At 39.3% G+C, this 72089-nt stretch overlaps 4 protein-coding genes, 2 long non-coding RNA genes and 1 other non-coding gene across 10 annotated transcripts in view; 4 read left to right on the plus strand and 3 right to left on the minus strand.

The window, feature by feature from the left end:
* mgat1b (alpha-1,3-mannosyl-glycoprotein 2-beta-N-acetylglucosaminyltransferase b) overlaps positions 1-6466 on the plus strand; it is an 8895-nt gene extending 2429 nt beyond the window's left edge. The window contains exon 2 of the mRNA XM_086062251.1: positions 1116-6466. Within this exon, the coding sequence (XP_085918377.1) occupies positions 1116-1817 (702 nt within the window). The 3' untranslated portion in view covers positions 1818-6466. The remainder of the gene's footprint in view (positions 1-1115) is intronic.
* Positions 6467-13292: 6826 nt separating this feature from the next.
* Positions 13293-19067, plus strand: LOC147158149 (tRNA selenocysteine 1-associated protein 1-like). Of its 3 annotated transcripts, none has more exons than XM_086063502.1 (9): positions 13293-13463; positions 14477-14574; positions 14639-14753; positions 14826-14875; positions 15004-15135; positions 16472-16588; positions 18216-18468; positions 18546-18576; positions 18662-19067. In XM_086063502.1, the coding sequence occupies exons 1-9, from the start codon at positions 13440-13442 to the stop codon at positions 18820-18822; spliced, it is 981 nt and encodes a 326-aa protein (XP_085919628.1). In that variant the 5' UTR covers positions 13293-13439; the 3' UTR covers positions 18823-19067. The 3 variants fall into 3 exon arrangements, with proteins under 3 accessions (XP_085919628.1, XP_085919629.1, XP_085919630.1); XM_086063503.1 differs by having other exon boundaries at positions 13295-13463; positions 14477-14528; XM_086063504.1 differs by lacking the exon at positions 14477-14574 and having other exon boundaries at positions 13296-13463.
* Positions 19068-19825: 758 nt separating this feature from the next.
* LOC147158150 (U11 spliceosomal RNA) lies at positions 19826-19961 on the minus strand. The gene has a single exon (XR_015091486.1). It is a non-coding gene; the product is annotated as a U11 spliceosomal RNA (small nuclear RNA).
* A 1796-nt stretch (positions 19962-21757) lies between these two features.
* On the plus strand, positions 21758-23059 carry LOC147158151 (uncharacterized). The gene is made up of 2 exons (XR_015091369.1): positions 21758-21943; positions 22750-23059. It is a non-coding gene; the product is annotated as an uncharacterized LOC147158151 (long non-coding RNA).
* A 246-nt stretch (positions 23060-23305) lies between these two features.
* Positions 23306-24907, minus strand: LOC147158152 (uncharacterized). The gene is made up of 2 exons (XR_015091370.1): positions 24756-24907; positions 23306-23950 (listed from the first exon to the last, which is right to left on the minus strand). It is a non-coding gene; the product is annotated as an uncharacterized LOC147158152 (long non-coding RNA).
* A 2360-nt stretch (positions 24908-27267) lies between these two features.
* LOC147158153 (homeobox protein MOX-2-like) lies at positions 27268-32152 on the plus strand. 2 transcript variants are annotated; one of them, XM_086063078.1, is made up of 3 exons: positions 27268-27893; positions 29606-29778; positions 31160-32152. In XM_086063078.1, exons 1-3 carry the CDS (start codon positions 27467-27469, stop codon positions 31391-31393), a joined length of 834 nt encoding a protein of 277 aa, XP_085919204.1. In that variant the 5' UTR covers positions 27268-27466; the 3' UTR covers positions 31394-32152. The 2 variants fall into 2 exon arrangements, with proteins under 2 accessions (XP_085919204.1, XP_085919205.1); XM_086063079.1 differs by having other exon boundaries at positions 31095-31292.
* A 38734-nt stretch (positions 32153-70886) lies between these two features.
* Positions 70887-72089, minus strand: part of LOC147158154 (ADP-ribosylation factor-like protein 4A) — a 2986-nt gene continuing 1783 nt past the window's right edge. The window contains exon 1 of the mRNA XM_086062074.1: positions 70887-72089. This exon is cut by the window's right edge and continues 1783 nt beyond it. The gene's annotated coding sequence lies outside the window, so the exon portion shown is untranslated.

Raw genomic sequence — 72089 nt, forward strand, 5'->3', positions numbered from 1 at the left:
GATTTAATCTGTTATTTTCTAGTTGTTTACAAGTACTTGGTCTTCTAATGAGATGGTATGGCTGCACAAATCCGTTAAACAGCACATTTTGATTGGCCGATAACTTTAATTTGTCCATACTTTTGCAAACACTAACAGAAAGACAATTTTACATACAACACTTGTTTCATATTTATGGTCCTGTTTGTTTGCTTGGTAAGATGTTTAAATCACCCTTTTTTAAATGAAAGCGTTTTGTTAATGTTAGGAAGTTTACTGGTTACTAGACTAAAAGCTATGGTCTTAAAATGTATCTTAAAATGTACAAAAATACATTTTTGTCATCACTATACTTTACAATCTAAAAATACAGTACATAAGTAAGTATTAGGGGTGTCAAAATGAGTGCGTTAATTTTGAGTTAATTTTAAGTTCCTTTAAGCCACTATTTATTTATTTTTTTAAACGCGCGATTAATAACCAGCCCTTACTTGGAAAGCCTGTACTGGTGGAATTCCAGTCGCGTCAGACACATCCATGTCAAAATTTAGCAGTAGTAAATGTAATAATAATGCATGTTTTTGTGGAGACTAGGGTCAAGTTGTATTTTACTATTTAAAAAATGTGCAGTATTTTACGAGTTACTTCATGTTAAAGATTAAATAGCTCTGAATATGAAAAGAAAAATGCACTGAGCTGTCACTGTCTTACAAATACAATTATGCCATCTTGTGGTAGAAAAATGACCTCAACACTAATCAATCACACTCGTTTTTTTTACAGTACAGCACATCTTTTTTTAAATTTTAAGTCAATTTTATGAATTATTATGAAATTACTGTATTAATGACCAAAAGATGCAGCCATATTTTTTTCCACTTTTATGTTAATAAGACTATGAAAACTTAGAAAAACATTTTATTTTACATTTTATTGTACATTTAAAACATTTGCTATTAATTGCAAGTCAACTATTGAAGTCATGCGATTAATTACAATTAAAACATTTCAATCGCCTGACACCCCTAGTAAATATATATATTTGTATGTTTCGTTGCTTCTCAAATATATTTAATTTGAGGCATTATACCAGCAGGTCAGCTGTTGTCACACTCAACCTTTTTGTTGTTCTTTAGGTGGCACCAGACTTCTTTGAGTATTTCCGTGCCATGTACCCAATCCTGCGATCTGATCCGACCTTGTGGTGCGTGTCTGCCTGGAACGATAACGGCAGAGACGCCTTGGTCGATCCGTCCAAAGCTGGTCTTCTTCACCGGACAGACTTCTTCCCTGGACTGGGCTGGATGCTGCTTAAGGAAATGTGGGAGGAGCTGGAACCCAAATGGCCTTCTGCGTTCTGGGACGATTGGATGCGTTTGCCAGAGCAGCGCAAGGACCGCTCGTGCATTCGCCCGGAAATCTCACGGACTATCACCTTTGGCCGAAAAGGCGTCAGTTTAGGTCAATTCTTTGACCAGTATCTACGCTATATTAGACTTAACACTGAATTTGTGCCTTTTACCAAACAAAGCTTCTCTCATTTGCTTAAAGACAAGTATGATGAGAAGTTTATCAAAGAAGTTTACGATGCCCCACTGGTGAAGATCGAGGAGTTGCAACAGGGTGGAAGTTTAAGAGGACCCGGACCATACAGAGTCAAGTACTCCAGCAGGGATAGTTTTAAAGTCCTTGCCAGGAATCTGGGAGTAATGGATGACTTGAAATCTGGAGTCCCACGGACAGGCTACAGGGGTGTTGTCAGTTTCCTGCACCGTGGTCGAAGGGTGTTTTTGGCTCCACCAGAAGGTTGGACGCAATATGATGTCAGCTGGAGTTGAGACACTCCAGTCTGTAATAAATAAAATAAAATATATAGTGTTGATGAGAAGAATCATACTCTGTCTGCATCCTTATGGTCGATGAAGGACTTCCAACAGCACACCAGTGGGACTGTGAGCTGGCCTGTTTGCCAGGAAGCTTCTCAAATGAGGCGCTCGCTCAGGATCAGCTAGCGGAGAGTTAAGTCTCATGAAAGAAAAATTCCACTCTTGAACACAGTTTAAACAGCTTTTGGCAAAGTGCCTTTTATTTTTTGACTCATTAGGTTGGGTGTAAGTTATAACTTGAGTATAACAAACCTGACAATTCCACATGTTCACAGCAGCAGTAAATAATCTTTGGCAAGAGATGACAATTTGGATTTGAGACAGCCAGGAAGTTTCATGTTTCAGTGTCAGTGAAAAGAAAGTGGAAACCAAAAATTTGAAGACTTGGAAATTTTTGTCAGCGTGCACATATGAAACTACCGGTAAGTGTTAAATCTGTGAAATAATCAAATACAGTACATATTTGCTGGAAAAACCCAGCAATGTCACCATAGATAGACAGATATGACGATATTTGGCCTTTATCGGATAATGATGAAAACCTCTTCCTTGCAGCCAAATATGATCGAGCTGAGCTGCTGTGTCCCGAAACCCGAGTGTTGAAATGCAAGACTCATCAAAAAGTAATAAACTGACACTGAAGTAAATAATAACTTTATGAGACGCTTGAGGTAAAAGGAGGTTCCTTGATCAGTGCGTCAACTTTTATTACCTTGTCCAGATCACATCATAAGGCCCGTATTCCACTGAGGGGAGAAAGTTTGCAAAGCTAGCAAATGTTGATTTTTCGCCAGGGGTTGTTAAAGGTCGCAACATTCGCAAAACATCTAATTAATGTTTTTAATGATAAAAACTTCTTTTTTTTTTTATTAAGCCCATATCCCACTCAGGGGGAAACGCTTGCAAAGCCAGCAAATGTTAATTTCTCGTCAGGGTTTGTTCAAGGACACAACGCTCGCTAAATGTTTGCCAGACGTTCGCCGAATGTTTTAATGTTTTTTTTTCTTGTCAAAAGGAATTTTAAAAACATGTTCAGAATTTACTTTTGACTAGAATTTTTTTTTTTACATTTAAAAAAAAATAATTATTAAGCCGTATCCCAGTGAGGGGCAAACATTTGCAAAGCTAGCGCATGTTGATTTCTCATCACGTTTTGTACAAGGTCGCAACATTGGCCAGATGTTTGCCTAATGTTTTAATGTTTTTTCTTGTTGTAATAAAATTTTCAACATGTTCACATTTTCTTTGTGACAAGAAAAAACGTTTTTGTTTTTTTAATTAAGCCTGTATCCCACTGAGGGGCAAACTTTTGTGATGTTAGTACATGTAGAGTTCTTGTCAGGTTTTGTTCAATTTTGCAACATTTGCTAATCTCTAAACTCTATGTGAACATTTGTGTACTTTGAACAATCCCTGACAGGAGTGCGCTTTCACTACATTCACCAACACTCTCAAACATTCACCCCTCAGTTGGATACGGGCTTTATCAGTGGAATAATTGCAATAACCAAAATATGGCCTGTTTCCACTAAAAAATAGTACAGTTCAGTTTAATTTGCCACTGCAGTTTAGTACAGTAAACGTTTTTACTATTTGGTATTGCTGAGCTGTCACATCAAACGCATTGTGGTGTTTATTGTGAATTAACTGTCAATTGTGTTGTGTTTTTCAAATATACATTGCTGTGAAAAGATTTTTCTCTTGGCCCAGTAAAGCGTTCCTTGACATCAGCTTTACAACGCATTGTATTTTTATGGAGTACAAAAGCACCGTTTATTTGTAGTCACTTTAATTTTTTTTTTTTATATACTTTATATATATTTGTATACAATAATAAGATTAATTTCTTCTCTTACATACTGTCATAACTAGGGATAGACCGATTATCGTCCGGGCTGATTATTGGTGCCGATATTTGGCATTTTGACAAATATCGGTATCTGTCTTTTTACGAATCTGAAGGCCAATCAAGTTGGTATCTCACTGAGCAGTGAATGCTTGCAAACTTAGGTAAACAAACAAACAAATTTAGGGTTTTCCTTAGGATTTGTAAGATGTTCACAGACAATTTTTACTTGTCGCAAAGACAAACATATTCAGGCAATTTTTCATTCTGAAGATCGTTTGAAAACTTTTACAAACCTTGACAAAACCACCAAATTAGCTACATTCCCATGCATTTGTCGCTCTGTGAGATACAGATAATTTCTTCATTTATTCACCGATTTTAAACCGTTCTAACTTTCAACTGTTCAGCTCGTTCCAGGTCATTCTGCAGCATTCCATGCCATTCAATATCATTCCAAATAATTCCACAGTTTTCATTCAGCCTCACAGCCTTCACACGCAAAATGCATTTTCTAGTTCTTTATAAAAATTGTTTTTTTGTTTTTTTAACACTAATATTTTCTCTTTTACTGCAAATTAAATCGGCTTGACATATCGGTTATCGGCTTCCTTGACTACTAATAATCGGCATCGGTATCGGCCTTGAAAAAAACATCAGTCTATCACTAAAATCAACTATCGTATAATGACTATCATTGGCAAATTTCTACTGCAAGGTGTCCATGTGGGATGCCAATAAGGGGAATTAATTACATAAATAGAAGTAAAATTAAGTTGAATTTGCAAGATAATTCAACCAAAATTTAATTTGATATGGGTCAGCAGCATTATAAACAAAAAAAGTACTGAACTGTACTACTTTGTGGAAACGGTGTTTCATAAAAGTAACCAGTACTTGATGATTCGAGCAGTTGTGTAAATGCAGAATCTATGGAGGTCAAGGATGCAGGCTCAAGGATGGAATTTTTTGTTGTAGTTTTTGCTGCTGTTGCTTGAAATGTCAGGGCTTTTGTCCCGAGGGCACTTCCTGAAGCAAAACCTAGAGCTTAATGTATCAGTTTTGGTTTTCTTCTGCTTCAAACTATGGAGAGAGATTTGTCTCAATTTTATTCACACAAATCTAGCCGCCTTTGACACGTTTTTCAGATCCATAAGTATCGCCGTGATTTACATGTGTGGGTTTATACAGTGGTTCCTCAGAGTTTGAACATAATTCGTTCCTGCAAAGTGTTCAAAGTCTGAATTGTTCAACCTCCGAAACACTTTTTCCTATACAAAAACAGAAAAATCCCATTTTAATTTCTATTTGTTTTTTTTACATTTACAGTTCAGTACAGTATTTAAACAATAAAAAAAACCTTACCCTACCTGTTGTGGTGTGGTGGCATCAGTGGATGATAAATGCTATGGTAATGCTAGCTTTAGTTCGGTGCTAAGGGGGGTCCTCGTGCCAGTATTTACAGAAGTAGTCACGGTAGTTACAACTGCGCGATAATCTTCCTAATTCCACTGTGGTTCGTAGCATTGTATGTTTTTCTTTGCTGCCACTGGCACTGTTGTCTTTCTTTTGGCCCATGGCGAAGAAAATTGTCGTGGAAAGATCAAAATGTACTCGCGAGTCTGGAGCACCTCTGGGAGTATTCACGATCTGACTGGAAATGAGCAGTGCATTGACTCAACTATCGCAACGTGAGCATTCGGCATTGCTCGGCTTTGCTCAGCTTCACTCTGCTACCCGTTTTCAAGGTATGTCCGACTTAGCTTGTTTTGCTTGGGTGTTCGAACTCTGAAAATGAGTTCAAACTCCGAGGCATTTTTTGCTCAGATTTTTGGGTTGAAGTCCGAATTGTACGAGTTCCAAGACGTTCAAACTCTGAAGTTCCACTGTATTTGTGGATCAGAAAACCGTGAAAATCATGAATGTGTTTTTGTGTGAATAATTTTGTGACTGATCTCTCCCTATATCAACTTGTGTGTATTGTTCATTTTGTCTCTAAAAACAAAACAAAAAACCCATGTGTCCTTAAAACTCTAAACACAATGACATACTAGTGCACATGCTATTTTCAGTGCCACATAATTTAATGTTATTTGAGAAGTAATGTTGTGGAAAAACATCCAAACTCTATGGCGCTGCTTTAAGTGGGTATTTTTGATTATTTCGTCTGGTCAAGTGTATTAAGATACTATTCGATTGACTGACAATCTTTTTGTTTGAAAAGGTGTCTACTATGTTGTCTTGATTCATTGTCTCTGTAGCATTTTTGATAAATTTCACTTTAGCTTGATTTGTCAGTGTTCAGAGTGTGAAATAATTTGCATTCAACCACTTGAGACAGTTGACAGGATTTCTGTGTCTAAAGATATTGCCACAATGCAGGATGAATTTGTAAGTTGTAACTTAACTGTCTTGAACTTGAAGTTTCAAACTTTTGCCAAGCAGAGTGATATTTCACCTTGACGCCCTGATACAGGGCAGGTTCTAGTTTTCATCCAAACCATTGTTTTGGTCAACTTAGGTTTGTTGAAAAACCGAAATGATTGTCTGCTATATTTTTTTCTTTTGTTTCTGCTAAAAAGAAGAAAAAAAGAAGGCTGGTGCGTGTCAAGAAATAATCACTGTACTGTATTAAGCTTTGGGAGGATGTTTCCAGGAGATTGATTGACATGTCTGGTGAGATGAAAGTATACTGCCTGTGTTTAGAACTTTAATACATCATGAATAAAATCAACTATTTTGATATTTGTGCAAATGTTTGAAACTGTCTTTTAATCCAGTTTTGTGTGTGCGTACTACTAAACTGTGCTAGTAAGCGTGCTAGAAAACATACCACAATATGGCTTGAAAATAGAACAACAACAAAACAAATGAGGTACAAATGCTTGGAATTAATAATTATTTTGTGGTACATTACTGATTTGCCTTTTTCATCCCCTTGGAGCTTTATTCCAGAATTTTTCCCTGGGGTTGTACTTGGGTTACTTTTTTTCAGTTGCAAGGTTGTTGTTTTTTCCAATGGGGAGAACAATGAACAGTAAACAGAACTTTGGCCAAAAATCTGCTTAGTTTCCAGTATTTGAGTAGCAGCAACTCTAGAATAACAATGAAAAGCTCGAGTAGCGAGCAATGGCATGACAAACATCCTCTGAACAGTCTAGAAGCTGTGATCAGCAGTTATCCCTGGTTCCTGTCATCCTGTTAGATGCATGCTCAACTTCCTCTTTCACACGCTGCTTTACTACTAGAAACGTTCATTGTCTTCAACACGGTTCGCTGTCTCAGAATTAATCGATAATATTGATTAAATCAATATTAAAAATAGCTTATGACACATTTAAGTGTTACTGCTCTGAATAAGGTTTATTTGACAGCTCAGCTTTTTTTTTTATTTATTATATGGTAGTCCATGACCTATTGTAAAGGTTTTTTGATATCAACATATATATGCGGCATTCGATGGTCAGAAGTCTGACTTTTCCGATTTTCAAAAGTGTGTACGGGAAATCCCACTTGCGAAGTCGGGGAAAAAAGTACCCCGACTTCAACGACGGACTACACTGATCTTAATATATGACTAGATAGCCGATAGGCCAAGACTTTTGAAGCCACAAGGCCGCCATATTGATCCTCCCAAGAAACATTTCTCGACATACGATCCTATACATTTACAGTGTCGAAATTTGAGAACATTTGAGACAGTACTTGGTATAAACAGCATGATTTATGATGTTTTCAATTTGTTACATAAACAAGAGAATGCTTATTGATGTTTACAGAAGGGAACTTGTATATTTTTTAGTTAAAGAATTATAACTAATTCAACAAAAGATGCCTCTGCCAAATCTAATATTGGGATCACATCACATACCATCCATTTGTTATTTTTATTTTTTATAATTTATTTATTTTTATTAAAATTTTTTACTTGTTAAAAAATGGTATACTAACTGCCGACGAGCTGTATATGTCTAAATCTCTACGTATACCATATAGTTACCAGGGTTCCCCCATTCCGGTCTGGTTCGAGGCCCGGAGTCCTGCAGGTTTTTACATGTTTCCGCCCACTAGCACACCTGATTCATTTAATCAGGTCATCAGCATGCCTGATAACGATCCTGATTTTTAGTATCAGGTGTGTTGGTAGGCGGAAACATCTAAAACCTGCAGGACTCCTGACCTTGAGGACCCGAATTGGTGAACCTTGTCTTATACAGTAGTCTGCTTGCGAGATGGGAGGAGCAACATGGCCGCCCTGTCGCTTCAACGGGCGTGTATGGACTATCGGCTATCCAGTCACATATTTAGATGAGTGGACTTTTCCAACTTCAAACCAGGAAGTGTGTACGGGAACACTCCTTTGAACTCGGAAATCCCACTTGCGATGTTGGGGGGATACCCCGACTTCACCGACGGAGTACAATAAGACGCCATGCTACAATGGCGACAGTTTTGGAAACACAGACCGTGAATGGTAAAACACAATTTACTCTAATATAAAACTAGATAGCTCTCTTCATAAATTCATTCATAAATATACAACAAAACTTCACGTATCACAACGTACGTGACAGTATGCCGCTATCTCCCTGCATTAAGTTATACGGTTAACTACTGAACTATGAAATAAGATACAAATAATAATAAATGAAGCAAAACTGCGAGAAGGCAAGTTTGCTGCAGGTCAAAATTAGTTTTGAGGACCAAAATAAAATACGATTTATCACTGTCCGCCATTTTGGTTGTTTACTTTCACCTCAAACGTTTTCAGGTGGGAACTGGGAAAAAACATCTCGAATAAATCCGACATCTGACCATCCTCGAATGCAGCAATTGTGTATAAGTTATAGACTCCATCTCCCCTGCTACAACCCTAATGAGGACAAGCAGTGTAGGTATAATAAATGGATGTGTAAAATCCAAGCTGTTAGTTTTGGTTGTCGCAAAGAGAAGGCAGTATTTATTTGTGACTAATTAAACTCAATTGCAGAGATTCATCATGCATACTGTAAAACAAAACAAAAAAAAACATGCCATATGAACTGTTTTTTTTGTTTTACAGGATATAAGGCAACTTGTATGTGACTGAGTCTTGGTCTCACAGCCAATTTGCCATGCATTTTCCAAATGCATGTGATAATGAAATCCTACACCAAAACAACATGGAGAATTAGAATTCTTTCCAAATTGGAATCCATTCTCAACACATTTAGAAGTGCTACAGAACAACAGTTTGTCTTTTCGTGATATGAACATGCACTGCCATGTATTGTGTACCTACATTAGACTCTCTGGAATGTGGGAAGAAGCTGGATTACCTGTAGACTGGAGAGAGAGAAAAAAGTCCATGCAAGTAAAAGTATGAACGTGCAAACTAAACAAAGATCTGTGATTTGAACAGTCAACATCAGAACTGTGAGTTATTGTCAATTGATGATAAGTGCTTGACTAAAGTGCCAACTTTTGTCATTAAGCACTGCATATTTCATTGCATTGCCAATTTATTTTATATATTATTATCTTAGTCCGCAACAATCATAAAAAATGCCCATGAAATTCTGGAGGGACTGGCTAGGACTGTCTACAAATTACCTATAGATAACATATGTGCCACAAATCACCATATATCCAGTATTTATTTTATATTTATTTTTTATTATGATTGCTGTAGTAATTGGCAGTGGTAGAACATACATCACCACTACAAATGTAATGAATAATAATGATAACTAGAAAAATTTCCGCGGAAATTTTGAATGGGCCTACTGACTCTTTTAAATGAGCTGAACAGTTTCAAATTTAAACCATTGAAATCGCTCAAGAAATGTGGAAGTTAACCATAATCAACTAAAAGTATTACTGCCCCTTTAAGAAACATGCACATTCACGCACACACATTTGATTTTAACTAACATTTCAATGAGCTGAAAAGTTTAAAATGTAAACCATTGAAATCGCTCAAGAAATGTGGAAGTTAACCATAATCAACAGTATCTTACTGCCCCTTTAAGAAACATGCACATTCACGCACACACATTTGATTTTAACCAACATTTAAATGAGCTGAAAAGTTTAAAATGTAAACCATTGAAATCGCTCAAGAAATGTGGAAGTTAACCATAATCAACTAAAAGTATTACTGCCCCTTTAAGAAACATGCACATTCACGCACCAACAGACGTCACGCACCAACATTCCATTGATTTTGTATAGGATACGCACACCGCAAACAAAAGCCTCTCACGACTTAACGGTTAAAGATACAGATTCCAGAAATAGCTCGTTAGAACGGCAAGGGTTTGGGGAACGCGAGCATGTTCTTATGAAAAATTACCAAATGAGAGAGTTTTTATTTTATTAGGATAGTAAGAGTACAGATGCTTGAATATAATGTTAGTCAAATACAAGTAGCTGAGTACGGTCCACTTTTGGTTATAGGTTTAGGTTATCTTGTAAAACATTCAATAGGGTTCTGGAGCTACAGAACCCTATTGAATGTTTTAATCATTTTATTATCTGTCCACTTTTGGTTATAGGTTTAGGCCATCTTGTAAAACATTCAATAGGGTTCTATAGCTCGATAGTAATTTTCACATCTAAGCACTAAGCAGCAGTTTATGAGGTATTTTTAGAATATTATTATTATTATTTTTACAGGTACAAGCTATTGAAGGGCGTCGAGTTTAATATATCTCAGTTCAAGTATACAGGTAGTTTTTGAAGACATGAAAGAAGTGCAGGGACAAGCTATTGATCGTATGTTTACACTGGTAGGCTTCAAATCTTGAAATAAAAATCGTGACTTCAATGTGTTCAGTTTTCGTGACAACAACATGAGATGAGCTAGCTAGCTAGCACCGGATTACGAGCTATGTTCGTACAATAAATCTTACCTTCATACTAAAACTTCTTTCTTTCTGCCCACTTGGAGTGCTCTGCATGTCAACCAACGTATAAGCTGTTCCACAAGGTGTTCGTATATTGAACCATGTTGAAATTTTCACGCCTGGGACGTCCTCTTCTTCCAAAATGACGCGTAAACTGGTGTGGCTACTCTGTTTGTTTGGAATTGCGGACTTGTGCATGGGCGTCATTTGAGTTCAACCCACTGTCGTTCGCTCAACCAATGAGGTTGAGCTTTAGCCCGCCCAAATCTTCCAGAGCCCGCCCTCTTCTTCTACGAGTACAAATCACGGCGCTTTACGAGTACGAATCAGTTTTGCACCATTTGTAGCGAGATATTTGGTGCAAAACTCACGTGACTGGAAAGCAGCAGAAAAACCACTTGTGACTCCTAGTGGCGACTTCTTTGACTACAAGTTGTCATTTCTCCAGGTACAAATCATGACTTTTACAGATACAAATTTACACTTTTTTATACAGGTACAACAAAAATTTGTACAGGTACAAATCACGACTTTTACAGATACAAATTTATACAGGTACAATTTTTTTTTTAAAATACAACTAAAACATTTTTTTTTACAGGTACAAGTTACGTTTGCACCATATTTACCTCCATACAAGGTAGTATATATTGTGTCTGACTGGTGATTAGTTAATTGAAAACAAGTGCTGTGTGTCATGGTGTTCAGGTACTCGCGGGAATGTGGGAAAAAAAATATCGATGCAAAAGTGTTTTTAGCCCTGGTTGCACCGAGCTTGTATGAAAAAACAACAACTTTAAAATGAGTTATTCAAATGTATTGCTCATAAAGTGTAAATACATAATATAACCAAAAGTAAATGTTTAAAAGATTTGTTGAAGATTCAATGCGTATTGACGTGTACGTTTTGTGGTGGAATAGCCTAGCCAACATGTCGCTGACGCACGCTGTCCTGTTGGATGTGTACCTTAAAAGTTTACAAGGAAACGCTATTGCGTCAAATAAAATGAGATACTTTTAGAGGTAACAATAACAGCAGTTACACACAGTATCGGATAGCAATTTAGAAAGTACTATGATTGATATTTGATATGAAATCACAATCTTGATTTTTTTGAAGACATGGCTGAGCACAGACACCATTACTGGAAGCATCCTGTCCCAGTTACAACTTCTTTGTAAACAGGGCAATAATTAAACAGGGGGTGTAGCAACTACTTTCAAATCACCCATTTTTAAAGCGGCTATGTTTGGTGCGTTCCCAACTTTCGAGCATCACTAATCTTTTTTTTTTTAATCCTGCAATTGTCTGCATGTCTGTTTACAGGCCGCCTCAGCACAGTTCACACGGCTTTTTCCGCCGTTTTTTATAAAAATATTATTTACTGCATAATTTTAAACATTATACTCAACCCACAGGTCAAGGGTCATAGCGCTGGACCTTACACCTCATTGCTTTCTTGACTTTGCAATCTTAGGTCGTTTTGTATTTTCTATAGTAAGAAGCTACACTTAAAATTTTGTGTTTGGTTTTAATGAGATGAAGGATTAATAATTCACTCAAGCGCATGCATGCGCGCGCACACACACACACACACACACACACACACACACACACACCCCCACACACACACACACACACACACACACACACACACACACACACACAAAATCATCAAAGAATATCGACTGTTGTACGAATGGAAGTTGTATTTTTCCTCCACCTAAATTCCTCCAACCTAACCCCTCCAAAACGCCCAAAAAACATTATCAGACATGATAAGCAAAAATTTAATATAGAGGATAATGGCTATAACCCGTAGGACAAGGGGAGTAAACAGAATGTTAAGATCGCGCAAGGGTTAAAAATTAGTTGTACAAACACATAATTTGGTTGGGACTTCTTTCTTCCTGGCCACTGGATTATTTGTTTCATTTTATTTATCTATTTTTTTAAATTAATTTTATTGTGTGCTCTATGCAAAATGACTTTATGAGCAAATTGAAAAAATATAATTGCCATTAATTTCATGCATTTTAAGGAAATGTGCTCTAGTTGGGATATACACATATATATATATATATATATATATATATATATATATATATATATTACACATTTCAAGGTTTCAAGGTTTTCCAAAACCGCAGACAGGAAGTGGGAACTTGCTTTTAAAAAGGGAGGATTTATTATTAATTATTAACAAGTATGCAGTATAATAACTAGGCTTAGAAAGTAAACTGCTTGATAATCAGTTAATTTTTGTTTAACCGCTATTTTGAGTTATTTAAAAGAACATAATCCAAAAGAGCAAACAGGTCAATTAAAGAAAGTAGTCTGTGTATTTTTGTTTGTCATGAAATACAAGAAGTTTTATGTAGCTTAAAATTATTCTTCCACCTGTTGATGTGGGGCTTCACCTTGAGGTACAGTACTGTATTTGCATCTATGAATGCGGACGAGACTAGTCTTTATATGATATCTATGTGTCAGCTATCCAGTCATGTATACTGATCAGGGATCTTTATGCTAGTACTGTATTTGCATCTATGAATGCGGACGAGACTAGTCTTTATATGATATCTATGTCAGCTATCCAGTCATGTATACAGATCAGTGATCTTTATGTTCCACAGTAGGTGGCGGTATACACCGTGAGATATGATCAGCCAGTAATTTAGAAGAAGAAGAAGAAGAAAAAGAAGAAGAAAAAGAAGAAGAAGAAACACCCGACACCGCTCGAACGCCTTCTTCGAGCTAGCATGCGGATGCTAATAAGTTTATTTCGAACTTAATGTCGTGTAAACTCCAGTTCTAAATTCCACATCGTTGACCGCACCATGAGTACATTATGGATGGGAAACGTAAGATCGTTTTTTAAATTGAGAAATGTTGAACTGCGGCGTGGTGATCATTTTAGCTAGTCTCCATACGTTGATTGACGATGCACGATAGTTGTAACAGCTAAAACAAAACAAAATAAAGCGCGATTTAAGCGGTTTGCTTTTTAACTTTACCCCACTATGTTGTGAATACATGATAATAGGAAGTCCTAATATCCTTGTAATGTAAATATTTATTTCACGTTATCGCCATTAACAACGTGATGCTCCAATTAAAACCGCTTCAACCTCATGGCTTCACTCCAGTGCTATGTAATGGAACTGGGAATGGTGCCCCTTGATTACTGAAGGTTAAAAGGGTTACAGACATTTTAGGAACGTATCCACCACTAATGGATCATTCCAATCTTATGTCACAAGTCAAAATGGTGTTACTAGATGAAAGAAACCTCTCATTGAAAAGTATTAGACTTTGGATTGTTGTAATTGAATATGTAAGGATTACTTCTATTTCAAAATGTGATGAAATGTAATTTGGCTACTATAACAATCTGCCTGGTTTGCATGATAGTCTCATGCAAAAGCAATCTATTATGCATTTTGTTTTCACTGTGTAAAATGATTTGCATTGCGGAAATATCAGAAATGCCCGGAATTGTCCATAATATTTCAAACTGCAATCATAATCAGGGTTTGGAGCCCCTTGAAAAAGCTCTCACCTACTTAATTGCAGCAACTTAAATATGTACTGTTTTTTTAAGGGTTACTTTCAGTCACCAGGCTTAATATAATTTTATTTTTTAGTTATAGTGCCTCTTAAACATTGTTAGGTTAAAAAAAATCCACACTTTAAAGGCATAAAACATTTGGACAGCACTTATTTATTGAATCTCATTAGCCAATCTCTAGACATCACCTCACATAAATGCAGAGTTTGGCATTATACAGTCTCTTACTATCATCCTCATTTTGATAATGTGACCTCAGCATTAAAATGCTCGCAATCTGAATACTGTTTCCATGCTGCTCTGTAGCTGGATTCTTATATGGACGAGAAGTTCATCACCAGAGCTTTTTCTACCATGGGTGAGCAGGCAGTCAGTGTTCGGATCATACGCAGCAAGGTTCCAGGGTGAGAGTTAAATTTTGCAAAGTTTTTGTTGCTGTACCTGTGATTCTGATTTATCTTTTCACAGTGCGCCGTCGTCCAGCAGTGCCTTGGGTTATTGTTTTGTGGAAATGGCCGATGAGGCCACAGCTGAGAGGTGTCTTCGTAAAATCAATGGGAAATCCCTACCAGGAGCCAGCCCGGTATGAAGAATTAATGGGAAGTTTGTCATTATTGTTTCTGGTCGGGTGACTCATTAAATTTTTTTCCTACAGCCTACAAGATTCAAGTTAAATCGAGCCACCTTTGGGAAACAAGAAACAGGGTGAGACATAATGAAGAAGCAGGGTGTCGACTGTACCTTGAAAGTGAAAGATGACCACATGATGGCCACATATTTTAATGTCGGCACATAGTGTGTTCTCATAATCGATCCGGTTTAATCTTTTATAGTCAGATGTACTCTTTGTTCGTGGGAGATCTCACTCCAGAGGTAGACGATGGGATGCTGTACGAGTTCTTCTACAATCGATTCCCCTCCTGTCGGGGAGGAAAAGTAGTGCTGGACAGCATGGGAAACTCCAAGTACGTTTTCATTATGTCGCTGCTCAATATGGAGATAACCAGTAAAACTGGAGGTCACACTAAAACAGGGGTGGCCAAGTTTGGTCCTCGAGAGCCACTATCCAGCCTGTTTTCCATGTTTCTCTCCATTAACACACCTGATTTACGATCAGGATCGTTATCAGGTTTCTGCAAAGCATGCTGATGAGCTGATCATTAGAGTCAGCTGCGCTGAAGGAGGGGGAGACATGGAAAACAGGCTGGATAGGGGCTCTCGAGGACTGAATTGGGCCACCCCTGCACTAAACTATGTTGTTATTGAGTATTAGGCCCACACTAAAAAGAATACATTACAGAGGAGAAAAAAATAGTTTTAAGATTAAAGTGGTATTAATAAAAGAGGGAACATTAAACAATGAGTGGGACAAATGTTGTTTTTGAATAGAAAAAGTAACATTCGAGCAAGTAGTTCATAACCTTGTTGGAAGTACTGAACTGCGCAATCAAAATATTAGTTTTCCTTTATTTTTATTTATTTTTATTCAAGACATAGGTGTAGGGTTTTCATCGAATCTGGCTCTCTTCTCCTTGAATTCAGAAAGCGTTGTCCATGCAGCTTAAGGAAGTGTTCTGTAGTTTTGCTAGATAGCTAGCTAGTTGTGCTGGACTAGAATTGCTCAACTTGGCATTGCAAATCATGCAGTTAGTACGCTGACTCCCATCACTCAACTCTATATTTATAGGGCACTCTAAAACAACCACCGCTGTTTTCTTAAGATGGAACCCAGAGGCAGAAGATACAATGAAAACAGCAGAGGCACCATATTTGAACCTTGTGGAACACGATACGTTCCATTACACGTAAAGTCATGTTGCAAATAATCGTCCCACTACTTTATTTTTTTGCCCGACATAGTTTGTATGGAGGTATTACAATAATAAAGAAAATACGATTTACCATCACAGCAGTAAAAGTCGACTACTGAGCACACCAAATTTCCTGCAACACAGATAAAATCCCTGTAGTTCGCTCGAACCACTGGTTCAGACACTATTGATCAAATGCAACCAGAGTTACAAAATAATAAAATAATTCACACTTTTTTAACTTCATTTGTTGGTAAATTGTTTGGTACGGTGCAGCTTACTATAAAGAGAAGTCAAGGGTTGCTGTACTAAAACCATGTATTATTTCATTTTCGGCAGTGAGGTATGGTACTGGTATATGGAGATCATTCCCGAAATATGACAATTAAGAAATGTGTTCTTGTTGCCTTCCGCTGAGTAGGGATTTTATAAATTTCGGAATCTAAATGTAAACTCATTTACCGTACATTGAGATTATGTTTTGCTCTAGGGGTTGTGGCTTTGTTCAGTTTCCGGATGAGCGCCTGCAGAAGCGTGCACTGGATGAGTGTCAAGGAGCTGTGGGACTGGGTAGCAAACCCCTGCGACTGAGCTTAGCAGCTAGCAAGTAAGTTTGTTTTAGGGGATTTTTTACATGACATTCTGGAACTAAAAACTCATATCCAACAAGTCTACAACAGAAGTTTGGCAACAACTGAAACATAAGTGCAATGTGCAAATTGTCTTATTATTTGTCATTTGGTAAATTACTTGTTGAACTACACAAAGTGCAATTTCTGCAGAAATTGCTTGGGAATGCTAATAGCTGAATGCTAAGATTTGAATGCATGTGCTTAGGAAGTAAATTGAAAGATATGAAAATTACAAATGATTAATTATAGTGTGAATGCAAAATAAATAAATAAAAAGTTGAACTGCATTCACTCTAAGGAGCTTCAAGCGGGAATTGAACCCAAAATCTTCCACATGCCAGTCATGTGCTTTAACCACCGCAATATTGTGAATATGGAAGTATCTTTCATATTGTATGTAATTGTATTGAGTAATCGAGTGTAATACAAAGCTGAAACGATGGATTAATATAATTTAAAAGTTCAGGTCAAATGACATTTAATAAAATGGATGTGAAATTATTGTTCAATGACTATTTCAGAAATGTATATACACATTGTTATACACTTAGCATTAATGGCCATGGATATATTTGCAATGTACAGTCGGAGGTGGAATTTTAACCCAGGACCTCCTGGTTACTGGACAGTGCACTTTACCAACTGCGCCATCGGTATCAGACACCTGGCAATGATGATCTGTTGTATGTATGGGTACGTGGAAAGTGTCCCATTGAAAATGAATGGTGAAAAATTTATATTTAACGTTAAATTGTGCGAAAACTGTAAGAAATATAGAATCAGATGATATATTCCCAGGTCGGCGTGGATTTTTTTGAAGCAACGAATGTATTATGCGGGAGTTATTGCATAGCAAAAAAGTGTGGAGACTAAAAAGTGCCTGAAATAATAAAGGTTAGAAACAACATAAGGGAGAATGCTGTTCCCACAATGATAAAATGTGCATTAAAACCATAACCTTTCCTTACAGAATGTTATTCTTAGTCATGCAAACCTTTAATATTAACAAATGACTATGACTACATACATAATTCGCTTCCTGACTCTGATAGAGGTAGGATGCATTTTATCGCTCCGCGAGTTCACTCAAGGACTTGGGAGCTGTTACATCTTTGAAAATAATAATAATTAATTGCATCAATTAACAACTTGATAATCCACACAACTATATGTGACGAATTACCACTTTGATTATCTGCGTCCTATTGCATTCTGGGAACGAAAATTAATAAACTTCGGCTTCATCCCGTCAGCCCTTTTTCTTTTTGGGTATAATTGTATGTGAAAAGTGAATGTTGTAAATTGTTATGATTGTCCGAAAGGAAAAATGAACAAATAAAAACAAAACAAACAGTAATAGAAGCCTTGGTCAGGCCAATGAAAAGCTGTTATAGATTTACCTCTAAGGTTAGATTGCATTGGTGCACTACTTTGTGTAGATTTTAATTTGCAGAGTTTTGTATATTTAATCTTTATTTGTCCTTTTTATGTGTATGTTTCTATTTTTATTTTGTATGGACCTGTGTCTGCAAAACCTTGACTGAGACCTCCCGATGCCAAAATGTCCTATACAGTTCCCTATATCGTTCTCTCCGTGTGCAGTTTAAGGAACAGGCCAGCACAGGCTGAAACCAAAGCCTGGCCAACAAGCACCACCTACACGCCAACCTATGATCAGTACAGCCAGTATCACCAGCAGCAGCAGCAGCAGCAGCAGCAGCAGCAGCAGCAGCAGCAGCAGCAACAGCAGGCGGCATATCCCAACTATTACTCCACCTGGGGCTACGATCAGACCGCAGCAGCGTACGGCTACACGTATCCACAGTATGATTACTCACAGTATGCCCAGTCACAGGTGAGCTCTCATTTCCGTTTTGGAAAGCAATATCCATATTTTGTCAATAGAAATTATGACATGTTTTCTTTATATAGGAAATCGATATTCAAGATGATGGACTTGAAGGTTGGTTTGATGCTTGCACATTGAGCAGTCAAAACAATTTAATGACAAGGGTGTGTTTCAGTAAGCAACTGTGTCTGTGTTGCAGATCCATCAGCAGAGCTGGATGTGGTGGAAACAAACAAGCGGTTCATACAGAACAGCGAAGAACTGTATGACGCTCTGATAGACTGTCAGTGGAAATCAGCAGAATTCTCATCAGAACAGGACCAAGTGATATTAAGCATACCAGACCCGCTTTGCTATTAAACCTGGATGCATCTGCTTCATGAGCTTTTATTTACTGCCGTGTTCTGGGGACTTTGATATTTAAACTTTTCTTTGAACAAGGAAAATATTTTGTCGTACTTTTAAAGATGCAAGTGAAACTAGCGGAGCAGACCATTTTGTTAGGACAAATTAAAAAGCTTATTTTTTTTTCAAACTCTTTATCCAAGGTTTTTGCGACCAAATCTAGCCTTGTCATGTTAAAATAAAAATGAACTTCTGCTGCATGTGTGTTTTTATGCAAATGTATTTTGTACTATTTTGTTGTATTTGTACTCATTACATTTTAAATTGAGATTCTGTTCAAGACTGCAGTGCTCAACATTGATGCACCCCAACACTTTTCTTTCAGAATATATTTTTTATGGCACACTACAGCCATACTAATTTTTTTTATTGAAAATTAAACTATGCTGGAACAAAACAATGCAAAAAAAGCAAACATACAATAAGCAAAAATTTAAGGATAAATCATCAAAAACAAATACCGTTAACTAAAACATGCCAAGTGTCTGAGTAAAAAAAAAAAGGGGGGGGGGGTGAAATAGGAGCACAATTTGAAGGTTTTGATGGCATTCTTATTTTAGCAGCATCTATAGTCTATCTATAGTACACAAATTTAGTACTTTCATAAAGATACGTTTTGTACATTTGTAATTTAGGAGAAAATCTGATGCAAAACCAAATATGTCAAGTGTCAACTTTCAACATGGCAATGCTTGAGGTCGCATGGAAACTTGGAAACGATCCAGGTTAAAATTTGGTGCCCTGGCAGAAAGTCAACATGGCTTCCTTTGAATTACTGCTTTTAAAAAACTATTTTTATTGTAGAATAAAGTTGAAACTAAAAACGTCATATCGGTAACAGAGTTTGTTGTACAGTGGCACGTTTCCATTAACGGGCGGCTGTTCACATTCGTATTATATAAACGAGAACACTAATGGCGCTGTCATAGTCTCATTTAATATTACTTTAACAAGTTGACGGGATACTGGATCGACCGGATACCAGTTTTCCCTATTTTAAAAATTGTGCTTCCGAAATCTCTTGATTTAGATTCCGCGAATAGCGCCCAATTAAGGTTACTATCCGAAACACTGACGTTGTTGAAGCCCTTTTGCTGGTTTGCCGGTAACGTTTCTGATACATGCAGTGGTCAAACGTTTCTCTGTCAAGGTGCTACAATGGTATCAAAACTTAGTAAACTGCATTTAAGGTTGTGTATAAGTGGTGGAAGTATCATAAATTATGTATAAACAATTTCCACAGTAGTAGCAGTATCTTTAATATGTGATTGTATTTGAACGATGTAAAAGTTACCGTAATGCATTGTGGGTAACAATTCAAGCGCGTCCCATAGCCCAGGGTTTTGATTGGTTGGTTTTACTGCTTGATTCTAAATGGAGCCTGGTGATTGGCTGGTTCTGCGTGTATCCTGGACCGAAATGGATGGTCATTTAAAAAATATATATTACAAAAAATATATATATATATATCCAAAACAATGAAAACAATTAGAGTTTTTTTTTTAACAATGCCCCAATTTGGAGTGATAAAAGCGTGACCTTTGCAACGTTTTTGTAAAATGTGTTTTGGAAAAGAAAAGGGAAAAAAATCACATATGTTACATATACTTTTGCTCTCTCTGTTGTGTCAGTAACACGTCCACAAAGTTCTTTAACTCACGAGTTACTCGAATTTATACAATTGTAACGACGTTGTCTGGTGTTTTGTTCGGTCGCCACTACGACCCAAACAACGACAGTTCTGACGTCATGCTGATGTCCCTTCAAACTGCCAAAAGAGGGGGCCATAGTCGTTTTAAAAATTGCCTGAAGAATCCTTCATTGTAATTGTCTTTATTGGAAACCATGCGATTAGTTATGTGGTCATAAATATATATGATAGCGGGTCAGCCAAATACAGTACTAGTAATGTCTAAACGAAACTTTCTGAACACTTGAAGCTACTAGCCAACAGGTTTATCTTGTAAGGCTTAATTTGCACACAACCAGCCCCGGTGGCGATAGCTTTGATTGTCAAGTCAAGTCATTTGAACTGTGTGATCGCTTTTTATTCAGTCTTTCAGTGTCCGCATGAAAAAAATAACGAATCAAAACAACAAAATCAGAATCAAAAGTAGATTTTCACTTTTTTCAGACCCACAAATGTAGCTGCAATTTACACATTTAGGTTGTTATTTTTTTATATGTTGTGTGTGCATTTATCATGTCTTATCGTTTGAAAATATACACTTCTGCTTGTGAATTGGTGAATGTTCGTCTATGCATCAGCGGGCATGCGCACTTATTTTGTAGAATACGTCATGCACTTTGTCAGTTTCAAGATATTGACACACAGTAGTTCCATTCACATGCGTTGAAAGGCCATCCCTATGGAGGTAAATATGGTGCAAAATTAACTTGTAAAATAAATTTGTACCTGTAGAAAAAAGTCTACATTTGTATCTGTAAAAGTCGTGTTATGTACCTGTAAAAAAAAAGTGTACCTGTAAAAAAGAAATTTGTATGTGTAAAAAAAATGTGTATCTGTAAAAACAAATTTGTACCTGTAAAAGTCATGATTTGTACCTGTACAAAAAAAAAATTGTACCTGTACAAAAAGTGTACATTTGTATCTGTAAAAGTTGTGATTTGTACCTGTAGAAATGACAACTTGTAGTCAAAGAAGTCGCCACTAGGAGTCACAAGTGTTTTTTCTGCTGCTTTCCAGTCACGTGAGTTTTGCACCATATATCTCGCTACAAAAGGTGCAAAACTGATTCGTACTTGTAGAGCGCCGTGATTTGTACTCGTAGAATAAGAGGGCGGGCTCTGGAAGATTTGGGCGGGCTAAAGCTCAACCTCATTGGTTGAACGAACGACAGTGGGTTGAACTCAAATGACGCCCATGCACAAGTCCGCAATTCCAAACAAACAGAGTAGCCACACCAGTTTACGCGTCATTTTGGAAGAAGAGGACGTCCCAGGCGTGAAAATTTCAACATGGTTCAATATACGAACACTGTGTGGAACAGCTTAAACGTTGGTTGACATGCAGAGCACATCAAGTGGGCAGAAAGAAAGAAGTTTTAGTATGAAGGTAGGATTTATTGTACGAACATAGCTCGTAATCCGGTGCTAGCTAGCTAGCTCATCTCATGTTGTTGTCACGAAAACTGAACACATTGTACGATTTTTATTTCAAGATTTGAAGCCTACCAGTGTAAACATACGATCAATAGCTTGTACCTGTAACAAAAAAATAATAATCTAAAAAAAATACCTCATAAACTGCTGCTAAGTGCTTAGATGTGAAAATTACTATAGATCTACAGAACCCTATTGAATGTTTTACAAGATAACCTAAACCTATAACCAAAAGTGGACAGTACTCACCTACTTGAATTTGACTAACATTATATTCAAGCATCTGTACTCTTACTATCATAATAAAATGAAAACAAAATGTTTTTACTGCGAGTGGATCTTTAAGCCGCTACAGGTATTTTAACCTCAACCCTTTATCCTCTGTATTTAATCATTTTATTTTGAATATTACAATTTTTTGATAAATGTCAGTATTTTACAATGTATGATTTGCAAACAGTTAAAATAAAAGGCTCTTACACTTTTAAACATACACATTTGCTTTCAACACTGAAGCCAAATAAAAATAATGCAAATGGAAACGTTTATGAACAATGTTTGTGTCTAGCAGTATTACCACTATTTCTGATATTAAGATGTGACAAAATCTTCGTTTTTTTTCTGGCTAACAATATAAAGCTAAACGTTTAACTGATTACTTATAATGTCAGTGGCTGTCTTTTGATAATGACTCAGCTAGGAAGCTATGATTATTTTTTATTGTATGAATATGCTGACCCAACCATTCTGTTTGCACAGATGCCAGCATGCAGTCAATCAAAGCTACTTCTTGATCCATTTCTAGACGGTGGCCCATGGTGTGACATCAAACCTGCTTCAAAGTGGCTGTGAAGTCCAACAAATGAGAATCCTTGATACACTGGTTACTGTTCTGAGAGAATTTCACTGCAATCACCTTTGGGAAAGTGAAGAAATTATGCTTTCTAAATGTCTTCCAATTTTGAGTTTAAAATGTTAAAGGAGTACAATTTAATCCATATTGAGAGTTATTTGAAATAGTCAGATCAAATAACAATATGTATCATTCAATAAACAAGATTGTGCATCATTTGAAATGTTTTATTTGATGTCCAGAAGAGCCGTTTCTATGGAGGTAAATATGGTGCAAAACTAACTTGTAAAAAAAATTTGTACCTGTAGAAAAAAGTCAAAATTTGTATCTGTAAAAGTCGTGATTTGTACTTGTAAAAAAAATGTGTGCCTGTAAAAAAAAAAAGTGTGCCTGTAAAAAAAAAATGTGTATGTGTAAAACAAATTTGTATCTGTAAAAACAAATTTGTACCTGGAAAAGTCATGATTTGTACCTATGTATGTTTTATTTGATGTCCAGAAGAGCCGTTTCTGCATCCATCCAAGACGAGAACAGTATTCTTCTTGATGGAGCTGTATGAGGAATTCAAAACTCACCAAAAAAGGCAAAACTGCTGCTATCAATAAGACGGGGGAAATATCATTGGCAAAAAAAAAGAAGAAAAGCCGACAGACTAAATATATAAGTTATAATTGTTTCATGTTAGATGTGTATTTCACATTAATCGTGTTATTAATTATTGATTTAATGTAAAGCACTTCGAATTGACCTACATATTCATTCTTCACTGTTACATCTCAACAGTAGCCAAAAGCGATCATGGCAACAAGTCGGCAAGTAGCCTATAACATTATATATAAAAAATAAGGCTAAATAGGTGTTGAGCTGTAAATATATGTTGTCCATTATTGTAGCAACCAGAAAAAAAGACTAAGACCACTGCCACAGGTGAGGGAGGGGACCACGCCTGCTACATTCACATCAACAGAAGATCTGCAAAATAATTTTCCATAATCCGGCTTGATGGAATACCCCCAGGTGTCATCTCCTGTCTCTTGACTGCTTGCTGATGGAGTGGGTAATCCTTTTCACTGATGCTTCAGCAGTGTCTGCAGCAGTTGTCTCCACCTTTTGAGCAAGATTTTGAAACTTATGAGATTCTAATTTAATTTAAAATAAATAAACTAACATTTGACCTAGTTACTTTTGTTAAAGTAGCTAGGTGACAGTGACACTGCTCACATCTTAGTGATACAGATAGACTAGCATTTCAAAAGCAGAATAGACGATATTTAAATAAGAGTAATGTTACATTGGAAAATTTAACTCAAGTAGAAATTAAAAGTGCAGGAAAATTACTTGCACAAATATTTGAGTACTGTGAGTGATGAGTAAACTAAGAGTGTAAGAGCCTCTTTTTTTAAAACTGTTTGCAAAGCATACATTGCAAAAATACTGACATTTATCAAGAAATTGTAATATTCAAAATAAAATGATTAAATACAGAGGATAAAGGGTTGAGGTTAAAATACCTGTAGCGGCTTAAAGATCCACTCGCAGTAAAAACATTTTGTTTTCATTTTATTATGATAGTAAGAGTTGCTTGAATATAATGTTAGTCAAATTCAAGTGGGTGAGTACTGTCCACTTTTGGTTATAGGTTTAGGTTATCTTGTAAAACATTCAATAGGGTTCTGTAGATCTATAGTAATTTTTACATCTAAGCACTTAGCAGCAGTTTATGAGGTATTTTTTTTAGATTAGTATTTTTTTGTTACAGGTACAAGCTATTGATCGTATGTTTACACTGGTAGGCTTCAAATCTTGAAATAAAAATCGTGACTTCAATGTGTTCCGTTTTCGTGACAACAACATGAGATGAGCTAGCTAGCTAGCACCGAATTACGAGCTATGTTCGTACAATAAATCTTACCTTCATACTAAAACTTCTTTCTTTCTGCCCACTTGGAGTGCTCTGCATGTCAACCAACATATAAGCTGTTCCACACGGTGTTCGTATATTGAACCATGTTGAAATTTTCACGCCTGGGACGTCCTCTTCTTCCAAAATGACGCGTAAACTGGTGTGGCTACTCTGTTTGTTTGGAATTGCGGACTTGTGCATGGGCGTCATTTGAGTTCAACCCACTGTCGTTCGTTCAACCAATGAGGTTGAGCTTTAGCCCGCCCAAATCTTCCAGAGCCCGCCCTCTTATTCTACGAGTACAAATCACGGCGCTCTACAAGTACGAATCAGTTTTGCACCTTTTGTAGCGAGATATATGGTGCAAAACTCACGTGACTGGAAAGCAGCAGAAAAAACACTTGTGACTCCTAGTGGCGACTTCTTTGACTACAAGTTGTCATTTCTACAGGTACAAATCACAACTTTTACAGATACAAATGTACACTTTTTGTACAGGTACAATTTTTTTTTTGTACAGGTACAAATCATGACTTTTACAGGTACAAATTTGTTTTTACAGATACAAATTTTTTTACACATACAAATGTCTTTTTTACAGGTACAACATTTTTTTACAGATACTTTTTTTTTTTTACAGGTACACATTTTTTTACAGGTATACATTTTTTTTTACAGGTACAAATCACGACTTTTACAGATACAAATTTAGACTTTTTTTCTACAGGTACAAAATTTTTTTACAAGTTAGTTTTGCACCATATTTACCTCCATACATCCCTCTTATATTCGCTAGGAGGCAGTGTTACGATTTCCATTGAACAGAAAAAAGCCATCTCTTGTTTTTTAATTTTTTTCTTTTTTTTATTGGACGTTGAAAACCGGGAAACGAGCCTTTATATGATCTTCTATTATGTATTTGTTTAACACAAGTCGGGCGACAACATATGACAGTAATTTGTTTCCCTTGAGCTTGCTTTACCTTGACACGGAAGACGAAAGTCATTGGATGGAATGGTACATCTATTCATGAACACAGTTCACAGCCTATACTCCATGGAAAGAGCTACACTGTAAATCAAAAACAACAGCAACAACATGTTTTGTTTGTCCTAAAACAGCAATTTAAGTTGGACAAACTTGACAATTAATGATATTTATGGCAACAATGTGAGTTAGTACAAAAAAGCAAGCAAGTTGTTTATGCTAAATAAATTTGCTGAGTTGTTTTTAATTATATCTTTAAAGAGTAACTCAACACCAAATCTTCCGTGAAACTGACATAGTCGCTCTGCAGCCCCCTGGCTCAGTCTCGTACAAGCCTTCTTAGCGAGTTGGAGTTGGAATAGTAGCATTTGCGAAGATCTTTATATTGATTTTTAGGTTAGTAATTTATAAGCATAGCATTTGGTTAGTTTATATTTAGTGTATATTTATCGTCTGATTCCACATTACTTACAGTATTGGCACAATTTAATGTTAAATATCAACTTTCCCCCATTCATTTTCAATGGGACTGACATTGAACTTATTCTAAGTCCTACTTTCCACGCCCACTTCCATACATACAACTGATCATCATTGCCACCTGTCTGACACTGCTCAGTGGAGCACTTGGTAAAATGCATTTCCAGTAACCAGGAGGTTACAGGTTCAAAACCCACCTCTGACTCTACATTGCAAATGTATCCATGCCAATTAGGCTAAGTGATTACATGCTAACCAACTGACAATCACAGTTCCCCTTTTCCATCTAAATGAATGGAGGGTACTGCATGCCTAGGTGGCGCTATGGAGTGACTATTTCTTTTTTCATTTTTCCATTGGATATCATTAGTTCCAGTTTCTTGGATTGGCTGGCAAACAGTTCAGGATGTACCCCGCCTACTACCCGAAGCCAGCTGGGATAGGCTCCAGCGCCACCCGCGACCCTTGTGAGGACTAAGCAGTTAAGAAAATGGATGGATGGATGGGGAGTTCCAGTTTTCCATCTAAATGAATGGAGAGTACTGCATGTCGAGGTGGCTTGCTTCGAAAATTCACGCCTCCCGGGCTTAAGTGTTATTTTTATAAATTTATCTTTCAACTACAATTAATACTTTGTAATTTTCCCATGATTTATCTTTCAATTAAGGGTTGGAATTGGGGGGTTAGATCACCAAATGATTCACGAGCGCGGCTCCTGCTGCTGCTCACCGCTCCCTCAGAGGATGGGTCAAATGTGGAGAAAGAATTTCGCCCCACTTAGATGGGTGTGACAATCAGTGGTACTTTAATTTACTTCAAAAGCATTCATCTTAGTATTCAGCTCTTAGCATTCAGCTATTGCATTCAGCTTTCAGCATTCCCACACAATTGCACTTAGTCTAGTTAAATAAATATGGTCAGTCTTAGTGAGGTAATGAACCCGTCGGCCTTCATCTCAGGTTACAACTTGTATGCAATATTCTCCTCTGCTTCCTCCTCCCTTCATCCCCCTCTCCTTCTCCTTCCCAGCACAACTTCTGCTAAAGTGGTCTTGACCTTCCTTGTTGCCATCAGTGTGCCTCTTCAGCCTCTATTTACTTATTTCGTTTTCCAGGCTTGGCCTTGGTTTTTCAAAGATAATCTGCAGTCCTTCAACTGGATTTTGTTGGGAATTTGGCGTATCTGGAGATCCTTAAAAGTGGCTTGTTTCCTCCAATCTTCCTGGAGTGAGGGTTTAGTGGCGTGGCCCCGCCATGGATCACTCCCTATTTGGTTGTCTACGCAGCCCTCACACACCAGCTCAAGACATACTTCCTGCCATTACCCAGTTGCCTCTACACAGCCACAGTAACCTCTCACCTCCCTGTGGCTACCAAGAAGGAGAAGACAATGACCTGCTTCATGACTCAGCTCACCAGGTCCACCTTCCCCAGCGGCAACAACAGTCCTTCTACCCTCAGCAAGAAAATGACCCGTGGCTCATCTCTCAGCAGATCTCTTCTGCTAGTGCTCGGAATGGCAACAGTTTGCCGTCACTTGAGAATACCGCTTCGGAATTATGCTCTGAGGATGTCAATCCGTGTGGTGCCAAACCCAGTGGGGAACCTACGGGAACATCCTGTGAGGAGTATAGCCAGAAGAGTCTGTCATCGGATGAAGCTGACAGGATGACTCCCAAAGGTGAGAACGAAGGTTTGGGTAATATGTATGTATCGTCTTAAACTAGAAATATGTTTCCACTTTTGTTATCAGTCAATTTTATTTGAATGAGAGGATTATTGATTTTAAAGTATTTTTTAGGGGTGTGTCAAAAAATCTATTCTAAAGTAAAAAGAGAAGTTAAAAGTCACGATCAAGTTATATAAATGAAAGTTGTTTTTTGCAGCGTAGGAAGAGCATTTGCCGATGAATAATGTTAACATGCTTCTCTGATTACATTCCTGAAGCATTTTGTATGAATAGCCAATTAGCGTTGGCGAGTCAGACTGGAGTAGATCATGACGATTCTTTGCACATCTATAAATTGAAGCAGAAATCAATGTCAATCAAATCATTTTGAATCAAAAATATTTCAGAATCGAAAGTCGATTCTGAATCAAATCGAATCGTGAGACAGTCAAAGATTCCCACCCCTAGTATTTTCCCTTATAAAAGTTTGTTACCATCCTCCAGAGCCAACGGGATGTTCTATTAACATGCAGGCGTGCAGGAAATGTTTCAGTTGAAACGCGGTTTAAGCATGTATTTAATTCATAATAAGTGTTGTTGTGTGCTATGGATTTGCAAGTAGGATATAAAGAAAAGCAACATTTTGACAAACAAAGGTGAAAACTATTTTGGCCTAGCATTGAATGCAATAGTTTGATCAAAAGAGTTAAATTTATCATTTGAGATTATTTGGTCTAAAAATCGCAAATTCTGTTTACTCATTGCAACCACATAATCATACAGCTTTGCAAACACTCAATTTCCATTTAAGGATGTGACACAAAAGCGATTAAAATGCCACAGATTGTTTTGTTTAAACCTAGAACTTGGGTCTTTAACGAAGACAAAATAGAAAGGTCATGACCTCTGCCTCCTTAGTTCCATACTGTATTGGTTGAATTCCAGTAAAAAAATAAAAAAATAAAAATAAATTAACTATATAATAAGTGCTGGAAAATTATCAGTGGCATAAAATCTAATAAAAATGAAAATGAGCTTTTTTTTTTAAAGGCAATTACAGTATAAATCATTGAATAGAGACTAAAAATGACATATCTGGGAAGATTTAAAAACTTGGTGTTTAAATCATTTAGCAACACTGACATGCGGTTTTGGAGATCATTCATTGTAGAGAATTTACAGATTCCCCGAGAGAGACATTGTGTTAACCGAGAGACTGAAGCTCTTTGAAAAAAATATGAGGAAGCTGCCAGCCGTCGAAAACCACATTCAATTTTTTTTTTAGCTCTAACTTCTTTGGCACTGAAGCTAAAGTATTGTGGCAAGTTTTTTTTCTGACTTGATATCTGTATAAATGATTTTTAAATATGCACAAATCAGCATCCAATTCTTAACTATAGGATTTTTTTTTAAAGTAACTTGAAAAAGAAAAGCATGTTATGTTGACAAATAATTGATTTAGTTTGCAAAAGAGCATTGAAGTTGAATAATTTTGAGTACAACAGTATAACCTAGATCTATAAACATCTGTAATAACATACATGGCAACTCTAGAAATGTATAATTGCAACTATCTGAAACTGTATAATCTTTATAGTTAACAACCACAACAGTGAGGATTAATTCCAAATCCTATGTTTTCTTTTTATAACTGCACCCCCTTTTGACTCTCCTCCCCCATTCTTTGGTCAACTGACTGGAAAATGTTCTGTTTTTCATTTCAGAGTCCCAAGACGGGGGCTATAAGTCAGACATGACAGACAAGCCCAGAAAGGAACGCACAGCCTTTACAAAAGAACAGATTTGGGAACTGGAGTCTGAGTTTGCGCACCGCAACTATTTGACCAGACTGAGACGTTATGAAATAGCAGTCAACCTCGACCTGACGGAAAGACAAGTATGATACTTGTTTATTTGTATTAGGGAGATTAGAAGCATAGAAATACTTTCACATCTATTAAAATAACGTCTGTAATTTTGCTGCAAGTCAAAATACTTTACTTTTTATTGACACTGTTTGGCAACACAAGGCCATTTATATTTTAGTGGTTCACATTTCATCAATATGGGACCCACTCAAAGTCTCATTTACCAACCATCACCCTGGAATTGAGTGCCATTCTATATCAGTTGTAATCTGCCTTTTCTATTTGTTCATTTGTGCAACTCAGCAGCATAATTGAGGAGTGGACTAAAACCATAAATGTGCACACTCATTTTTTACTGGCTTTTAAAATCTGCAACCGAGAAGTTATTGTTTATCATATCGTCCACAGTCAGGTTTTTGTGGGATAAAATGCACAGAACCTACAGAACCTTGACCAACACACCCATAATACTATGGAGGACCAAAACTGTCAAAATAAATAAATAAATAAATAATTGAATAAAAGTGAAAATAAAAAACGATCTAAAAAATATAATACAAAAATTAAATAAAAATATATAAATGGAAATAAAAACAACTATATATATATATATGTTTTTATTTACATTCATATTTTTTGGGGGAATATTTTTTAAGTATCAGTTTTTATTTTTGCTTTTATTTATTTGTGTTTATTTAATGATTTAGTCATTTGTTTATTTTTTATTTTGGCAGTTTTGGTCCTCCATATTTTTTTGTCCAGGCAAAAAGGCAGGTGCTTGAGCACCACCTAGTGGCTATGTGTGCACATGCCTTCCGATTGTCTTCATTAGGGATGCTGCTGACATGTTGGAGCCCATCCCAGCTGACTTCAGGAGAGAGGCGGACTACAGCCTGGTGGTGTCGCCGGCCAATGGCAGGATACAATATTATTACAAAATCTTAAACTTGAAACAACTTACAATATGTTGCTCTGCATAAGAATAGCTGTCAAATTCAAAATACAGTATATGAAAATGCTGCAAAATGGCTTTCAACCAGTCCAGGATGTACTTGACTCTCATCCAAAGTCAGTTCGCATAGCTAACCTGAGACCCGAGTGAGGACAATTGGTATAGAAAATGGATTAATGGATGAAGGAAAAATGTGATTTTCACAAAAAGGTAAAATAATAACTTAAAATAATAGCTTGTTTACCTGCCGATTGAGTAGAAGTACCTGCAGCTAAAGCCAAACTGTGGCAGGCTTTTGACTCTCTGGACCTGGATTGGACACCTCTTGTTGCAACATTAGAACCAAGAGTGCAAAGAAATTAACGAATGCTATTTGATATGCTTATTTGATAGGATGAGAAGTTATGGATGAGCAGCGACTACCCATAACAACTGATTGGATTTGTGAATCCCATCAGGTGAAGGTGTGGTTCCAGAACAGGAGGATGAAGTGGAAGAGGGTGAAGTGTGGCCAGCAGGGGGCAGAAGCACTCGAGAGAGAACTGAAGAATGTCAAAAAGGGGATATTGTTGCCGTCTGAGATTTCGGGTATTGAAGGACTACAACGCTCAGCAAGCTCACCCAGAACACTGACTGATGATGGTGATGAGAGCCCAGACAGCGACCTGAGTTTAGAACATCCTTACTCATGACCTGTGGTCTCAGCCTAAAAATGTGTTGCTATATCAACTCTGCATTGACGATAAGCCAGTCTAACACTTATGGTGGGTTGGTTGGGTTTTGTAAGAATGTAATTATTCACTGTATTAGTTACTACTGTTTATTTGTTATTTTTAAACATTTGCTGGATTCATTATTCTATTCTATTAGAAACGTTATATATTTGTGACTGTTCTGTGCCCCAACCACAAGGCTAGTAGCTCGGTCTGCTAATACCAGTTAAATTGGAAATACTTGGTTCCCTGGCGTTTGTGGTGTGCTTTATGATAGCAAAAGATCCTGTAAGATGCAGTCGACAAGGTCAGATAATGCTCATGTAAATCACATCATTGTGCATCTTATTTGAAGTGTCAACACAACATAAGCTCCACCGACATCTCTGTAAAGCTACCCCTTAGCACAGTTAGCAGTAGCAGTCTACAGTAGTTAGCAGTTGGCTACTTGGGTCGTCAAAATGGAAGCAGAGACAATTCATGAAACCGTTCACCGTTCTGGCATTCACCTCTTTTAGTTTTTAATTCCTTTATTTAACAAATTGAATTTAAAAGCGGGCGGCACGGTAGTTGGCTGGTTAGCACGTGCGCCTCTCAGTGCAGAGGACGTGAGATAGAGTCCGGGCTTTCTCCCCGTACTTGCGTGGGTTTTCTCTGGGTACTCCGGTTTCCTCCCACATTCCAAGGACATGCATGTCAGGTTAATTGAACACTCCAAGTTGTCCATAGGTATGATTGTGAGTGTGAATGGTTGTTCGTCTCTTTGTGCCCTACTGCTCGTAGTCAGCTGGGATAGGCACCAGCGCCCTCTGCGACCCTTGTGAGGACAAGCGGTTAAGAAGATGGATGGATGGATGAATTTAAAAGCCAAAACATGGTAAACATAAGCAGCACAGTAAACTTACAAGTCATTATACACAACAATGTAGAATTACAAAATAAATATGAAATTAGCCAAACGAAATTGTCAGCGTTATACGGAAACCAGTATTTTAGGGATTCCCTGCTTGGATATCAACAACAATGATGAGATAATAAGCGATTGCTATAGCTTGAGATCATTACTGACTTCTTGGTTGAGTATCTTCTACAAAATGTTATTTTTGAACACTTCACAATGTCTATTTCATAAAAAAAAACATTTGATCCATGAAAGAGGTACAAGTTTCAAAAAATTTATCTGTGAGGAATTAACTTTGTGTTGCTAACAGTGGGGCTAACATGAACAACCAATGCACAAAGTTCTTCAGCCAATGACTGGCCGAAATTCAAGGGTGAAAGAACTCTTTCAAAGTGTTCAAAATATCAATTCAAATGGTAAGCAGAATTCCAGTGTTTCTACAGAATAGCGTTCATTAACAGTGTCACCAACTTTATCTTCAAAAATGTTATAAGTTTGGCTAAGTTGCTTACAGAGGTGTGGTAGAATGTGATGTGCCATGCCACTACATTAATCAAGAAGCTTATTCTACTGGTGGCAGAAGACAGCCAAGTGGTTAGTTCATTGCCTTCGCGGTTCCTAGGGCTTTTTGTATGGCAAAGCATTTTATTTGCATTTCAGTTTTTTTTCTCTTACCTGTAGTTGTGATTACACTTGTTTGATTAGATTTTAGATTCGATTTTTAAAACTCATTTTCTCCCAAAAGCGTATAAATATGTTCTATTTTAAATATTACCAGTGGCCCAAAGACATATTTATACATACAGAAGGCTTTGCAGCCTCTAAACTGAAGAGAACGGTTGAAGTAATGGTAGTTATTACAAAAACGGCCAGCAGGTGGCCGCAGAGTTTAAGAGATCAACAAGGGCCATGTTGCAAAAAGCTGTTTCCCCCACAGTTTTAAATAGATTTGTGAATAATGATGAAACTTAGCTATATTCTAATCTTAATTGCTGCAAAACGGAAACAGCAAATGACACTGGTGACGGGGAGTGGACGTGTTTTTAACCCTAACCTTCCATTTTCGATTTTTTTTTTTGTGCTTGACACATTTTGTTGCCTTCATCATACACAGCGTGGCTTTTCCCCGCTATGGTCGATATTCTCCCAGGCTATGGGGGGCAGTGAAGAGCGTCTACGGCATATGAACAACACTTCACTCCATTAGAAGTAAAAAACTTTTTTTACAACTTCGGCAATTTGGGGTGAATGGTCTACATACATTTAACAAATGTACGTAGACACCAACTGACTTGGTTTAATGTAGGCAGAGAACTGCTTACAAAATAACATACCTTGAAGCTATGATCCTTACATTATACTGTGCTAAATGACTGACACAATATAAAATTTCTTTGCAGTATGTTAGCGTTTTCCATTTTAAGAGTTAATGGAATTAAAATGTGTTTTTAATGCAATTATATTGAAGGTAAATGTTGTCAGGCCTGGCCTGGCCTAACGGAAGGTGAGGGAACTTCCCCGGTGGGCCGTCAGGGGGAGGTCGCTGCAGGTTTGTTTCACAATCAGCAATTAAAGTGCTTTTGGTAGATCTAGCCAGGCCCAGAGTGACTAACTTGGAGTGGCTTGAATTTTCCCGCTTGGCCGACCTGAATTATGGACCGTTCTGGCTGCTATTTCCTGCAGAATGGATCATTCACAAACAAGTGTCTCTTAACACATCTTGTATCGAGCTCGCTGATTTTCACCGATACGAACCACCGGTGGTTTTGACCGATCACAAAGCAACATTGTGTTTGGGTGCTGGATATGCTCAGAGGCTGTGGGAAACAAACAAACCCAACATGGTGACACCGGCGGACGAATGCATGGACGCGGCAATTAATTTTCTGATCTCGCAGAATTACTAACAGTTTCCTTTTTGAAGAAGAACGAGAGGCACTTCGTGCATTTTTAGCTGGCAAAGATAGTTGTGTTTTTTTTTCTTTCTATGGCGACGACATTTACATCCGTTGCCATGATTGGTCAAAATAAAAGTTTGGTAGGCGTGCACAAGTTGCTTCATTGTCCAATCAGCTCGACGTATTGTACATAATGTCCCGCCTTTTACGAGCAAAAAACGTCAGGTCAAAATGGCGGTCAATTTGTTGAAAGAAAGATCTCCGCTTATTGAAAAGTATTGGACTTTGGATCGTTGTCATTTGATTTGTGAGGAATATTTAGATTTTAAAATATGATTAAATGTCATTTCACTACTGTAACACTCAGCCTGGTTTGTAGGACCCGACCGATATGCATTTTTTGATGCAATATAGATTTTTGGCAGAAAAAAAGATACAGAATAGATAACCGATCAATCTGCCGATTATTTATAAATCTATATTTAATGCATAAAATAACCTCACCCACCCAATTCCTTTTCAATGAGTGTCACTTACGCACAAACTTTCGCTACTAAGATTCTCTGCTTTGAATGACAAGTCAAGTATGACCATATCAACAAATTTTAATGACATATACAAGTTCAATAATAAAACCATTCTTACTTGTTTAAAATTTCTGTGTAGAATATTATTGTAAGTATGCTGGGTCTACACTCGTCTGGCCTAAGTCTTCGGTTAGAAAGACTGCAGCGAATCCGGAGATTGGTTTGAATGTCTTTAATCACCACAATGATGACAGAACATGTCGTTATTGAATGTTGATGGAATTATAGTTATGAGGGTGTGATGATGATGTGATGATGTTGTGGTTTTCTATAAGAAACAAATAAATAAAAATAATTACAATGATGTCCATTGAGGCATCACTAAAACAATATCAATTGTTTTAAATAAATAAAGAAATATATCAGTGTCACAAAATGAATTTTACAGTCATATTTGTACACTAGATAAGGCAGATTACAATTATTTACAATGCAGTCTCTTTACACGAAATGTCCACAAGGGCGCACCAAAGACCGCATTATAGGCTTATTATAGGCCAAACTATAAACAACTTAGTTATTATACTTACAGCATCAATTAGGCACAAAGAGCGAGTTAACAAGGAAGTCTAATGCGGGCTGTCTCACTCTGGCCACTCCTTCCGCGTACTGATTGAACACTAGGACCAAAAGGGGCATGTCTCCGGGTGCTGTAATGACGTAATCAAGAGTCTCTTAAAGGCACAACACGTTGGAGCAGAGAAATTTGCACAGCCGCCCCCAAATTCAGTCCGTGAATTTGTAATAGCTCACAAATGTCCCTGCTGTGTCGCTTTCAGTTCTTCGGCATTTCTGGTAGTGCAATGAACTTGGCTACTGGTCGGGTATATGTAGTCCCTTTAATGTCCACTTCAGTGGCGCAGATCCTGCCGTCGTCGCTGGGGATCACCTTGGTGACTCGTCCGATCGGCCAACGTGCTCGGGGCAGTTGAGGGTCAATCACCATGACTACTTGGTCTGTAGTGAGGTCTGGGTTGGAGGTACTCCATTTCCGTCTTGGATGAAGATTAGGGAGGTAGTTTCGGGTGAAGTGAAGCCAGAAGTGATCTGCTAGTATCTGGCCAACGGCAATGTCCAATCAGGTCGCTGCTTCCATAAACAGCTTGTAGCAAGGATGCATCTCGCTGCCACATCAACAGGAGGTTAGGTGTAATGGGATCAGTGTCTGCAATGTCAGAAGTGGCGTAGCCAAGGGGCTTCGAGTTCAGAATGCCCTCCACCTTTATTAGTAAAGTGAGCAGTACTTCTTCTGGAAGAACTCTTTCTTCTTTCTTTCTCTTTCTGAACGACTTGCAGGGCAGCTTTAACTGACTCCCTCTCCCAAATCCCACCAAAATGATGGGCAAGAGGCGGATTGAACTTGAATGTGATGCTCTGCTCAGCTAACTGATCTTTCAACGCTGGCTCCAGTGCCTCGAAGGTTCTCTGCAGTTCTCTGTCCGCACCTCGAAAGTTTGTAGCCCTGTCACAGAGGATCTCATATGGCTTTCCTCTTCTCGCTACAAAGCGTCACAGGGCAAGGAGAAAGGGGTCTGTGTCCATACTGCACAGGATGTCTAGATGCACACACCTCGTAGTAAGGCATTTAAAGAGGATTCCCCATCTCTTCTCCTGTCTGCGGCCAATCTTGATAACATATAGTCCAAAGCAGTCTACACCAGTTGACCAGTAGGGAGGCTTCTGAAGACGGAGGCGTGCTGCGGGGAGGTCTGCCATACGTGGTACTGTGGGTTTGTTGCGCCATCTCTGGCACTCTGTGCAGCTGTGTTGATGTTTCTTAACGGTTTGCCGTCCGCGAAGGTTCCAATATGTTCGTCTCAATTCAGCGAACACACGATCAGGACCTGGGTGCAGCAGCTTGTGGTCAACATATTGAATTATGAGTTGAGTGACAGGGTGGTCTGGTGCCAAGACAATAGGGTGAATGGTATCTTGTAGACCTTCTGCCTTCCTTAGCCGACCGCCAACACGGATCAGGCCCACGAGGCTGTCGTACTCTGGACATAGAGCAAGCAGCCGAGTGTGAGAACTAAGTGGTTTACCTGCCTGCAGAGCAGCTAACTCTGCAGGGAAGCTCTCCTCCTGCGCCTGTTTGAGTATGGTGACTTCTGTCTTCATACGATCGGTGGCAATCATCGGAGGATCAGCCGCCCCGTGAAGGGACAGGAATGTGGCTTGGATCAGCACTCAGGATCAGGACTTGTACTGAGCTGGGTCAGGGTGTGCAGGTGCGGCAGTCCCTACAGTGCCACAGAAGGTCACACGGGTTTCTTCTGGTTGAGTTGAGGTTGTAGCAGGCATGGCTGGCCATTCACTTTGTGGCAGACTGAGGAAGTTTGGTCCGCAGGTCCAGTGGCTAGGTGGGGCTAAGTCTCTGAGGTGCTTGCCACTGGTGATATTGTCAGCTGGGTTTTCCTCAGATGGTACATGCCTCCAGACGTCTGCTCCTACCAGTTCCTGAATCTCTGCAATGCGTGTTCCCACGAATACCTTGTACTGCTGGGACTCTGACTGGATCCAATGGAGGACAGTGGTCGAATCAGTCCACAGCGTTGTTCCGTTAATGGGTAGAGTGAGCTCGGCTTGTAAGACCTTGGCGATCTGTGCACCAGACAGAGCGGCGCAGAGCTCCAGGCAAGGAATAGACAGCTGCTTCTTTGGCGCTACTTGTGACCGGGCTAACACATATGATACCTGCACTGCACTTGTGACGTTATGCACTGCTCTAATGTAGGCAACAGCGCCGTAGGCTCTCTCTGAAGCTTAGGTGAAGATATGTAGCTCTACGGGATTGTTGGCTGGCAGATCTGTGAGGTAGCATCTGGGCATGGTTATCAGCTGTAACTGTGGGAGTTTATTCTCCCAGCTTTGCCAAACTGATAGAAGTTCATCTGTTAAGGGGTCATCCCACCCTTGACTTTTCTTCCAGATGGCTTGAACTAACACTTTAGCACGTGTTGTATAGGGAATGAGAAAGCCTAGTGGGTCATATTGACTTGAGAGCATGCGGTACACATACCTCAGAGTGGGTTCAGCAGGTGGAATCTCTTTGCACCTGTAACTCAGGGTGTCTGTACTGCAGTTCCATTGTAGACCCACGGTAGACTCAATGGGGCCTTCCTTGTGTGCAGATAGCCACAGCTCACAGCTGGTAGACTTGGCTTCCGGAGGCAGGTGGGATGTAACCTCAAGTATATTGCAGGCCCACTGTCGTATGTCAAAACCTCCATCAGCTAGGAGGGTTCTGAGTTTGTCAATCAAATGTTTAGCTTGTTCTGGCGATGGTAGGGACTGAAGACAGTTGTCGACGTAGAATGAGTATAGTACAGAGTTGACTACCTCTTCATTACCGTCACCGTCGTCTTGGACATGGCGCTGTAGTGCATAAATGGCACAACATGGACTGCAAGTTGTGCGAAACGTCAGCACACGCCATTCGTAAATGTCAGGGGTGCGCTCTTTCTCGCCATCTCTCCACAGGAAACGGAGAAGCGGCTGGTCTTGAGGAAGTAAACGCACGTGATGGAACATGCCGCGTATGTCTCCACTGATGGCTACAGCATATTCCCGAAATCGCAGGAGTACAGCAAGTAGCGATGAGCTCAAAGTAGGACCAGGCAGGAGGTTATTATTGAGGCAGACTCCCTGATGTACAAAGGAACAGTTTAATACAATTCTGGGTTTGCCATTATGAAAAACAAGATGATGTGGAAAAAAAACATGACTTCTCTGAGCTGTTGACTTGCTCTGGGCAGATTGTTACTGTATAGCCAGCCTTCACCAGTTTATGTATTTCCATATTGTAAACTGACAGCTGTTCTGGGTTGTGTGAGAGGCGGCGCTCGGTGGCTCTAAGTAGAGGCATAACCGCGGTGGGTGTGGCATGTAAGAGTGGTGAATTCTTTCGACGCAGGAGTGGAACAGCATAACGATTCACACCATCTACTGAAACTCGAACATTCATCTGCTCCAACTGTTCTAGGGCTGCTTTATCTTCCCCCGATGCGTGTTGCCTCTTTAGGTGAGCGAAATGGCAGTGTGTCGATTTGCCACAGTCTCTCCACATGTTGCTGCAGCTCTTCAGAGGGAGACAGGACTGATACATGAAAGCAGCTGTTATCTGTGGAAGGATGTTGTAGAAAGCTTGCTGGTCCCTGCACTGCCCATCCCAAGGCGGTACACACAGCTACAGGACAACCGGTGGGTCCACACCTGATGGGCCGCTTAGGTGTGATCAGGTGAGGGTGGGCTGACCCGATGAGGACCATAGGCTTAACTTTGTTAAAGGACGGCAGGGGTAGGTCCTTTAAGTAGTTGTAAGCTTTCTGCAGGAGCTTCGCTGAGCAGGACTGTTCCGCAAGGTTCAACTCGGCAGCTGTGAAGGCATTATCAATGTTGTATTTCATCCTCTTCTTTCTGCTTGTAGAAACTTGGAACGACACAGTGGCTCCCTTCACCTGTACTACCTCCTGTCTAATGGTTCTCAGAGATAGGACTTCTTGATGTCCGGTAAAGCCTAAATGGCGAACGGCTGTGGGCAGGATGATAGTGCGTTCGGAGCCGTCATCCAACACTGCACGTGTATCCACAAATTTCCTTCCATTATGCAGGTAGCGGGTACAACTTTTGACATCACTCTGCCTGAGTGAGTTGCTTGATCAATGTAAGCAACACTGGTGGGAGTACATTCAGTTAGTATATTTTCGGTGAGAGCTACTTCATGTAGTACTGGAAGATGTTGCTCCCCATATATGGAGCAGGTTTTTTTTAGTGTACAATTATCAGGTGGATGTCCTCTGCCACATCACCAGCATTTCCTCCTGTCTTTGATCCAGCTTACTTTTGCTTTGCTAGTAAGCTTGGTGAACTCGACACATGCGTTTAAATAGTGTTCTTGGTTATTGCATTACGGACAATAGGGTTTGAATCTATCCCGCATCTTGGTTTGGAGTGGAGGAGGTGATGCTGGGTGTGTCGCAGGGTGCTCTGCACTTGGGTTACTTCCTAGTAACACTGCAGTGGACTTTGGCTTCTACTGTCGACTGTTCTTTCGTTCCCGGTTGTCTGCATTACTGGACTCAGTGGTGTTTGATCCTATGCGATGGGACACTTGGAGTGTTAGTACTTTGCGTTCAAGCCGCTCAGCTAAGTCAGGTAGCGTATATGTCTTGTCACTGCCGCTCTGAATTATACCCCTATTAAAACAATGCTCAGCAAATGAGTCTTGGAAGTTGGGAGGTAACTTGGTGAGCAAAGTGTCAACGTGTGAACCACAACACAGCTCTGATGATGAGGGACCTTCCATACTGCTTAACATGCCCACAAAAGTGCCGACTGCAGCAGCAAAGTCCTCAATGCCCTGGTAGTCTCCTGATTTTACTGGAGCAGCATTCAGGATGGTTTTCAGTTCTCCTTGAACCAGCTGTCGGGGTTGTCCATACCTCAACTGGAGGGCGGTCATGGCACTGGTGTATGGAGTGGCACTGTTAATATATCGCTTAGCAATCTGGACTGCTGCAGGGAATGTCAGATGGGCGAGAAGGACTTGATATTTGTAGTCTTCAGTTAAATGGATGTGAGGTCCAAGCACGCTGTCTAAACCTTTCTTGAGCATGAGAATGTCACTCTCATTCCCTGAGCTGAAGATGCACAGCTTTGGCTTGGGGATACCAAATGACGAAGCTATAGCCATTTCTAAGATATTGGGTGTGTGGACGCTGACAGGAAGCTGAGAGGGCTGACAGACTGGTATGACTGGTGGCGGTGCTGCATAGGAACTGTATGTAGAGGGTAATACAGTCTGTGGCGCAAGCTGGGAAGGGACTGATGCGGTATATGTGGGTGAATATGTAGGTGCACTATAGGTAATTGCTGGAGGATTCATTACATGCTGTGTAAATACACCTGAAGATGTGGTATAATACAGAGATGGAAGCAGAGCAGTAGTAGCATCATCTACAGGAGGAGGAGGCAGAGGCCAATAGTCCTCAGGCTTTACAGGCAGTGCTGGATCTGCTGCAGGGAGTGGTGCTGTAGGCACTGCTGGGGGTACAGGAGCTGTCCCCGGTGCTGAAACTGGAACCACTGCTGGCGGGAGCTGCTGAAGCTGTAAGGGCTCAAGCGCGGCGAGCAGTGGAGGGGATGCAGGAAGTATAGGAGGTACATGAGAGGTAGGCAACAGTTGATGAGACTGGAGCGGAATAACTTGCTCCTGAAGACGTGATGTAGATCGTGCTTCTGGAATGATGCTCGGACTTGGTGGTAGGCAGCTTCTCTCAAGGTGAGGCAGGTTGCTGCAGCATAACTGTAGGGTTAATAGGGCCGAGCAAAGGCACTATGTGAATGTGTGATCTCTTTTTCTAGCTCTCTCCTTTGTTTGCTCATGGCCTGCCAACGTATTTTTAGATTATTATTTTTTTTACAGGTACAAGCTATTGATCGTATGTTTACACTGGTAGGCTTCAAATCTTGAAATAAAAATTGTGACTTCAATGTGTTCTGTTTTCGTGACAATTAACAACATGAGATGAGCTAGCTAGCACCGGATTACGAGCTATGATCGTACAATAAATCTTACCTTCATACTAAAACGTCTCTCTTTCTGCCCACTTTGAGTTCTCTGCATGTCAACCAACGTTTAAGCTGTTCCACACGGTGTTTGTATATTGAACCATGTTGAAATTTTCACACCTGGGACGTCCTCTTCTTCCAAAATGACGTGTAAACTGGTGTGGCTACTCTGTTTGTTTGGAATTTCGGAATTGTGCATATTAATGATAAAAACGTGGCGTCATTTGAGTTCAACCCACTGTCGTTCGCTCAACCAATGAGGTTGAGCTTTAGCCCGCCCAAATCCTCCAGAGCCCGCCCTCTTCTTCTACGAGTACAAATCACGGTGCTCTACAAGTACAAATCAGTTTTGCACCATTTGAAGCAAACGATTTAGTGCAAAAGTCACGTGACTGGACAGCAGCAGAAAAAAACACTTATGACTCCTAGTGGCGACTTCTTTGACTACAAGGTGTCATTTCTACAGGTACAAATCACAACTTTTACAGATACTAATTTACATCTTTCGAGTTTATCAACTTATTCCAACAAAGTCTAATCGATAATTTATTCCAGCCTATGATCAAACGAGTGTTCAAGTGAAAAGAACTTTGCTCTCATGCTCATTTAATGTTGTCACTTTGTGTATTTGCACACCAGCAACAAAGAATACGAACAAATTCATTCTCGGCATTAAAAATTATTTTGCTATTTTACTTGAGCTGGGAATCAAGGCAAAGTTGCGATCTTGCGATAACCCGTCCAACGAGCGGACGCCAAATGACAGCAAACGGGAAGATGCGATTTAAATGCTTCTCACCTAGCCAATGGAAGTTCAGCCAGGCGACGACGTCACTCGGCTCTTCTCCTGGGACGTACGCGTGTTCGATTTTGACGGCTATGATTAATTTCAGACCCGACACAAAATAAGTTCACTTCATTGTGATACGTATGTTGCTAAAACAACAGCAAGTGTATGTGAGAGGACGTAAGATGAGATGAAAAGCACCACAAGTGTTTTTGAAGTTTGTGCTAAAAGAGCGACGTGTGGTGGTAGTGAGCGGTAACTAATACAAGGAAGCGCTCGTTTGCCTTGCTTATAATTCATATGACGCCAGTGGGCGGTTTCTATTGGCAGCCAATCCACCCCTCTGACTGCTAAATGTACGTCACGTCGTTGCCATATTGGATGTGGAAACGTGAAGCAATGGCTGAAGCATTAAAGGCCAGCTATCGTATGATTAAGACTGAACTATGTCTTTCCAAATTACTTTACTATTAACTAGTTCATCATGATCAATAAACGGAACTACAGTCGTTCATTAAAAAAAATTTGAGCTGAACTTTGAACCATTTCATGTAGAAAATGAACTTTCTCAACACTGATCATTGCAATGATGCCCTGTGATACCTTACCTGGCCATGATGCATTTTTAGACAATGAGATTGTGTTGGTGCCTAACACAGCCTGGCAAAACTTTGGTTCATCTCGTTTTTGAGTTATAGTTGCTGGTGAGCAGGGAGAAAAGCTCTAGGATTTTTGTTCTCTCCCAGTGGATAAAGGGGGCTTGACTGATACATGCGGGGGCAGAGAAAAAAATTTCTGATTATATTTTAGTATATCAAGTAAAATGCTAGTGCTTAAAGGCCTCAAGGATCTTTTGTCGCTGTGGCTTAGTGGGCATCCATATTTTGTTAGATGAGAGTAATCAGATTTACAAATTTCTAATTAATTAAATTACAGAAGTATGAATTATAAATAGAAACATGCACAGCGTGTCTCCTGTGCGTTTGTTGGCAGATGTGAATAAACATCCTCAATTAGTTAAATCCATGAAGTAGAGCAGTGGTTCTCAACCTCAGTGATGTACCTCCTTGTGAAATATTTCTCACCCCCTAACTACATTGAAAAAAATATCTGCTGGATTTACATACAAAAAAAGTATGGACATAGTTTGTACTCTAAAATCATGTTATTCCAATATAAATATTGCACATAAAAAATCATGTTACACCTGAGTATTTGCTTTTCACTACACCGTTAGACAAACATGATTTTATCATGTAATTGTCCACAATTTGTTCACATTTAACAAACAATAAAACATTGGTTCTTAACCTTTCTTATGTGCATTCACCGAACCCATCTTTATTGAAAAATAAAATAATCCCTAATTTGATAGGGTTTACTGGTGAACAAAATGAACGGAGAGAGAAGCCTTTTCATTGAATCTGGCTCTCTTCACTTTGTATTCAGAAAGTGTTGTGTTCTTGTGTTCCTCATCTGCATGTATCTTAAGGAAATTTGACTTTAGTTTTGCTAGACAGCTTGTTGTGATGGAATATAATTACTCAACTTGGCATTGAAAACCATGACGTTATTTGTCAGGACGCTGACTCAGATCACTTAACTCTACTCTATATTTATAGAGCACTTTAAAACAGCCACTGCTTACAATGAAAAGTGCGTAGGCCAAATAATTTAACCCTGTGTAACATCATACATTCCGTCACACATGTGAATTCATATTGCACATATTCGTCTGGTTACTTTCTTTTTTTGCTTGGCAGAGTTAGTATGAAGGGATTACAATAAAATAAATCACACAATGTACCATCACAACAATGTAACATGTTTACCAGTGGCGAACCCCTGAGACTGACTCGCCGAACCCCCCAGGTCGGTCGGTCGGTCGGTCGGTCGGTCGGTCGGTCTGTCTGGCTGTGATCTGTCTGTCTATGATCTGTATGGGCTCCCTCTGGTAGTTTGCAAAACAATAATTTAATTAAATACAATATAAATATATATATAGTTAACTTTTAAGAACATTACAATTTGCATTTATTCTTTAACTCATTTAGATTCAATTCTTTAACTATTCAAATTGATACCTTTTCACACTGTGACTTGGATTTTATACAAACTAAACCAACAAAAAGATCAAAAGTGAAAGAAGCAACAGGATGAACTCCTCAAATCTCCAACAAAACAACAAACACAGCAACAAAAACAAAACCTTGAAGCTTGACTTAACAGAAACTTAATTCCACTAATCTGCTTGAAGACAAAAAACATCTGTATTTTCAAATGTGATGTGATGAGAAAGCACTCGTAAGACAAGTACTACTGCATGCTAATTCCATTTTATACCACTAGATGTCAGTAAAGTCCATTAAATAAAATGTAACGTTGCAATAAATAAGGTAAGGATGATATAAATCCCTGCGACCATCGTACTGACATAAAACGTCATGATTTATATCAAAAGGTAGCAATTCCTTACACACACACTCACACACACACACACACACACACACACACGCGCGCGCGCACATGCACACACACTTGATCTCTATTCTTAGAGTGGATTTAAAGTATTTATCTCATGATATACAGTCTTACTACTCTTACTGTATTATCAATGTCTGTTTATTGTAGAGGAGAATGCTTAAAACAGTGTTTCCTAATCTTTTTTTTAGCCTAGGCACACATCATACATTCAAACAAATCTCACAGCACATCACTGAACACATTTTTTTTTAAACAAAAAGTATAAGTTCTGTAGCAATGATGATCTGGTCTCAATTTAATCACAGACTGACATTCCCAGTTTGAAATATGAGCCTGATAAGTTGGACAAAGATATGATTCTGTTGTATGAGAAGATAACAGGTGGATACACGGGTTTATTCAGGGTTTCCGCGGGTCGTTAAAAAGCTTTAAAAGGTATTAAATGGGTTTTACGGGAATTAAGGACTTAAATGACATTTAAAACGCATGAAACACGATGAGTAGAGGCATTAAATATTTTAATACGATTGATGTAAAAACATTGCAGGAGTTCTCCTGCGTTCAAAATTCGGAGGCGGCTGCCTCCAGCAATTTAATGCGTACTACTAGATGAATTTGTAATGATTGTAGTAAAAAAATAAAATAAATTGTGATTGTACCTTCAGCCATCTGATATTAGGACCTTGCCTCTCACCCAGCAGGCATGCAGGTGCGGGCGTGGTTGAAGACTATTTTGGGGCAATATTGTGGTTGTTCAGATTTACTTGTTAGCAGTCTGAGAATAAAGACGTCTACAATCAGCAGAATGTGCGCCTTCATTGTGCCACAATATAGTTGTAGCTAATTTCAAACAAATTAGGTGTAATTGGATAATTCCCACGACACCCCTATTGATCTCAGCACCCTGGTTGGCAATCACTGGTTAAAAATGTTAAATCCATCTATCCATTTCCTTATTCCTCACAAGGGTTGCAGGGGTGCTGGAGCCTATCTAGCTGGCTTCGGGCATTCAGTTCCTAAGAAATTGTTCTAAAATGTAGTATGAAGCTTTGATTTGTATGCCTCATGCAAAACCCCTCATACGCTCCAGTTTTCCCATTCACTTTGTAATAAAAGCAAATTCTGTTTGTCCAACCATTTTGTAGTGTCATTCATGTCTTTACCACTGAATCAAAAGCCAAGCCTTCACTCTTTTCATCCATACAAATAGGCGTTCTACGATGCACCCCCAGGCCCAGCTGGTACCAGAATATCATGCAGGATAACTTTTTCATCATCTTTTACGCAGCTTTCATTAGAAGGTGATCTTGAAAATGGAGAGGTTCTGCTCAACCTGTATGTCGTCATCCCTGCAGCCTGTACTTTGAGCTTAGGTGAATCACTGGAAATCTAGCAGAGGATAGGAAATATTTGCAGAAGTATATTAGTAAAAACAAATGTCTGTTTCAATACACAAGCTAGACAGAAAAGCCATTTTTAATGCATTGCAGATCATGACTAGACAAAGTGCAATTTCTGCAGAAATTGCGTGGGAATGCTGAAAAGCTGAATGCTATTAGCTGAATGCTAAGATTTGAATGCATGTGCTTATAAAGTAAATTGAAAGATAAATGACTAAAGTACTAAAATGGGGTCCAAGTGGGGTTTGAACCCATGTACTCCGTGGTGGAAGCTAATTGCTCTAACCACTAATCTAATGTGACTTGTGTATATCACTTAGCATATTGGCCATGGATATATTTGCAATGTACAGTCGAAGGGATTCAAACCCACGACCTCCTGGTTACTGGACAATGCACTTTACCAAATGCTATTTTTTTAGGCAGCAAATGTCATATTTTGTGTATGCCACAAGCCGCTTAAAAATGGACGGCGGGTCCGAAATGGCCCCCGGGCCATAGTTTGGACACTTGTGTTTTACAGTGTATAATATAGGTTATTATGTAAATGCTGGCTAAGCTGCATAGTATATCTCAATCAATATAAAAAAAATCCCCAAGAGAAGTTTAGAAGCGTATAGCCCTTACTCACCAGAATCTCAAAGGGCTTCATAAGAATATTAGCAACATCATACCCCCAACCGAGCAAGGATAAACTAAAAACAACAACCCCAAAAGGCAGGGGAAAAAAGCAGAGGGGGCAAGAGGGAGGAGAAGTGGTAGCAAAACAGGCCAACGTGTGGTTTAAATGTAAGGTCCGACATTTTTCCGTTGCTGTTTGTAAACACAACATTCAAAACTGACACTCGAGGAAGCTGAGGACAGCAGCCAACCAGGAACGAGTGTGAAACTAGCTCCACCAATCAAGAGCAGGGGTTTGCACAGCTGAATTTGCCTATGCTGACAAGACACAGGACTCAAACTCCTAGCACGTCCGTGGAAACAGTATACCAATCAGGAGCAGGCGTTCGCACAGCAAAATTTGCATATGCCACTGATAGTAGCTTGCCTGCATAGCTTGGCTGGAAGGAAAACATTGAGTATCTGTCCAGAAACGTCCCGGACAGGCCAAAACAAATCCCTCGGACTATACTTTTAACTAAATGCAAAAGTATATAAATAAGTTTCTACTGCGGTAACGGCTCTAATTTCTGCAGGTACAGCCCCAATAGGGAATGTTCTAGAACCTGCATATCTCTTTGTGACTCTCAGAATCACCAAAAGATCAGCATGTTGTGAACAAAGGTTTCAAAATGGAACGTACGGGACCACTAGGCTGGTAAGATAAAAAAGGGTGGACTAAGATGAAACGTTCTTGTCTCCAGCATGAGTCTTGCAGTAACATTTTGTACTCACGGTACACTTTTAATGCTAGACATGGGAAGACTAGAAAGCAACATGTTACATTAGTCGAGGAGAGTCGTAACAAATTCATTAATTATGATCTCTGTGTCATTATGGGACGGATGGTAGTAACAAGCGGTGATGAACGAAACTGTCAAGAAGGGGGAGCTTGAGGACCCAAATGCGGGAAGACAGGGCAAGGAGGCAGAGGTTCAATCAAAAAAGGGATTTTAATTTCTACAAAACAAAAGGCGAGATCTAAATTGCAAGGAAAAACATAACATGGAGAAAACAACAAGGCAAAACGGGCAGCATGACATGGGGGGAAAATCCAAGGCAAAAACGGGCAGCATCACAGGGGGAAAAACAACAATGAACCGACACAGACAGAGGGGAGACAGCAGACTAACGACACAACAAGACACACTTGGGGCAAGACACAAGTGGCTGAGGGCACTGATTGGATCACACGAGGAAGGGCAGGATCACACCTAAACAAGACCAAGGGAGACACACAAGGAAAACAGAACCCAAAACATGACAGAACCCCTCCCTCAAGGGACGGCTCCCAGACGTCCCTAACACAAAAAAGTCCAAAAACAGGGCGGGCGGAGGGGGCCCGGAGGCGGGAACCTGGAACACCCATCAAGGCCAGTCCGGGGGGCGTCCCGGACGCCGGACGAGGGGAGCCCGGCGGAGCCGGTCCGGAGGGCGCCCCGGACGCCACACTGGAGTAAAGGGCGACCACAACGTGCGCCGCCAGACAGGGAGAAGACGGCAGTGGGACGTGCACCTCCTGTCCACACTCAAGGACTTGAAGCCGCCATGGAAGAGGTGAAGAGACTTTGCACGAGAGCGACCGAGGCAAGGAGGCCAGGGGCTGCAGCGGCACAGGCGGGGATGTCCGGGGTCTTGAGGCTGCCGTGGCACGGGGTCTTGAGGCTGCCGTGGCACGGGGTCTTGGGGCTGCCGTGGAGGCGGCAGACCTGGCACGGGGTCTTGGGGCTGCCGTGGAGGCGGCAGACCTGGCACGGGGTCTTGGGGCTGCCGTGGAGGCGGCAGACCTGGCACGGGGTCTTGGGGCTGCCGTGGAGGCGGCAGACCTGGCACGGGGTCTTGGGGCTGCCGTGGAGGCGGCAGACGTGGCTCGGGGACTTGGGGCTGCCATGGAGGCGGCAGACGTGGCTCAGGGACTTGGAACTGCGGCGGCAGACGTGGCTCGGGGACTTGGAACTGCGGCGGCAGACGTGGCTCGGGGACTTGGAACTGCGGCGGCAGACGTGGCTCGGGGACTTGGAACTGCGGCGGCAGACGTGGCTCGGGGACTTGGAACTGCGGCGGCAGACGTGGCTCGGGGACTTGGAACTGCGGCGGCAGACGTGGTTCGGGGACTTGGAACTGCGGCGGCAGACGTGGCTCGGGGACTTGGAACTGCGGCGGCAGACGTGGTTCGGGGACTTGGAACTGCGGCGGCAGACGCGGAGCCGGCTCGGGGACTTGGAACTGCGGCGGCAGACGCGGAGCCGGCTCGGGGACTTGGAACTGCGGCGGCAGACGCGGAGCCGGCACGGGAACCTGGGGCTGCCGCGGAGATGTTTGGCTCTATCCCATGTGTAATCACGACGTTGCTCGCTCTCAATTCATTTCCTATGGAGAAAGAAGGCAAAAATCGCCTCCCCCCACTACCTCCGGGCATGTGAAATTTCACGCTCGTACACATAGACGTGAAATTTTTTCAACTTTTGTCGCTGTCGCCGGAGGCTACAACCAATCAGCAAAGGTTTCATTGATGAGGCCAATGAACGCAGGGCATGCTTCACAGTGGGCTATCCAGCAAAACGGAGGAGCTAATTTTAGCAGTGTCCTACTATTCATTTTGTAATATGTATATATATATATATATATATATATATATATATATATATATATATATATCATCATTCATTCATTCAATAATTTTGCACAATACTTCGCACAATGATTTCCGTGACGTCAACAAAAGGGGACCTTGTTGGTACAGGGTTAATTTGTCCGGTAAGTTTTCTTTACCGTTTTTGTAATAGTTAATAATAATAATGATGATGATAATAATAATAGAAATTATATAGGAAATGGATTGATCGTCACACTGGAATTACGTAGGTTACTGTAGTGAAACTTCTGTGTTTACAATGAAAACGTTTAGATTCCCGCCAATCAAATCTGCTGTAAACAAGAGAGCAACCTCCGTCGCTACAATTGTTGCGGCTGCTTATCCCATCTTGAGTTTGACCTGGGAGGCGACAATGTATTTCACTGTCGTTTGTCGCCTCCCGTGTGTCCCCTTGAAAGGTCAATGCATGATGAAAAGCATCATTTAACAACATTTCAAGCAGTTAAGTTAATTTGTTGATTTACTTTTACATTTATGTTTCCAGAATTATTAATTACATATTCATACATTTTGGTAGCTAAGTTGATGTGTCGTGCATTTGCCTAAAGTATGCTAGCTTCTGATTGGTTAGCGTTAGTCAGCTGACAGGGGATCAGGAAGTGTTGTCGCTCTAGCTGCTGTGTATAACGAGTAAAGTTTAAGTTAAGAATGAATCCGTCTCCATCCTGTCTTTTCATTTTATAAACAGTGTCCCATTAACCATAAACAAATCCTCACATTAGACTATAATAGTGCATCAGATATATATATAGCGCTTTTCTTTCTTGAAACTCAAAGACGCTTCACAAAGAATACATTATTCATGCACTCACACAGTCACACTGTGGTGGCAGTAAGTTACTTAAGTAGCCACAGCTGCTCTGGGGCAGACTGATGGAAGCGTGGCTGCCAGTGTGCGCCTACAGCCCCTCCGCCCACCCCCAAATATTTGCACCTTCCATACACCAGTGTGATTAGCACTGGAGGCAACGTGTGTGCCTTGCCCAAGGACACAACAACACATGACTTGGGGAGAGCGGGGATCGAACAGCCGACCTTCTGGTTACTAACTATAGCTACGCTACGTGTATTTTTTTCTTGCAAAATTATATACTCACAAATTTGCCACTTTATAAACTCACAAATTTGCCACTTTATAAACTTGCAAATTTGCCACTTCATAAACTCGCAAATTTGCCACTTTGTAAAGTGGCAAATTTCCGAGTTTTTTCTCGGAATATTACCACCCCTCTGAGAAAAAATATATAAATACGTGGCTGTCATACAACACCAAATTGTATGTATGTTATTTAATTTTTTAAACCTTGTGCCCATATACCTAACATCAAACCAAATTGTGAAAACTTGTCAACAAAGTGCAACATTTTCATGAATCCCCTCTATGCTAAAATTTGTTTGCATTTATATTATTTGAGCATTGCAAGCATATTATGTAATTTAACACCACAAACGATTATTAAGTATATATCTAGTATGTATGTAAGCAAGTTTGGAAGATTTGTCATTATAAGAGTTCTCCAGTTTTCTGGGTAGGTTGAAAGGAATGAATGGGCATGATAGGCATTACAAGTGCAGTGAAAAGCAGTGAAACAAGGATCAGTGATTTCCACAGGTTTACAATGCCCTTATAGTTTCAACTGTGCACCTCTATCCCACTTTGATGTGTGGAATACCCAATTCTGCATCATGTGGTGTGACTTCCTTTAGCCCGTACAATCTCTCATCATAGAGTTGGCATGCCTTAGCCAAGACAAGAGTGTGTCCAGAAGAAAAAAAGCGTTTTAAACTTAGCTGAAAAAAACGCAGGAAACAAGAATCTCAAAGCAACCTGAGATCTGTTTGGGGAAAAATCGGTCACATCTGCCTTTCATCTATTTCATTGAATGTATTAGCTGTCTGAAAATGCCAAAATACAAACGTTTGTGTCTTGGCAGCCCCGTTTCAGGACACCTGGACAAAATGAGTTAGTCATGAGACAACGTGGGGGGATAAGAAAAAGGGGCAAAAGGGACAGGCTGTGATTGCTGTGGATGTCTAATTGAGAGGTTTAAATTGTCCCCAAAAAATTCACCCGTAGTACAATGGGGTTGATGCATCACACAACTAAAAGTACGTAATAGGGCGTATTAAAACGTGGAGGCAGTTCTGAGAGGGATGGGATGCATATGTATTCGCCAGATTCTCACACACACTGCCTATAACTCTTCAAGGGCTAAGTTGCGTGTTTACTGGAGTTTAGTTGGACACTTCTAATTTACATCAAACAAGTGTACATTTTCTACAGTGTAGGACCTAAATTAAATCTCACGAGTGTTCCCATCAGGCTAAATTCCGATGCACATTGAGTGATGTGGATGAACTAGACAGAACAATCACAAACAACTACAGTTGGTGACTCACAAACCTAACAACTTGCTGCAACCAAAACTACGACTATGTTTACATGCAGTGAATAAAGTTAAACGTGTATTCAAGGATCTTTTGTCGCTGCATCTTCCAGGTGGATGATCTTAATGATTATTTCTTGATCGCGTCAACCAATCTGCCGTAACAACGTCTTGTATGCTTGTTCCTAACTGTGCTTGCACACTTTGCGTGTTTGTAGCTGAGCTTCGGATTCAGCCATTCATCATTGTAGCTCCACCGATCCCACCGCATACTTTGAAAATGGCTTAGAGCTGCGAGAGGACATCTGCATCTGACATGAAGTGAGGCCTGCTGCAGAGACTGATGAAGATGAGCTTGCACGTTCACGACATTTGATAGGCGTTTCTCCTGGACGAGCAGGAGAACTGCTAGGATGGTCTTCCGCATGCGCATTTAAAAAAAAGTGACAAACGGACATTTGGCTTCGACTTTTCGAGAAGATCCTTGAATACTCTATTCAAATATCACTTGCAGTTTTAACACCGCAAAGTCCCCCTTAAACTGAAATGTTCCAACAAAACAGGAAAGATGAACTTTGAACGGAGACTTGAGAACAGCTCTTGCCCAATGACCTGACCTCATTCTCAGCTGCACACAAACAACAACTGTTAAAACGTCACAAGTAACTGGTAAATGTTGATTGCTGATGCCATCTGATTTTCAGCTGGAATAGGCTTTAATTCACCTATGACACTGAACAGGCTAAGCAACAGAAAGTAAGTGTATTTATAGAAAAATGCACTAATCGTGTGCTTGCTTCAACTGAGAAAATAGCTTGCCTGACCTAAAGCTGAAGAACCTTTTTACGATTCTAAATTATTTGACAATAATAAAATAGATCCACTGGTGGACATTGTGGCAGCACGAAAATGGAAAAAGAACCCATTGGAGCTCCAAGAAACTGCTTAGTATTTTTAGTATCATACAAATCAGTTGACTCCTCAAGGGTGTAATTTGTGCATGGACATCAAATATTAAAGGATGATAACAAATTAAGATGCTAAAAAGCACCTTGTCTGAGAGAAAACATAACTCGGAGACTAAGGGAGCACACATGAAGTATGCACACAAATCTGACCTACATTGTGGCTCTCCAGGGGGATTGTTGCTATGGAGTAGAGCAGGATGGTGTGAAACAGAACCACCTGAGCAAAAGCAACAAACGAGAGGAATCTCTGTCCTTTACCCATCACCAGAGCTGGTGGAAACGGCAAGGAGGGGAAAATCTGCACACTTGGCATCAACATTCCTGACACATTCAGTTAAGGAGATTCGCCACCATTTCTTGGCAACATTGGGAGAGTGAATGCAGAAAGTCGTGCTTAATCACCCCCAAAATTATATATATATATAGATATATTTTTACTGTGTGTTATTTTTAACAACACTTATAGATATAATATATATAGATATATAAACCATAGAGTTTAAAAGTAACATTTAAACAACAAAAATACAGTATACCCCCCATTTGATTGAAAATGGTTTGATCCACCTTGATCCCTCCCAGCTCTGCTTTTGCTTACAAGCGCAGAAGACCGGAGCGTGTCGTCCTCCTTGACTCCAGTCACAGCGTATGTCTGTCAAGTTGAGTGAAAGTGTTCCTTACTTTTACCAGGATATGTGAAAAGTTTCTTACCTTCTACGACTCAATACCAACACATTATTTTCATATTGGCTAGCTTACGGACGTGTGTGCGTGCGTAAATGTGTGTGTGTATGTCTGCACAAAAAAGTAGCCTCATGGAGTAGGTCATGGACATAAGATTGTTTTCCAACAAACAAAACTCCATTTTGAAGTATTTGCATTAAAGACAAGATGTAAAAAGGCAGACACAAACAGTGCTAAAGTCGGTTTGTTTTGTTATGTGTATAATGTGTATGATGCGTCTGCACTTCACTCATACACAGACTTGTACATTAGGTTATTTCTGATTAGTGTCTTGCTATATTATGCAAAATAATGCTGAAGCTCTTAAATGTATGATATATGTAGACTAGCATTTCAAAAGCAGAATAGCCAATATTTAAATAAGAGTAATGTTACATTGGAAAACGTAACTCAAGTAGAAATTAAAAGCGCAGAAAAAATACTTGCACAAATATTTGAGTACTGTGAGTGATGAGTAAACTAAGAGTGTAAGAGCAAAATACTGACATTTATCAATAAATTGTAATATTTGAAATTAATTGATTAAATACAGACGGTAAAGGGTTGAGGTTAAAATACCTGTAGCGGCTTAAAGATCCACTCGCAGTAAAAACGTTTTGTTTTCATTTTATTATGATAGTAAGAGTACAGATGCTTGAATATAATGTTAGTCAAATACAAGTAGCTGAGTACTGTCCACTTTTCTTTTTTTTTTACAGGTACAAGCTATTGATCGTATGTTTACACTGGTAGGCTTCAAATCTTGAAATACAAATCGTGACTTCAATGTATTCAGTTTTCGTGACAACAACATGAGATGAGCTAGCGAGCTAGCACCGGATTACGAGCTATGTTCGTACAATAAATCTTACCTTCATACTAAAACTTCTTTCTTTCTGCCCACTTGGAGTGCTCTGCATGTCAACCAATGTTTAAGCTGTTCCACACGGTGTTCGTATATTGAACCATGTTGCAATTTTCACGCCTGGGACGTCCTCTTCTTCCAAAATGACGCGTAAACTAGTGTGGCTACTCTGTTTGGAATTGCGGATTTATGGGCGTCATTTGAGTTCAACCCACGGTCGTTCGCTCAACCAATGAGGTTGAGCTTTAGCCCGCCCAAATCCTCCAGAGCCCGCCCTCTTCTTCTACGAGTACAAATCACGGCGCTCTACAAGTACAAATTAGTTTTGCTCCATTTGTAGCGCGACAAATGGGGCAAAACTCACGTCACTGAACAGCAGCAGAAAAACCACTTGTGACTCCTAGTGGCGACTTCTTTGACTACAACTTGTCATTTCTACAGGTACAAATCGCAACTTTTACAGATACAAATTTATACTTTTTGTACAGGTACAATTTTTTTTTTGTACAGATACAAATCATGACTTTTACAGGTACAAATTAGTTTTTACAGATACAAATTTGTTTTACACATACACATTTTTTTTTTACAGGTACAAATTTCTTTTACAGATACAATTTTTTTTTTACAGGCACACATTTTTTTTACAGATACAAATCACGACTTTTACAGATACAAATTTAGACTTTTTTCTACAGGTACAAATTTTTTGCACAAGTTAGTTTTGCACCAAATTTACCTCCATATGACAGACCCAGTAGTTACTATTGTAGCTATGCTGCAGCCAGCACAGGCAGTCTCCATTGAAGAAGAGACGCTGACATGAGTTGAGTAATAGCAAATGCTTGCAGCCTACATTTATAGCATCGGCTGGGAGTTTACGGTACATTTTAACTTGGTTTTCAGCATCGGAGCAAGGCCAATCTCATCTCCTACGACCAGCTGTGTTGCTCTCCTGAGAGAGCCTCTGACCCGATTTATACTCTGTCTGTGTTTTCCTCATGACCTTCACAGGCAACCAACTATACCAGGGTGGGTTCAGCCCCCCGCTCCTCCTCCCGCCCACCATTTGAAAAGCATGGGCAGGAACTTCGGGGGTGTGTATGTCATCAGACCCGACCCGAAAGAACAATTTGTTTTGACAGCGGGGGATTTTTTTTCTCTCTCTCTCCCTCCTCTCTTGCCTGTTGCTGAAAAGCATGTGTATTGGCATGCTTGAAACAGTATGGTTGTATAAAAATAAGTACCCTGGAGGCTGCATGTAACTGCACTGACTGTGCCTAGACCCCATCAAGGGGGAAACATAAGGACAAGCTGTTAGATACTGTAGTGAAGCAAGTAGGACACAAGGGGAAAAAAAAAGATCTACCTGAAAAATGACATGACCAATCGCAAAGCACATTTTTACTTGGAATGATCCCTGCCCAAAAGCGGTTGCCTGTGAACAACAAATGGTGTCCTAAACAAACACTGTAGGCCACATTTATCTCTGATCCAAATGACCCAATTAGATTTTATGCTCACACGAAGCCCCAATTGGATACAACTGTGAATGTGCAAATACCAACACTGACAGATTAACCCACATCCACTCATATTCTATAATGGTTTTGAGTAGGGATGTGATACCACTTTTTTTTGAGACCGATACTGATACCAAATCTCCAGTACTCATCGATACCAAGTGCCGATACCACTAGTACTTATGATACATAAAATTTCCCCAAAAAACAATGAAAGATATTTTTTTTCAAATTACAAATATATATCCCAACTATAGCAAATTTCTTTAAAGGTGGGGTCTTTAGTTTTGTCCGTTTGTGTTTGTAAACACAACCGTTTGTGTTTGTAAACAACCAATTCAAAACTGACTCCTCCCATGGTTCAACCCCCACTCTTCTTGTAAACATTGCCCCTGCCTTCAGCGACATGCCCCCCGCTCTGTGATTGGCTGGACGGGTAAACATAGACTTTCCGCCCACAGACGTCCCTCTCATGGCAAAACACAACAAAATGGCAAAATACAGGCTGGGGTGGTGGTGGATGATGACAAAATCCCCACCACAAATTAACAGAAGCCCAGGGGTGTTGATTGAGATGTGTATACATCCAGTGTTTAAGAAGTGTTTATTTCTGAGTGAAAACTATAGACCTCACCTTTAAAATTACATGAAATTAATGGCAATTATATATATTTTTTCAATTTGATCATAAAAGTCATTTTGCATAGAGCACACAATAAATGAATAATTAAAAAAAAGATAAATAAAATGAAACAATCCAGTGGGCAGAAAAAAGTCCCTATCAAAATATGTGGTTGTACAACTTATTTTTAAGGAATAGAGTGAAGTGCAAAAAATTAAATTCAATATAATAATGTTTCAAGTAATTTAGTAATTTCTGCCATAAGCATTAAGAAGAATTCCTCAAGCTGTTTAGTGTGTGATGTTTAATTGTATATTGTTTTGAAAACCATGCTTTTAAATTGGAAGGCTGCTCTGTATAAGAATTAGTATACATAAAACCCAAAGGGAAACGAAAAAGCCACATTACAAATGAAATAAAGTGTGTATAAGATCTATAATTAACGTATGTGAGGACCGTAAACTGCACCCTTCTATGTTTAGCGCCGCAGCTCGACATTAACGAGGCAATTAAGCGTGCTGCAAACGTAAACGAGGCAATTAAACACTGCGAAGTTACGTGAGCTACAAACATATATGAAAGTGATATTACTCACAACAAGACAAGAGTACTTACTTATTGTCAGTAACGCACACAGAAATGGCGCTGCCGGAAGTAATGAAATGAACAAGTGTTACCTCAAGGAGACACCCAGGAAACCAACGTTTGTTCCCCCCAGTCTTTCTGACAGTTCCTGACCGAAAAATGGCCACAAGAGCGGGGGGCGATACCAGTATCGATATCTGTCACGAGTACCGATACCATGAAATGTGGCCTGGTACTCGCCCATCCCTAGTTTTGAGTCACATGCAGAAGTGTGATTAAAGATGTGTGGAGACACTTCAAGCCTGACATCAAATATGGTTAAGGGGGAAAAAAAGTATATCCAGCCATGAGTAGAAAATCTGGAGTCTGATGTGAATATGTGAGAAAGGCCATAAATGCAAGGCTCGAGGCAAACACACAGTTTAACAGGCTAGGTTCCATATACAGGCTGGCAATCAGTCCATAAATATAAAAAAAGTTAGTAAAATGCTGTGTTGCGCTCTCAAATACCTGTTCGTATCTTGAGCACATTTTGTACTGTATTGCTACTATAAACACTTTTGGTCTTTTATCGTTATGTTTTTTTTTAAACATGATTTCCGATGTACTCCATAATTCAGACGATCTCACTCACAGATGCAATTTTAGAAAAAATGCAGCTATCAATATATTTAATTATTTTTATATGCAAGCAATTAAAAAGTTAATTTTCTATATGATGTCATCCTTACATACAGTATGTGGTGTTTAGCTACAAATGATGGTGGCTTCCAATTTGTGTATTATATCTTAGATGCATATACCTCGTGGGGGGAGCGGGGGCTGTGGACCGGTGGGGTGCCTGGCGGGCCTGCAGTGCCCCATCCTGCTGCGTTGGGTTGGGGGGCGCTCCTGCTCCTGGGTTTGCTCTCCGGCCGGTGGCCCCTGCGGGGCCTGGGGGGCCCTGAGGTGTTGCGCTTGCTCTGTCCTGGCAGGGGTCGACGGCTCCCCTCTTTGGTGGAAATTTTCATGCATGCCAGATCCATCACACCAGCATCTATCGAAACTCAGACACAATCTGCTTCTTCCTCTGGTCGTTGAATCGGTGGAGGCTGGTGTCTGTGGATCTCACTCTGCTTCGTCTGTCCTTCCTTCCTTTCCTCAGTCTCTCCTTTGGTCTATTAAGGTCTCCCTGATTTGTTTGAATTTAGATGTTTCTGGGGTTGGTGAAGGACTCTGGTTGGTGGCCCGGTGGGTGGTGTCTGGTCGGTGCTGGATTTCACTTTCCTTTCTTTTCTTTGGTCCTTCCTCGGGTCTCCTGACGGCCTCACGACTGTGGCTGGATTCTGAAGTGTTCGGTTTAGGTGAATGGTATGGGATTTTTTAATAGGTTTTAGGTGAACTAATGAATACACACTCACACGCACGCACATACACATACTCACCCACATACAAAATAAAAAAATAATAAAAATAAATAAATAAAAATAAATAAATAAATAAAAAAAAAGAGAGCAATGATGATGACATGTCAAATCGGAAAAATTACCGAATGAACAATACTGAGCTCTCCAGAAAAAAATAAAATAAAAAATAAAATAAAGTACTGGTGCGTATATCGTATTAGACACACTTTCTGATTTTCAGATTGGAGTGCCGGGGGCCAGGATAAAAATAGCCCGGCTTTCACGTGTATGAACATGAACAGAACCCATCAATTTGCACATAGAAAATAAATGTTGGCATTGTAGACAAATAGATATTGACAATCCAATGGACATCTAAAAATATATATATATTTTTACCTTACTAGTTTTTTATTGTCACTATTCAGTGGTGATTGTGGAATAGTTGAAGCTAGCGATACAAGGGTATCCTCTATGCTTATCCACATGTATCTTATTTTTCATACTCTCGAACAAGCACAAGTGATTGAAGACTACTATGTATGCCATAGTGTGCAAGTGTTACAACACTGACAGTGTTGTAATGTGATACAAGTGTTGTGATATTTTAGTTTTATGATGATGACCTTTATGAGCTTGTTTGTTTTTATTGTGACAAGTGCAGTCCCGTGGCATGTTCCAGGGGTCCATTTCACAAAGCATGTTCAACAAACACCAAGAATAACCCTGAACAGTGAGTTGACATACACTGAGAGAGGAAACGCATTTTCGGTTTCAGGACAGCTGATTTGAGGTAGTTATACCAAAGCAGAGTAAATTCACCTGGCGTTGCTACTACACTAAAAAGTCCACATCAATGGAGCCCCAATTTGTCGAGTCACCGCTCTCTGCTTCCACGTTTTTTGTTTTTTACGCCTCTCAACTGAAAATGTTAATGCGATTATATGGCGAATTTGAAAATGTCTTTAGAAAAATAGTTCAACACCGCAGCGGCTCCCCGTAGAGGAATGCGGCATGGGAGAACGTTGCTGTTCGAGTGTCGGGTCACCGCGTACATTTTTATGTAGTCCTTTGCAATCACAATAATATTACAGGCAAAACCTGTTGAATGGTAACTCATTAATTTATTTCATTTAGCTGCAATCCAGCAGGGGAGAAGCGCACTTGATTTAAGATGAAATATGAAAACATTATTCAAACGGTTATAACACACACACAAAAAAGGAGCGCAACACACAATATATGCTGTGATGTGAGCGCATGGCTATACGGCTGGTAATGTTGCAAATGTAAGGACAGATTAAGTTGGGTATGTAGATGATGGACTGATAACTGTCTGGAAATGCCAGCATATCTATGCGCGGTCTGATAACAATCTAAGACGAATATTTAATTCCATGCGCAATAATGCGGCACCTTCATCAATAGGGTAATTGTCAAAAGAACATGCCATGTTCGTGACAAAAGTGGACGCTATAGACTATAGGCGTATTTACGCAAAAACTTGTTGCAGCGGACTTTATGAATGAGGAAATTAAATGTCATGTGGCTGAAAGGAGGCGGGGACAGAGAAAACCTCGAGGTTCATTGTGAAAAACCTGCAACCGACCAGGTTTGGTTCATGGAACATGTTACTACGGTAACTGACCAAGAGCTTAAATTACCTCTTTTTATGAAACAGGCTAGAGTTACCTCTTTTTCTCTGGTTTCAATTACCTCCCTTTCTGAAACGGAAAACGCAGTTTCCCCCATTTCAGGGTTTCTTGACCCAGAGTTCTCACTAAACCTGCTTTGTGAAATAGACCCCTGGTTGTCATATTTGTTTTGCATATTTCTGTTATGGTTGTTATCTGATCTTCTTCTTATTATTATTATTACTGTGGGAATGCTGAATCATTCAACTTGCTTCAAGTATTCACACCTCCCGGGGTATAAATTGTCTAAATCCACATTTTACTTACAGTATTCGCACAATTTAACGTTAAATATAAACTTTTTCGTATTCATTTTCAATGGGACAGATATTGAACTTTAACTAAGTATCACTTTTCACGCCCACTTCCATACATATAACTTATCATCATTAACAGATGTGTGATACTGCCACAGTTGGTAAAATGCACCCAGGAGGTCATAATTTCATAATTTATCCCTCAATTTAATTCATAAGCATTCTACATGTATTCAAATCTTAGCGTTCAGCTATTAGCATTCAGCTTTCAGCATTCCCATGCAATTTCTCCAGAAATTGCACTTAATCTAGTTATTATTATTATTATTAAATTTGAATTAAATTCATGGAATGCACAATACAAATAGTGTGCTATATTTGCAGCATTCAGGTACATATAACCATATTTGCTGCTGCATCAATGACAACAAACCACCTGACCTTGTAATGGCCCACTCCTTTTAACCAAGGCCAAACCTAATTTTTAATCTTTAATTTAATATTTTCTGCCGTATGGTTTCTTGAGGACTGGATTGGCTGTTAACCAGTTCAGGGTGTACCCGCCTACTGCCCGAAGCCAGCTGGGGTAGACCCTTGTGAGGACTAAGCGGTTAAGAAAATGGATGGATGGTTTCCTGAGGTTCAGTGCCTCACAATGTGACAAAATGTGTATCACTTAATATTAGACAGCGATATAATATCATGACACTGGATAGAGAAAGCTAAATTATTTAAGGTCCAATTTAATGCAAATAACCAGATTTCAGAAAGCATCACTAACAATCCCTTGAAGTGGATTGTAATAATGTTTAGGCAGTTCTATCTATACTATACTATACTATACTATACTATACTATACTATAATATACTATACTATACTATACTATACTATACTATACTATACTTTAAGATCCAATTTCATGTTTAATACCTATGCCTACATAAAATGAATGATCCTTAATAATTCCTTAATGGATTTTGATGCTCTATTAAAATTTTACATGCATGAGAAACATTGAATAAATATTGATCTGTTCAAATTTGAGAGTGGTTTCAAAAGCAATTTTCTATCAACTCAAAAATGCTTCCCGCGAAGTAGAAGTGAAAAAAAATATTTCTAACAGATGACTATCACATGTAGGAAAACAGGAGGAAACAGCTTCAGGAGAAAGGCTGCCCTTGTTTTATCACCTTCCATACTACACTTTTTATCTGTTTCCTGTTGTACAGCCTCAGCGTCAACATCCCGAGGTCACTTAAACCTGAACGATGGGCCCCTGTTTCCATACCTTTTCAGAAAGGGCGCTTTTTTCAAACACAAACTGTTTGGATTTGTAGACGTAATATAAATAGAAATCATCACAGTTTTTTGGGTCAACGGCATCATCAAACCTTTACGGACTTTTCAAGTAACATAGTAAGTGTAAAGATAAATTAACTATTAATTAGTGCAACGGATCACAAAAGTCACGGTTCGGATCGGATCGCGGATTTGAGTCACAGATCGAACCGATCACAGATCAATGATGATCTGTTGTTGCACCACTACTATTAATAATCCAAATAATAAAATACTCTAAAATGGTGTGAGTAACATTATAGATTCTAAAGTGGACTTTTTTTCCCCGGCGTTTGCGCCATTGTAGGATGGAACACAAATGACTGCCGGCCAGTCAAAGTGGCTGCCCTCATTCCCTATAAAGGGACAGCAACATGAAAAATCAACTTTTTGGAACTTTTAGCCATACTCTGGTCATTCTGCTCTCCCAGCACCAGCCCCTCCCAACCTGAGAAAACAAGCTGTTTGAACTTTTTGATGTCATGAAGTGCGGCCCCACCCCTGCACCGCCTCTGCGGACTAAACGCACATCCACTTTCTCTGAGACCTCCATAGAATAGTGACACAAGTAGCCTTTATCAGTAAACATTCTGTCCAAATGAATTCAAAGCAATCAATTATCCTTCACATTTGCAATACCAAAGTGCAATGACAATTTTCCGTCTTAAAATCCCAGAAAGGCTTCTGGCTGACACTTGTGTAAACTACAAGTACAACTTTTTGCTGAGGCTAAATGAATGAATGGTGTAGTAGTTGGCGTGCTCGCCCTGTAAGCAGCAGGTCTGCGGTTTGCGACCCACTCAGGGTTGTCTTTTTTTCCCCCCTTCTTTTCTTTCTTTCTTCCCTCTCCTTCCCTCCTCCTCCACGACGATTTCTTGCAGCAAGGAGCTGCTATGTTTTCAAATGTTTATTGAAGATTTGAACATCCATCCAATTGCCACATGTAAAGAAGACTCGGTTGTACTACAACGGCTGGCCGGTCTTGCCTTGGCAGCAGGCGGCTCGGACGACAGGGGCACGGCAACCACACGGGGAGAGGCAGGGTTTTACTGAACCGGGTGTTTTACATCCGCATTAGAAAAATAGCCAGCAAAATACCTAATATTTCATAAAAAATTACATCGCCATGGTGTCAAAAGTAAGATTTAATCATTATATGCCTACAATTAACTGTGGAAGAGCTTAAAATTCCGTGATGTAATCCCTTTTGTCACACCGCGGTGAGGTTGTCTTGTCATTTCCTGTTTTATTTTGAAAATTCTGACTCCTTTCGTTTCAAGTCACTTGCCCTTCCTCGTGTGGTGTCAGTGTCAACCCTGATTCCTGATTGTGTCCACCTGTTTCCCATTACCCTCATGTGTTAAATGGTCTGCGTCTCCCCTGTCTTGTGCCAAAGTGTTTTCGTCAGAGCCACTCAAGCCAGTCATAGTCCTCAGCCTTGTTGTCCTGTATCTAGTCATAACTTTGGTTTGTATTTTTGTATAGCCACATTATGGTTTTGTTTAAGAATTATATTGTTTTGTTTGTAGTTTAGACATCCTCCCTTTTTGGAGCGCCTTTAGTTAACTTTTAATAGCCTTTGTTTTTTCCCTCTAAACGAGGAGTTTTTTTTGTTTAATAAATATTTGCCTTGGCCTCAAACCCCTATCTCTGCGTCTGAGTCCTAAAACTGCCACGGCGTGTCACCTTTAAAACGAGTGCAGTCAAGGCGCACACAGTCTTTGACATTGCAGACACAGAAATTGGCTCATTGGGGTCCGTGCAGGAGATTAGCGCGTGGAAAGTACGTTTATAAAATGCAAGTTGATGCATTAACAATTAATGTTGTGGTTTTAAGTGTGAATGGTTGTTTGTGCCCTGCTGTTGAATGGTGACTAGTCCGGACCAAATCAGTGTACCCGGCCTCAACCAAAATCAGCTGCTCATGTGCAGCATAACCAAATATATGTAATTAACAGAATCTAATTAAAAACACAACTCACCATGACACAAAATCAGTGGCATCATGATACATTACTGGCAACATAAGGAAAAACACTTAACATCCAATGATGAAGCAAACAATATCTTCAATGAAATAAACGATTAGGAAAGATACAAAGTAAAACAATGTTGACTTTTAAGCTACAGCAATAAGTCTACTACAGATGAACTATATGCCTACAGATAATTAACATACCTATGCATTTTAGGCAAAACAATCTAGTTATTTTAACATTAGTTGTGTGCCGTTTTTGTCCCTTTTATCAAAGCTAATATCCTTGCGTCCTTGCCCTAGTGAAAGGAAAACGTCAAATCTTGTCTTGTCAGCCTAATTTACCAATAAAACACATAATAGCACTTTATGGTAACATCGTTTTTTGCCAATATAGCAAACTGTTTACTTGTTGCCCCTCACAACAGTCAGCCTACTCTTTTTTCTTTCTTCCTATGACCAAACAGCATTTTGTAACATTTTAAATGCAACACTAGCCTTCTACAAACCTCTTCCAGGTGTGTTTTATTTGCTAAATTCCTCAAGAGAGGCAGAGCGTAACATCTCAATCTGTTTAAACGGTAGAGATAACTTGAGGGGATTTTAACTTCAAGATCTCCCCCAGTGTTCAATGAAGGTGATAATTAATAATACAAATAATAATAATAATACATTTTATTTGTAAAGCACTTTATATTTGACATCAAACCTCAAAGTGCTACAGTGAGTAAACATAAAACACATAAGACCAATGTATCGAAACCAAATAAAAAAACACACACACTATAAACAAGATAAACCAATCGTAAAAATCACAATTGATACGTATTTCTAAAAAGGAAGGTTTTAAGTCCTTTCTAAAAAAAAACATCCACAATCTGAGGAGCCCAAAGGTAGTCTGGGAGGGCGTTCCACAGACGAGGAGCTGTGGCTTGGAAGGCCCTATCGCCCCTCGTTTTAAGCTGTGTCCTGGGCGAGACCAGACGGTGCTGTTGGCCTGACCGGGTCCGGGAAGAGGTGTGTGGTGTGAGTAGTTCAATGAGATAGGTGGGGGCTGCACCGTGCAGACAGCGATGGGTATGTAAAATAATCTTGGAGTTTGTGATGTGTTTGTGTTTCTGCACCCTCATCAGGACTCTGGCAGCACTGTTCTGTACAATAATGAAGTGGAAGTTGTGGCCACTTTTTGCAGTTTGTACTTCTCTGCATGCAAGGCTGCAGTGATAAGGGAATATACAACATTACCGCACTATATTTAGCTTTAATATGAATCATATCCTCTGTGCTACAGTAGGACAGGAACTTTTTAAATATAGTTTTTATGTGCGTCAGCTACAGAGAGGACCAAAACATCATCTCCACTTACTTAATTTGCTTCAATTGCCGAATAGGCTAAAATAAATAAATAAATAAAAAACATACAGTGTGTTCAATTTGTTGTTAAGATATTGAGGCTACAAAATTGTGCACCACAAAGATTATCTAAGGCAAAGAGGGCCATGCTGGACAAAAAGGACTTCCGGCATCTGTGCCGAACATGTGTCAAGTTACGTAACAGCTTGACAGCAAAAGTGTTTACACTGACAGCTTGAATTTTGTCGGGCTGCTTCCAGTTAAACTTAACCTCAGTGTTTTTTTCTTTTTTTTTTTACATAATGTGGCCACGGCTGACTCAAGCAGATGAGTCAAATGTGTAATTGGATAAAAACGGTTGTTAACGAGAAAGCAGTTGTTACAGACATACAAACACTCCCCTTCAAGCATTTATGATGCAATATGAGCTCTTTCTTATTTCCAAGTACATAGGTCCAATACACAATTAAGAAGATGTATTTAAAAGTATATATTTTTATGTAACACCAAATATATTATTTAGGTGAGCAAATAGATTGGAACAAATAAATTGATTCAAGTAATGAAGACTTCATAATTAGTTACAACCTTAGCAATAACTGCATGAAGACAGACCCATTCATCACCAACCTTTTGCATTCTTCTTTTGAAATGCCTTTCCAAATTTTCTGTTTTTGTTTCTTTTGTGTCTGACTCTCTTTTAGGTAATTTTACTGCTGTGATCATGTGCTTCATCATCAATGAAGATTATTGAGTCTGCCCTGGAAAAATCCATGCTAGCTACAGCCATGCATAAGTTGCATAACATTATCTCCACTGTGTTCACTCATGAGCTTGCATGTTTGAGATCCAGCAGATCCTTCATTTTGACAAACTCCTTTCCATAACTTTCGTAAAGGTTTGTATTTGTCTCAGCAGACTATACAACTTTCTATCATAATTTTGGAGTCTCTCAAATGCAGTATCAAAAGACCAAAAAGGCAAATTAGGCACCAGGAGGGATAAAAAAAAAAAAGAGAGACAGAGAGAGAAAGCCAAAGTTAACTAACCAAAACCAGGCATACACTAAATACAAAAGGAACCACGACATGACTTAGGGAAATTGTGACTGACAGCAACAGAAGATGATGGTGAATCCCGAGGTTGACGCCACAGTTGGAAGCCTTGACGCGACTGTTATGATCACGTAGTAAGCCTCACCGGCTAAGCGCGGCTAGCGCGGCTACCGCTGCTAAGGCCGGAAAACGCGCACAATAACCGACCGGGTACTTCTACACAATCGGACATTCGATCGGGCGATGGAGAGTACCCCGAGTCCAATGCATATTCATCGGAGGAGCGGGTACAGTCTGATCACGGAGAAGACACTGTTTCTGGACTACGATGCCACCATGAATGGAGTGGATAAAATGGATCAAAACATCTCTTACAACCCGGTTTAGCAACTGAAGGACATGAGGAAGCGAGACGTAACACCACCGTAACGAAACCGTAGCATGATCCTGATATTAGACTTGATGGCAACACACACTGCAGTATATACTTGCTATTCCCCGGAAAAAACGGCCTGCAAGAAAGTGGAGCACGCGAAGAGGCAATCTGTTGTGCAAATGCTGTTGCGTCTCCTTGCACGCAGGAGAGTGTTACAAAAAGAAAAACTGTCGTTGAAACATCCACATATTTGTAAATAGCACCACAGTTGCACACATTTGTAAATAGTTTGCCAAATTGTTGTCAAATTGTTACACTGTTGAATGTAAATAAACGTATTTTGCTATCAAAAAACACTTTTTCATTCTTGGTGGTAGTGTTTATAGAAGTAAAGCACTATTTAGGTGTTTGTGGCATCATTCATGGACAAAAAGAAGTGTAAAATTCACTAGAATGCATGAAATAATATCGTTTCACTAAAAGCTTGATTTCTCCGTATTTTGGTCCAAAACAGGCGAAATTGGGTGAAACTAACCATTTTCTATTGTTGATTACTAAAGAACGGAATAAGGTAGAAACAGACTTTTTTTTTCTGATGAAAGTCCAATCTTTCATTTGGTAGTACGTGTGTTTCCATAGTCCGAACAGAACATTTTCTGTGGACCTTGAAAGATCAGTCAAAATGCTTAAATCGGCTGGCACTGACGGCATCCCTTTTCTGAAAACGTCTGGCAGTCAAAGAGTTAAAAAGCTTAAGAACTAATTAAATTCTTACACATATATTTTTGGACGACTTCATTGGTGTACCGTTAGTGGGGTGGGGTTACAGTGGCAGACTGCCAGGCTCTTCACAGGAAACCGAGTCAGGCAGGGAGCGGTTCCTCCTCCCTTATTAGCACATCCTGTCCTTCGACCACAGCGTTCACACCCTTGACGATCTGATGCTAACGGGGGAACAAACTCTCATCAATCAGCTTGAGCAAACGTCTCAATGTTCAGCCCTTGTGATGAATACACACTCCTCAAATGGATGGGAGTAATTACTTGGTCCACTTGTTTCAGCTTTAAGACACCTTCAAAGACTGGTCACTGAAGGGAGGGGATGCAATAAACAAACAGTGGTTTCTTTTATAACCACTTTATGAGTATCAGCTACACACGCTGTTGACTTTTAGGCTCAAAAAGTAAAGGGCCGTATGTGTTCCCTGGAAGTCAGACGGTCTGTTTGGGAACATGTGACTCCTGAGTACCAGTGTACTTTCCTGTGCTAGTTGTTGCCACAGAAAGGTCTTCAGCCTGATTTATACTACTGGTTTTGCTCTTGTGTTTAAGTTGTTAAAGGTTACCAAAATAAGTGATGAATCAATAATGTTGTTGTTGTTTTTTATGTAACATGCTAGCGCTAGTAGCTAGCGCATTCGGGGAACTAGCTAACTTGGTTTAAAATTAACCCGAGATTTTTCACCTCAAATTCACAAATTATAAATGCACATAGCAACCAATAAAAGGCGAAAGAAAAAGAAAAAAACTTTCATCTGACCATTAGCATGGATTTTAAACATAGAAGGGCCAAATCATGCCTTGTGAAAATTTAACTGCACTAAAATACTAGCCACCAGAGGGTACTAGAACTGCACAAATGGAAATCAACCTGACTTTTTTTTTTAACAGATGTGCTGCTTTTAATATAATACTGTGGTCGTTTTAATATTGCGATATCACGGTATTGCCGTTATTATTAAATCTCTATTTATACTACTACGTTTGCTCTTGTGTTAATGACCGACGCACATCACGTGATTTACGCCGAGAAGCGCGCCGTAGTTGCGGCCGGGTGCTGCTTGCACGCCACCAATTATTGTACACTGTAGGGCAGGGCGTAACATCGCTCGTGATTGGTCTGTGCTCAGCTTTTTCCCCCTCTTATTTCCCCCCGGATAGTTTCCGGGAAGGCAACTGTGTTTATAAGCGCAGGCGGCCGAATACGCTGGCAAATCCAGGTCCAGGAAGTAAAAACCCTGCCACTGTTTGGCTTTAGCCTCAGGTGCTAGTTAGCTAGCTCCCTAATTAGCTCCCGTGGTGCTCGTTTACCTGTTAGGGACCTAGCTAGCTAGCTCCAGGGGCTAAAGCCAAACTCCACTCTGTGTCGTAGCAACACCTCCGAATTGGAGTGAAACTGCAGCACATTTTCAAAACAACTGGATGTGTATATAAGAAGGCAAATGCTCAAGCGGTACATCGCCGTATCATCTTCGCCGTCGCCTCCCGCAGAAGTATAAGTAGACTTTTAGATTAGCTAATTCAGTCACCGGATCTTAACCCAATAGAGCACACAATCAAAAAAGCTGTGGTATAAAATGAGTCAATGCAGGAATCCAAAATTCTTCTTGCTAAAATTCTAACGTTTATGTTTGTGGCAATTAAAACACGGGTGTGGTTTAAGTAAGTGGAAGCTATTGTTCTTTAGCAGCTTTATCACAACTAGACAAAGAACAGCACTTGAGCGCTTTCCTAAATAGAAAGGATGTTTTCACTCTTGTACTGACTGGCATCAACAGGAAAACAACTATTTATATTTGACAATGCAGTCTGGCACCTAATGTAGATGACAAACAAAACATTTGTCCAAAAACATTGCGTCTGCCATTTCCCTGACTGATTCAATCTGCCTGTTTGCTGATACATTTGAGGAAAAAAATAATAGCTGCAAAGGACGGGGCAAATCTAGATATGTAGAGCTATCCTTTTCAATCAAATATGCTTTACTTTTCAATTCAAAATCATAATGTAGTTGGTGTAATGCTTTCATTAGTCGGTATCATGGGTCAGTGAATGGTAACTTTGATGCCTATTTTAAGAACTATCATGTGATGTGATCAAAAAGAAATAACTAATTTGGGACTTTTATTTTGAAATACATTTAATGAGAGGAATTTGTATCACCCACAAGGCGTGTGTATGTGTGTGCCGGTGTGTATCGCACACCGGCACACACATACACACGCACGCACTCACCCACATACAAAATAAAAATAAAAAATAAAAATAAAAAGAGAGAGCAATGATGATGACATGTCAAATCGGTAAAATTACCGAATGAACAATACTGAGCTCTCTCAAATTTTTTTATAAAATTGGTTTGGACCATCTCACAAATATGTCAAAAAGTTACGCCAAACCCCAAAAGGTTATGTAATGGTCATATTTGGACATCATGTGGTAAAAAAAATAATATGAAGGATGTCAAACAAATATATTGTTTCATTATAATTTTTGTTTTACTTTTGTGGCTAGCTAGCTTGATTATTTCGATGGCTTAATTGTTAGCCTCATAACTTTAAATTGAAAATATTATGTGGTGCGACCAACTATCATCTGGTGTGACCAATGTTATAAAGGTTTCCATGCAAGATGCATGTCCTAAATTATAAATGGCCTAAATTGTAGATAATAGTAAATGATAAAGAATACATATTTGATGTTTTTATTTTTTTTATAATACATTAACTGTCCTGGGTCTGGTAAAATCCTTATGGGTCAATGACTCATTCACTAGTGAAGAAAATGCCTTTTGCTCTGAATTGGCACTGTATAAATAAACACTAGAGCTGATAATGTATGACTTGTGTCCCCAGGTACCGTGTGCAAAACAAATAGAATATCCTTAAAAATTCAAGATGCTTTGATGTTTGCACATATTTTCAAGACTGGTTGGAACAGATAAAGCGCACAGATGTAACATGAGCATGTTCTTGTTTCACCTTAAACTACTGATGTTAAACTCAAGGCCCGGGGGCCAAATGCAGCCTGCCATGTCATTTTATGTGGCCCGTGAAAGCAAATCATATGTGTCAATTTCCATGATAATTGCTAACATTTTTTATCAAAATTTCAATAAATAATAATGTTGAGACTGCAAGATTTTTGTTGTTACCCTCTTTACAGTAACTTGAAAAATAAGTGAACAAACTATTATCCTTGACTTCTATTTCCAAACTAGTAAACAATCATTTTGTTATAATACGAAACGATGAGATGATTAAACATTTATTTTGTTTCACCGTCATAACGGCTCTCTTAGGAAGCTGTAACTACAAAGTGGCTCGTGACAAAAATGAGTTTGACGCCCCTGCTTTCCACAAATGCTCCATCAGCCATTTTGGGTTATATATTGCATAATTAATGCCATCCATTCATTTTCTATACCGCAATTGTGACTCTCTGTCATTTATATGCTCACACTTTTACAAAATTGGGTTATTTTAAGGAGAAATACGCTTCTTCTCAACACTCCAATCAATTAATTAATTATTAAATTACATAAATTAAACTATTTCAAATTAATTATAACATTAAATTAATTAAAATAAAACAAATAAAATTAATAAATATTATTAATTAATTAAATCAATTAACAATAGCAGCGGTGTCATTTATTTTTATTTTCTTTATTCCAAACATGGAACAAACACAAACATGATCAAATGCTTCTTTCGAATCAATACTGTTTATGTCCTAACAATGCTGTTAAAGTATTTTACAAAGTCATAAATAGGACCCATTAAAGTGCATAGAGACACATGCAACTGTCTTTTCAGATGGTGGTGACGCATCCAATGCCAGATGCTTGATGGGCTGACCTAGAGATGTTCTTCCAGAGCCAACAAAGCTTGTCATGTAAAGGCATGAGACAAGACAAGACAAGACATATCCACAGGTGGCTTTGTGCTGGCAATAAAGACACAGCGTCTGGGATCATGGCACTTGGTCACATTTAAAATGCCAAATCAGATGTCACAGTTATAAAATGGTACAGTTGTAAATCAGTGCAGACTCAGGAATCCAGAACATGTTGAACAAATGTGGAACAGTAATTGGTCCGCACAAAAGGTAGCAGTCACTATTGCTTGAACGTCAGTTTTAGCTCCTTTTCCAAGCTAACCTGTAATGATCATGAGTCAGAATTTTGTAAAATTAATGACCAATTACAATTTGACTAACATATTAGAGCAATATTACAGAAGTGTGGAACTGCCATATTTGACTGGCAAATACCTGTAAGTTCAAACGTATTTTTAAACACATTCAAGCATTTTTAAATGTTTGCAAGTACATTCGAATGTACTTGTAGGCATAAAGCTAAAATATTAGCATTTTTTTCCGATAATGCCACAGACTATTGACTTGCGCAAGTTGAAAAAAAATAGCTTTTTTTTTTAAAAAGCATTTGGCCTACATTATACCAATACATTAAAAAATAAGGTAAATGTTTATTCGTATTTTTTAAGATTTATAGCATTTAGCCTACAAGTACGTTCAAACGTATTTTACGTTTAAATGTATTTGCAAACGCGTTTTAGTGCATTTAAATACGTCTGAACATATTTGCAAGTATGTTGGAACGTGCTTGCAAATATGTTCAAACATACATGCATATACGTTTAAACATATTTTTAAGTACATTTAAATATATTTACAAGTATGTTCGGACGTACTTGCAAATACGTTTATACGTGTTTCCAAATATGTTTTACTCATATTTAAATACGTTCAAACATATTTACAAGTACATTTGTATTTGCAAATGCCTTTAAATTTATTTTTAAGTACGTTTAAACATATTTT

The sequence above is a fragment of the Leptonotus elevatus genome, chromosome 19 (genome assembly GCF_054856555.1).
Source record: "Leptonotus elevatus isolate MCC_2025b chromosome 19, RoL_Lele_1.0, whole genome shotgun sequence".
Classification (NCBI taxonomy): Eukaryota; Metazoa; Chordata; class Actinopteri; order Syngnathiformes; family Syngnathidae; genus Leptonotus; species Leptonotus elevatus.

Coding starts and splice junctions, on each gene's coding strand:
- LOC147158149 (XM_086063502.1), top strand. CDS start 13,440: ATGAGTACATTATGGATGGGAAAC. Junction 14,754..14,825: donor CCCTACCAGGAGCCAGCCCG/GTATGAAGAATT, acceptor TTTTTCCTACAG/CCTACAAGATTCAAGTTAAA. Junction 18,577..18,661: donor TCAAGATGATGGACTTGAAG/GTTGGTTTGATG, acceptor TCTGTGTTGCAG/ATCCATCAGCAGAGCTGGAT.
- LOC147158153 (XM_086063078.1), top strand. CDS start 27,467: ATGGATCACTCCCTATTTGGTTGTCTACGCAGCCCTCACACACCAGCT. Junction 27,894..29,605: donor TGACAGGATGACTCCCAAAG/GTGAGAACGAAG, acceptor TTTTCATTTCAG/AGTCCCAAGACGGGGGCTAT. Junction 29,779..31,159: donor TCGACCTGACGGAAAGACAA/GTATGATACTTG, acceptor GAATCCCATCAG/GTGAAGGTGTGGTTCCAGAA.